Raw genomic sequence first — 71,619 nt, 5'->3', positions numbered from 1 at the left:
GGAAAGCCTCATTGGGGACAGGTTGTGTGCAAAATTATTTTTTAGAAATCGTTTTATTTAGTTGCTCTATTTTATTTGTGTTTGTTTCTACATAGACATGCTTTTTACATGCCTTTTTTGTGTTGTGAAATGTCTCCAGTTCTGCTTTGATCAGCAGCTCACTGACAGACTGATTTCTAGATTGACTTTGTTTTCTGTGCGACCGCGGCATGCGTAATCTACTGTACATTGATACTTCGGGATTTAACAGCACAAAATGTTTCAAATCAATTAAAAACTGTATTCAATAAACCATAACTGATCATTCTACTCCATGTTGTGTCATGCTCACACAGACAGAAGACACCCGACAGCTGTTACTTTTCTTTTATTATCTGCTGACCGTTATCATTAAGTGTTCTCTTTCAAGTATACATACAGACGGGGACAGTTGTTAGTGTTAAAATAATAATAAAAGTGTTCTCTCAGTCTGAGCTCCAAATGTCAGTCAAGTTTCAGTGTACAGTACATCACAGGAAACAGTGTACAAACTGACCTCTTGCTCTCTATATGAACACAATCATTTCAGTAATAAACTCTAAAAACATAACATTAAAAATTGTGCATTAGGTAAAAACTAGGAAAGGCACAAAGATAGTGCACGACCATAAAGTGTGCTAAACTCCAGTCAACACTAGATCTTCTCCAGCTCTTTGAGCAGCTCCCCGAAACTCGTGACGTACCATGAGGACTTCTCCTTCACCTGCTGCCGCACGACATTCCCACCGAATCCAATGAAAGCGCTCTGAAATAGACACGAAAGCAGTTCAACTAAACATATAAATCGAAACCACAACTGTGTCTGAAACCATTCCCTCATTCACTAATCACTACATGGGCCATTCTACAGAATTGGTGCAAACTGCTGTCCCACAACCAAAAAACACATTTAAAAATCATTTAAGTATTCAAATTTTAGATGTTTACTAAGATCCTTCTATTATCTATTGAATCCCACAATAATATTAAAAAAATTGTCACTACAGTCATGACTGAAGCACGTCGTCATTGTTTTGGTAGTGACTAAAGGGAACGCAATCATTTATTTGGAGGAAATACAATTTTAGTGCAGTTATGTAAATCATTAGTATTTTAATATTTTGTAGTATGCGAGTTAAAATCCTGTCATGTGATGTGGTCACTACAAACACATTACTGTCACTACTGAAAATGTGCAGTCATGACTGAAACATGGATGTTTTGTCAAAAATAAAGTATATTGAATGATCAACTGAGATGTTATTATAGTGTTTGGTTCAATGTTTATTCAAACTAACGAATCCTTCACTTTGAAATCAGTTTGATAAACTTTACACCTTTTATAAAGAAAGATCGGATTCAAAATACAACAAATCTCATAAATTACACTTGAAATATTGTTAAAATTGTAATTGTTCAATTAATAAAAAAAAAATAGCAAAAAATGTATTTACAAGGTAGATGTGAACAAAATCTTAATAGGTCAATGTGACCCTTCTTATTAAATTATTAATTATTGTGTTTCCCTAGTGACAAATTTGGGGAGAGGAAAAATATTCCAAAACTTTATGAAAATAAAATATATGAGAACTAACAGCTCTCCTGTCCGCATGTTGAGAGAAATAAAGGTCAGAGGTGTTGTGTTGCTGAGTAAATGATCTAATTCAACCAAACTAATTATCAAAATGACTTTAGATTAGATTTAGAAATAAGAGTGTTGAACTTCCTTCTCCTGTATCTATTCTTCTTTGGTCCAGAATCACAGCATAGCTGAAAGGTTTGTTTGAGCTGCGCCCTCTACTGTACAGGAGTAAATATGCGTTTCCATTTCATTTCACTTTTGGTGTTGAAAAAGCCTTAATATTTGCCAAAAATATAACTTTTTTTGTTGTTGTTATTAAAAAACAATCAAGCAAGCCCAGCCCAGATGAGAAAAGGTAACGCAAAAGTAATGCAACGCATTACTTTTCATAAAAAGTAACAGTTACTTTTTTTAGGGAGTAACGCAATATTGTAATGCATTACTTTTAAAAGTAACTTTCCCAACACTGGTCTTGACAAAGCAATGTAACAAGCCAGTTACAAACAAAACAAAAAAGACAAACCGGTAACTCCAGTCCAGGTCTCCACCGTGTTTTGTTAGAAATGCCCCATGATAAAATGTAACTTTCAGTTTGTGTCGGTACACATAATCAAAACATTCTTATGCGTGGTTTAATGCATTTAAGAAATAAACATTCCTGTTCAGTATTACAAGCTGCCATGCGACTGAATGTGTTAAAAACATGCCCATTAGTTTAAAGGTGCCCTAGAACTTTTTTTAAAAGATGTAATATAAGTCTAAGGTGTCCCCTGAATGTGTCTGTGAAGTTTCAGCTCAAAATACCCCATAGATTTTTTTTTTAATTAATTTTTTTAACTGCCTATTTTGGGGCATAATTAGAAATGAGCCGATTCAGGGTGTGTGGCCCTTTAAATCTTGTGCTCCACGCCCCAAGAGCTCGCGACTGCCTTAAACAACATAAAAAAAGTTCACACAGCTAATATAACCCTCAAAATGGATCTTTACAAAGTGTTCGTCATGCAGCATGTCTAATCGCGTAAGAATAGTGTTTATTTTGATGTTTACATTTGATTCTGAATGAGTTTGATAATGCTCCGTGTAGGGATGTGCGGTATACCGGTACTGGAAAAATACCGGTATTTATTATATTTCAAACGGTACAATATCATAATTTTGCACATTTCGGTATTTTATGCGCTGCTGTTCCGAAGTTCACCGCTAGGTGGCAGTGTGCTGCTCAAACAGACACAAACCCGGCAAATGCGACAACAGAGCAACACACGATGGATCAAACAGATAAAGTTAGTTCTACACACCCGAAACTAATCGACAAAGACAGCTGTATGAGTGAAATATGACTTTACTTTGCCTTCAAAAGTGATAATAAAGGTGAAACAAAAGACCTCCATGCACAAATCTGCAAATGCTGCTTTAAATCATGTGTTGCCACGGGAAGCAACACATCAAGTCTAGCAAAGCACTTGTCACTTGCTCATCCCGAAAGAGTTCGGAGATCGATAGGTGAGTCAACTGATTTAATTTAGACTTTTATTCACAACACTGATCAGCACACGCACATACAGGGAGTGCAGAATTATTAGGCAAGTTGATTTTCTGATCATATTTTTTTCCCAAGCACATTTTACCAATTCCAATCCACATCAATCTTAATAACTACTATTAATATTGTTTTTAATCATTTATAAGTGATATATAATTGTTCATGAAGGCTGGAAATGAAAAATGCCTTATATTCAGGTGTGCAGAATTATTAGGCAAGTTTTCTTTTACAGGCAAAATGAGCCAAAAAAGAGATTTAACTCAGACTGAAAAGTCAAAAATTATTAAATACTCATGAGAAGGACGCAATACTAATGCAATACTAGAAATTGCAAAGTTAAAGCATGACCAAGGGACAGCAAAATGCTCATTGGGTCAGCGGGGTCAGACAAAAACAGGTGGAAAAGAAAAGACACGTTAACTGCAAAATAATTAAGAATTATGTGTGAAACCATCAGGAACCCTTTAGTCTCCAGCGCCACCATTTTCCAGAACTGCAACCTACCTGGAGTCTCCAGAAGTGCAAGGTGTCAAGATCTCAGAGACTTAGGTTAGCTAAAGAATCCTAAAAAATGACCCGCACTTGATAAGAATCACAAGCTGAAGTGTTATAAAATACATGAAGACTGGGTTTTTATAGGCCTTATAAACCGACAGCTTGAGAATGACTCCTGAAGGACCAGCACCACATCCTCTTGTACCACTGTTTGAAGAATTTATCTTCCAGAATCTGGCAGTAAGTTTTGGAAGATCATTTTTAGTCCATCTCTTATCCTGAAATGTCTGTCTTGCAGAGATGGACTAAAAATGATCCTAAAAGTGAACTCAAACACCTTACTGCCAGATTCTGGATAAATTCTTCAAACAGTGGTACAAGAGGATGTGGTGCTGGTCCTTCAGGAGTCATTCTCAAGCTGTCGGTTTATAAGGCCTATAAAAACCCAATCTTCATGTATTTTATAACACTTCAGCTTGTGATTCTTATCAAGTGCAGGTCATTTTTTAGGATTCTTCACCTAACCTAAGTCTCTGAGATCCTAACACCTTGCACTTCTGGAGACTCCAGGTAGGTTGCAGCTCTGGAAAATGGTGGCGCTGGAGACTAAAGGGTTCCTGATGGTTTCACACTTAATTCTTCACCTTAATTCTTAATTATTTTGCAGTTAACATGTGTCTTTTCTTTTCCACCTGTTTTTGTCTGACCCCGCTGACCCAATGAGCATTTTGCTGTCCCTTGGTCATGCTTTAACTTTGCAATTTCTAGTATTGCATTAGTATTGCGTCCTTCTCATGAGTATTTAATAATTTTTGACTTTTCAGTCTGAGTTAAATCTCTTTTTTGGCTCATTTTGCCTGTAAAAGAAAACTTGCCTAATAATTCTGCACACCTGAATATAAGGCATTTTTCATTTCCAGCCTTCATGAACAATTATATATCACTTATAAATGATTAAAAACAATATTAATAGTAGTTATTAAGATTGATGTGGATTGGAATTGGTAAAATGTGCTTGGGAAAAAAATATGATCAGAAAATCAACTTGCCTAATAATTCTGCACTCCCTGTAGCTATCAAACATTAAACACGAAAGCTCAAACGTGCGTGCGTGACACACTAGAACCAATGAAGTTTAGTTGTTATATGTGCACTTGTGGCAAACAATCATATTTTAATTGAATTTGAATGAATAAAGAGATTAGTAATATTAATTTTAGTATGAAGGGCATATTACTGCCGCTGCGGCGACACCTAGAGGAAGCAGCCGAGAAAGAACGAGAGAGAGAAATATAGCCTATAAATATTACTAATATGAACACTTTACAATAAATCTACATTTGCAAAGTTCATGAGGTAACCTGACCTAACAGTATTATAGTATTTAATCTATCAGTAATTATTTATAAATATACTAATACATGTTTAGCATGTTAACATTACTTTGTGCAAATATGAACCCAAACACAAACCTTACAATAACCAAGATTAATAAATATTATAAATGTCAGGAGCTGTCAAAAAAATAAACACTGAAAAGATGTGAAGATATGAAGCCATTTTAATTGGGTTATTTTGTTTGCACTATGTGATAAAAGAAAGAGATAAAAGATATATATATATATTATATATATATATATATATATATATATATATATATATATATATATATATATATATATATATTTTTTTTTTTTTTTTTTTTTTTTTTTTCAAAAATCTAAATTTAAACCATATTCCCTGAATGTAGGTTTTGTTACATTATATTTGCACATTTGTTACTGCAGAGTTTTAAGCATTTCATTAATAAAATTGTTTCAACTCACTTATCTTTTGAGGCTGGTTATTTTTCACCTATGGTATCGATTTGGTATCGATACCGAGGTATTAGATTCTGGTATCGTACCGAAGCCAAAATTGTGGTATCGGAACATCCCTAGCTCCGTGGCTAAAGCTAACATTACACACTGTTGGAGAGATTTATAAAGAATGAAGTTGTGTTTATGAATTATACAGACTGCAAGTGTTTAATAATGCGACGGCTCTTGTCTCCGTGAATACAGTAATAAACGATGGTAACTTTAACCACATTTAACAGTACATTAGCAACATGCTAACGAAACATTTAGAAAGACAATTTACAAATATCACTAAAAATATCATGATATCATGGATCATGTCAGTTATTATTGCTCCATCTGCCATTTTTCGCTGTTTTTCTTGCTTGCTTACCTAGTCTGATGATTCAGCTGTGCACAGATCCAGACGTTAATACTGGCTGCCCTTGTGTAATGCCTTGAACATGAGCTGGCATATGCAAATATTGGGGGCGTACATATTAATGATCCCGACTGTTACGTAACAGTCAGTGTTATGTTGAGATTCACCTGTTCTTCGGAGGTCTTTTAAACAAATGAGATTTATATAAGAAGGAGGAAACAATGGAGTTTGAGACTCACTGTATGTCATTTCCATGTACTGAACTAAATTCAATTTTTGAATCTTTTGTTTACCTAAGCCTTCTTCACTCGAAAAAATGCTGGGTTGTTTCAACACAGATTTGGGTCAAAATGGACAAACCCAACCATTGGGTTAAAATTTTAATAAAAAAAAAAAAAAAAGTAACCAAATTGGGTTGGGTTTGTCCATATTTGGGTTGAAACAACCATCCATCCATTCAAACAAATATTCATCCTTTAGAAAGCCAATTCAGCTGTGTTTATAGTTTTTCTGACAGCTAGATGGCGCCAGAGCATCACTATTAAAAAAAGCATTTATTAAACTGTCAATGAAAATTTGGTTTTAATTTGACTTAATTGTTCTTCCTGCCAATTTATCATTTTTAAATGGGTTTACCTTTAAATATTTATATATATGTTTTTCATAACTTGCAGTTTGTTTTCTTGATGTTTTAATTCCATTAGCCTTGGCAGTGCACACTGCATACTGAAAACCATTGTAATTATTACTTAAGTTTATGGACATTTTTAAAAATCCCCATCACAAAGTTTTGCTCAGGGCCCCCAGAAGCGTAGGATCGGCACTCAGAATTCGTTCAACACTACACAATGGCCGCAGCCCGATGTAGTGCACTATATAGTGGATATACATAAAAAACATCTTCTAACAGAAGTTTGACTAGTAAAGTATATCACAGAAGTAGTTACCCTCACTAATACAGGTGTCATTTAGTCCTCTATGGTAGCTTGTCTATTAGTCGGGCCCTCAATCATGCAGTCAAGGCTCATTGGGGTCTTTATGGTGAAGTACTCACCGCAGGAGGACAGGCCTCGAGATCAGTGGCTCCGTCTCCAATCATCACTATGTTTTCAAAGCCGTACTGCTCCTTTAGCATGCGGATCACTGTGCCCTTCCCTCCCGTCTGCGCCGTGGGCTGGGACTCGTCGAATCCTGCGTACTCGCCTGACAGAGCACAACACCACCTCATCAGTCACGGTCTAACGCCAACGGCCCGCCGAGACGCAGGGCGGCTCTTACCATTGAAGTAGAACTTCAAGCGGTTCGCGTAGACGTGGTGTAGAGGAATGTTGAGCTGCGACGCTACGTGTTCAACGATGCAGCGGAAACCGCCTGAGATGAGGAAGACCTTCACGTTACGCTGATGAAGCTTCTCCACCAGCTCCCTGAGCAGACAAAGACTTCATCAACAAGCTTCAAATACAATATCTAACCTTCAGTATTCTATTTAATGGGTAGTGTGTATAATGTATAGTCTATAAAGTGAATATAGTATATAGTGTAAAGTCTATAGTGTATATAGTGTGTGCAAGTGTAAATAGTGTGAAGAATAAAGTATATAGAGTGTAGTGTTTATACTGAGTATAATGTACATAGTGTGTAGCGTTTATAGTGTATATAAATGTAATGTATACAGTGCAGTGTGTATAAAATGTAAATCTGTATACTAGTGTGTAGTGTAAATATAAAAAGTGTTTATAGTGTATAAAGTGTGTAATGTATTTAGTGTGTAGTGTATATACTGTGTATAGTGTAGTTTATTTACTGAAACCATACACTATTTTTTAATATAAATCATTAATATTGTCAGTTTTTACAACGACTTATCAAATACACACAAAAACAATCAAAGTTAACTGGAAAAACAATGGGGGAGGATTACCAACTTACTTAATACCTGTGGTGAGCTGCGGCGGGTGGTCAGTGATGAGTTTGTTGACTTGTTCCCTCGAGCACTTGATGATGGACAGGCGCTCGCTCAGGGCTGTGTGGAATGAGACGGAGCCGCCCATGGCCCTCCGGGTCCTGCGGACACAACGACAGGGATGTGCTCTCAATCACTGCTGTACGTGTTTGCACACTAGTTAGGGTGTTCTGATGTGCTTCGACACTATAGCCCTTCCTTTAGCAATGTGAATGAGAACATGAGGGGAGAGAGAGTGTTTACTGACATCTCCGTGACCGCGTCCCCGACGCCGCAGAACTTGGCGAGCTCATCGATGCCCTCCTCGCGGATCACGGTGCTGTCCACGTCAAAGCACACGGCCTCCGCGCGCCGGAAGAGCTCCTGCGCGTGAGCGATGGTTGTCATGGTGAAGCCTGCGCGACAGGAAACTGGTCACTACAAGAGCAGTAAACATCAGCAAGCCGCTGAATCTCGACATAACAACACGACACAGAGTGCCAAGGGCTCGTTTAGTATGCTGCAGCATTCGCGCTCGTTTACATAACAGCGGCAGCGACGCGTTAAACGCAGTCATTCATCTGGACGCGAGTGGTTGCATCAGCTTCAGCATGCTGGAGCGCGCTCTGCTAACGCGAGCCGCCGGGAAACATGAAAACACATACGTATAAATGTATGAACTACTTAAAACAAGAACTAAACTCATTTAAAAGTCAGATAATATTCGTACACTTTCCAAAAAAACAACAACAACAAAAAAAGACACTTGACCCGTAACGAGTTTTGTGGCTTCACTGATTCGTACCGTTTTAAATCCAGCTTACCTGAATGCGCGCGCGGATGAGAAGCGCTCCCGGATTTCTCTACGGAGACGAGCTCGTTCAGATCTCCGGTAGACAGGTTCAGACGGATCTGTGCAGGAACGCGCGCGGTCATCTGCCATTCATTACTGCTCTGAGACGATGGAGACAGCCAATCAGATTACACTCCTGTCATTCACCGGCTACTCTGATTGGACAGTAGTTTTTATGGCTATGATGAAACAGGAAATACGAGTAACGTGAATTTAATTATTCAGTATAAAACAGACAAGATAATATTATTACAGTATCACAAAAACAGACACAATAATATTATAGCACCGAAATAAGTGATGTCATAAAAATATCATTCCTAAATGTCTTTTTTTTTTTAAAAAAAAACAAAACAAAACAAAAAAACATTTGATCTGTTAACTGAGTAAAACTTAATATATATATACAAAATAAAGATTAAGTAATTTAAAAATACAACAACAAGTAAATAAATAAAAACCACACAGCGGCCCTCATTTGAGGGGCCCCGCTGCGAACGCACCGAGGGGGCTCCGCTTTCACTACCTCACGCTGGGCCCCGCTCCATGCTTAGGACGGCCCTGCACATTACCCACATGGAATGAGTGGAATGAGGTTCATCCTGTCATTTGTAAACACTGTCACAATATGCATTCATCCATCAGAAAGAGCGTTGACCTTTAGTGAGCTACTGATCTCACCCAACCTGATCTATGCAAAACAGTTCTTGTGTAATACTGTAGTCACAACTCTCCATCATCACCCTCCTTCATTCTTTATGTGTTGAACACTGATCATTTAATCAATGTTCAACAAATAAAAACTGATGTAATACTGATAAACGATTGATAAAGCTTGGCTTGATGAATATTAGATCATTCCACTAAATCACTTTTTGGAAATGATTTACTGAGTAAAACCAGACGATTATTTTACTTTAAATGAGTCCACCCTCGAGATTAATGTTATAAACACGAGCAAAGGGGGAGGTGTTGCTGTAATTTATAGTGATATCTTCAGTGTTACTCACTCAGTAGTTTCAAATATAATTCTTTTGAAGTGATGGTGCTTAATGTATGGAAGCCAGTTTCCGCCATGAAATAAAGAAAATAAAAAAGGTAACTGTGACATTTTATATCACAATTCTGACGTTTTTCTTGCAATTGTGAGTTATAAAGTCAGAATCACGTGATATAAAGTCAGAATTGCGAGTTATAAAGTCAGAATTGAGTGATATAAAGTCAGAATTGCGAGTTATAAAGTCAGAATTGAGTGATATAAAGTCAGAATTACGAGTTATAAAGTCAGAATTGAGTGATATAAAGTCAGAATTGCGAGTTATAAAGTCAGAATTGCGAGTTATAAAGTCAGAATTGAGTGATATAAAGTCAGAATAACGAGTTATAAAGTCAGAATCACGTGATATAAAGTCAGAATTGCGAGTTATAAAGTCAGAATTGAGTGATATAAAGTCAGAATTGAGTGATATAAAGTCAGAATTACGAGTTATAAAGTCAGAATTATGAGTTATAAAGTCAGAATTGAGTGATATAAAGTCAGAATTGCGAGTTATAAAGTCAGAATTGAGTGATATAAAGTCAGAATAACGAGTTATAAAGTCAGAATCACGTGATATAAAGTCAGAATTGCGAGTTATAAAGTCAGAATTGAGTGATATAAAGTCAGAATTGCGAGTTATAAAGTCAGAATTGAGTGATATAAAGTCAGAATTACGAGTTATAAAGTCAGAATTGAGTGATATAAAGTCAGAATTATGAGTTATAAAGTCAGAATTGAGTGATATAAAGTCAGAATTACGAGTTATAAAGTCAGAATTGAGTGATATAAAGTCAGAATTACGAGATATAAAGTCAGAATTGCGAGTTATAAAGTCAGAATTGCGAGTTATAAAGTCAGAATTGAGTGATATAAAGTCAGAATAACGAGTTATAAAGTCAGAATTGAGTGATATAAAGTCAGAATTACGAGATATAAAGTCAGAATTGCGAGTTATAAAGTCAGAATTGCATGATGTAAAGTCAGAATTGCGAGTTATAAAGTCAGAATTGAGTGATATAAAGTCAGAATTACGAGTTATAAAGTCAGAATTGAGAGATATAAAGTCAGAATTACGAGTTATAAAGTCAGAATTGAGTGATATAAAGTCAGAATTATGAGATATAAAGTCAGAATTGCGAGTTCTAAAGTCAGAATTGCATGATGTAAAGTCAGAATTGCGAGTGTCAGAATTGAGTGATATAAAGTCAGAATTACGAGTTATAAAGTCAGAATTGAGTGATATAAAGTCAGAATTACGAGTTATAAAGTCAGAATTACCAGATATATAGTCAGAATTCCGAGATATATAGTCAGAATTCCGAGTTATAAAGTCAGAATTGAGAGATATAAAGTCAGAATTACGAGTTATAAAGTCAGAATTGCATGATGTAAAGTCAGAATTGCGAGTTATAAAGTCAGAATTGAGTGATATAAAGTCAGAATTACGAGTAATAAAGTCAGAATTGAGTGATATAAAGTCAGAATTACGAGTTATAAAGTCAGAATTACGAGATATAAAGTCAGAATTACGAGTTATAAAGTCAGAATTGAGAGATATAAAGTCAGAATTACGAGTTATAAAGTCAGAATTGAGTGATATAAAGTCAGAATTACGAGTTATAAAGTCAGAATTACCAGATATATAGTCAGAATTCCGAGATATATAGTCAGAATTCCGAGTTATAAAGTCAGAATTGAGAGATATAAAGTCAGAATTACGAGTTATAAAGTCAGAATTGAGTGATATAAAGTCAGAATTACGAGTTACAAAGTCAGAATTGAGTGATATAAAGTCAGAATTGCGAGTTATAAAGTCAGAATTGAGTGATATAAAGTCAGAATTGCGAGTTATAAAGTCAGAATTGAGTGATATAAAGTCAGAATTACGAGTTATAAAGTCAGAATTGAGTGATATAAAGTCAGAATTATGAGATATAAAGTCAGAATTGCGAGTTCTAAAGTCAGAATTGCATGATGTAAAGTCAGAATTGCGAGTGTCAGAATTGAGTGATATAAAGTCAGAATTACGAGTTATAAAGTCAGAATTGAGTGATATAAAGTCAGAATTACGAGTTATAAAGTCAGAATTACCAGATATATAGTCAGAATTCCGAGATATATAGTCAGAATTCCGAGTTATAAAGTCAGAATTGAGAGATATAAAGTCAGAATTACGAGTTATAAAGTCAGAATTGCATGATGTAAAGTCAGAATTCCGAGTTATAAAGTCAGAATTGAGAGATATAGTCAGAATTCCGAGTTATAAAGTCAGAATTGAGTGATATAAAGTCAGAATTACGAGTTACAAAGTCAGAATTGAGTGATATAAAGTCAGAATTGCGAGTTATAAAGTCAGAATTGAGTGATATAAAGTCAGAATTACGAGTTATACAGTCAGAATTGCGAGATATAAAGTCAGAATTACGAGTTATAGTCAGAATTGAGTGATATAAAGTCAGAATTACGAGATATAAAGTCAGAATTGCGAGTTCTAAAGTCAGAATTGCATGATGTAAAGTCAGAATTGCGAGTTATAAAGTCAGAATTGAGTGATATAAAGTCAGAATTACGAGTTATAAAGTCAGAATTGAGTGATATAAAGTCAGAATTGCGAGTTATAAAGTCAGAATTGAGTGATATAAAGTCAGAATTACGAGTTATAAAGTCAGAATTGAGTGATATAAAGTTAGAATTACGAGTTACAAAGTCAGAATTGAGTGATATAAAGTCAGAATTGCGAGTTATAAAGTTAGAATTGAGTGATATAAAGTCAGAATTATGAGTTATAAAGTCAGAATTGCGAGATATAAAGTCAGAATTGCGAGTTATAAAGTCAGAATTGCGAGATATAAAGTTAGAATTGCGAGATATAAAGTCAGAATTATGAGTTATAAAGTCAGAATTGCATGATATAAAGTCAGAATTGCGAGATATAAAGTCAGAATTGTGAGATATAAAGTCAGAATAACGAGTTATAAAGTCAGAATTGAGTGATATAAAGTCAGAATTACGAGTTATAAAGTCAGAATTATGAGATATAAAGTCAGAATTGCGAGTTATAAAGTCAGAATTGAGAGATATGTCAGAATTACGAGTTATAAAGTCAGAATTGAGTGATATAAAGTCAGAATTGCGAGTTATAAAGTCAGAATTATGAGATATAAAGTCAGAATTGCGAGATATAAAGTCAGAATTACGAGTTATAAAGTCAGAATTGCATGATATAAAGTCAGAATTGCGAGATATAAAGTCAGACTTGCGAGATATAAAGTCAGAATTGTGAGATATAAAGTCAGAATTACGAGTTATAAAGTCAGAATTGCATGATATAAAGTCAGAATTGCGAGATATAAAGTCAGAATTACGAGTTATAAAGTCAGAATTGCATGATATAAAGTCAGAATTGAGTGATATAAAGTTAGAATTGCGAGATATAAAGTCAGAATTGCGAGTTATAAAGTCATAATTGCGAGATATAAAGTCAGAATTGCGAGTTATAAAGTCAGAATTGCGAGATATAAAGTCAGAATTGCGAGATATAAAGTCAGAATTATGAGTTATAAAGTCAGAATTGCATGATATAAAGTCAGAATTGCGAGATATAAAGTCAGAATTGTGAGATATAAAGTCAGAATTGAGTGATATAAAGTCAGAATTGTGTGATATAAAGTCAGAATTGTGAGATATAAAGTCAGAATTACGAGATATAAAGTCAGAATTGCGAGATATAAAGTCAGAATTGCATGATATAAAGTCAGACTTGCGAGATATAAAGTCAGAATTGTGAGATATAAAGTCAGAATTGAGTGATATAAAGTCAGAATTGTGTGATATAAAGTCAGAATTGTGAGATATAAAGTCAGAATTACGAGATATAAAGTCAGAATTGCAAGATATAAAGTCAGAATTGCATGATATAAAGTCAGACTTGCGAGATATAAAGTCAGAATTGAGTGATATAAAGTCAGAATTACGAGTTATAAAGTCAGAATTGACTGATATAAAGTCAGAATTACGAGTTATAAAGTCAGAATTGAGTGATATAAAGTCAGAATAACGAGTTATAAAGTCAGAATTGAGTGATATAAAGTCAGAATTACGAGTTATAAAGTCAGAATTGAGTGATATAAAGTCAGAATTATGAGATATAAAGTCAGAATTGCGAGTTCTAAAGTCAGAATTGCATGATGTAAAGTCAGAATTGCGAGTGTCAGAATTGAGTGATATAAAGTCAGAATTACGAGTTATAAAGTCAGAATTGAGTGATATAAAGTCAGAATTGCGAGTTATAAAGTCAGAATTGAGTGATATAAAGTCAGAATTACGAGTTATAAAGTCAGAATTACCAGATATATAGTCAGAATTCCGAGATATATAGTCAGAATTCCGAGTTATAAAGTCAGAATTGAGAGATATAAAGTCAGAATTACGAGTTATAAAGTCAGAATTGCATGATGTAAAGTCAGAATTGCGAGTTATAAAGTCAGAATTGAGTGATATAAAGTCAGAATTACGAGTAATAAAGTCAGAATTGAGTGATATAAAGTCAGAATTACGAGTTATAAAGTCAGAATTACGAGATATAAAGTCAGAATTCCGAGTTATAAAGTCAGAATTGAGAGATATAAAGTCAGAATTACGAGTTATAAAGTCAGAATTGAGTGATATAAAGTCAGAATTATGAGATATAAAGTCAGAATTGCGAGTTCTAAAGTCAGAATTGCATGATGTAAAGTCAGAATTGCGAGTGTCAGAATTGAGTGATATAAAGTCAGAATTACGAGTTATAAAGTCAGAATTGAGTGATATAAAGTCAGAATTGCGAGTTATAAAGTCAGAATTGAGTGATATAAAGTCAGAATTACGAGTTATAAAGTCAGAATTACCAGATATATAGTCAGAATTCCGAGATATATAGTCAGAATTCCGAGTTATAAAGTCAGAATTGAGAGATATAAAGTCAGAATTACGAGTTATAAAGTCAGAATTGCATGATGTAAAGTCAGAATTGCGAGTTATAAAGTCAGAATTGAGTGATATAAAGTCAGAATTACGAGTAATAAAGTCAGAATTGAGTGATATAAAGTCAGAATTACGAGTTATAAAGTCAGAATTACGAGATATAAAGTCAGAATTACGAGTTATAAAGTCAGAATTGAGAGATATAAAGTCAGAATTACGAGTTATAAAGTCAGAATTGAGTGATATAAAGTCAGAATTATGAGATATAAAGTCAGAATTGCGAGTTATAAAGTCAGAATTGAGTGATATAAAGTCAGAATTACGAGTTATAAAGTCAGAATTACCAGATATATAGTCAGAATTCCGAGATATATAGTCAGAATTCCGAGTTATAAAGTCAGAATTGAGAGATATAAAGTCAGAATTACGAGTTATAAAGTCAGAATTGAGTGATATAAAGTCAGAATTACGAGTTACAAAGTCAGAATTGAGTGATATAAAGTCAGAATTGCGAGTTATAAAGTCAGAATTGAGTGATATAAAGTCAGAATTGCGAGTTATAAAGTCAGAATTGAGTGATATAAAGTCAGAATTGTGTGATATAGTCAGAATTGTGAGATATAAAGTCAGAATTACGAGATATAAAGTCAGAATTGCGAGATATAAAGTCAGAATTGCATGATATAAAGTCAGACTTGCGAGATATAAAGTCAGAATTGAGTGATATAAAGTCAGAATTACGAGTTATAAAGTCAGAATTGACTGATATAAAGTCAGAATTACGAGTTATAAAGTCAGAATTGAGTGATATAAAGTCAGAATAACGAGTTATAAAGTCAGAATTGAGTGATATAAAGTCAGAATTACGAGTTATAAAGTCAGAATTGAGTGATATAAAGTCAGAATTATGAGATATAAAGTCAGAATTGCGAGTTCTAAAGTCAGAATTGCATGATGTAAAGTCAGAATTGCGAGTGTCAGAATTGAGTGATATAAAGTCAGAATTACGAGTTATAAAGTCAGAATTGAGTGATATAAAGTCAGAATTGCGAGTTATAAAGTCAGAATTGAGTGATATAAAGTCAGAATTACGAGTTATAAAGTCAGAATTACCAGATATATAGTCAGAATTCCGAGATATATAGTCAGAATTCCGAGTTATAAAGTCAGAATTGAGAGATATAAAGTCAGAATTACGAGTTATAAAGTCAGAATTGCATGATGTAAAGTCAGAATTGCGAGTTATAAAGTCAGAATTGAGTGATATAAAGTCAGAATTACGAGTAATAAAGTCAGAATTGAGTGATATAAAGTCAGAATTACGAGTTATAAAGTCAGAATTACGAGATATAAAGTCAGAATTACGAGTTATAAAGTCAGAATTGAGAGATATAAAGTCAGAATTACGAGTTATAAAGTCAGAATTGAGTGATATAAAGTCAGAATTATGAGATATAAAGTCAGAATTATGAGATATAAAGTCAGAATTGCGAGTTATAAAGTCAGAATTGAGTGATATAAAGTCAGAATTACGAGTTATAAAGTCAGAATTACCAGATATATAGTCAGAATTCCGAGATATATAGTCAGAATTCCGAGTTATAAAGTCAGAATTGAGAGATATAAAGTCAGAATTACGAGTTATAAAGTCAGAATTGAGTGATATAAAGTCAGAATTACGAGTTACAAAGTCAGATTGAGTGATATAAAGTCAGAATTGCGAGTTATAAAGTCAGAATTGAGTGATATAAAGTCAGAATTACGAGTTATAAAGTCAGAATTGAGAGATATAAAGTCAGAATTACGAGTTATAAAGTCAGAATTGAGTGATATAAAGTCAGAATTATGAGATATAAAGTCAGAATTGCGAGTTCTAAAGTCAGAATTGCATGATGTAAAGTCAGAATTGCGAGTGTCAGAATTGAGTGATATAAAGTCAGAATTACGAGTTATAAAGTCAGAATTGAGTGATATAAAGTCAGAATTGCGAGTTATAAAGTCAGAATTGAGTGATATAAAGTCAGAATTACGAGTTATAAAGTCAGAATTACCAGATATATAGTCAGAATTCCGAGATATATAGTCAGAATTCCGAGTTATAAAGTCAGAATTGAGAGATATAAAGTCAGAATTACGAGTTATAAAGTCAGAATTGAGTGATATAAAGTCAGAATTACGAGTAATAAAGTCAGAATTGAGTGATATAAAGTCAGAATTACGAGTTATAAAGTCAGAATTACGAGATATAAAGTCAGAATTACGAGTTATAAAGTCAGAATTGAGAGATATAAAGTCAGAATTACGAGTTATAAAGTCAGAATTGAGTGATATAAAGTCAGAATTATGAGATATAAAGTCAGAATTGCGAGTTCTAAAGTCAGAATTGCATGATGTAAAGTCAGAATTGCGAGTGTCAGAATTGAGTGATATAAAGTCAGAATTACGAGTTATAAAGTCAGAATTGAGTGATATAAAGTCAGAATTGCGAGTTATAAAGTCAGAATTGAGTGATATAAAGTCAGAATTACGAGTTATAAAGTCAGAATTACCAGATATATAGTCAGAATTCCGAGATATATAGTCAGAATTCCGAGTTATAAAGTCAGAATTGAGAGATATAAAGTCAGAATTACGAGTAATAAAGTCAGAATTGAGTGATATAAAGTCAGAATTACGAGTTATAAAGTCAGAATTACGAGATATAAAGTCAGAATTACGAGTTATAAAGTCAGAATTGAGAGATATAAAGTCAGAATTACGAGTTATAAAGTCAGAATTGAGTGATATAAAGTCAGAATTATGAGATATAAAGTCAGAATTGCGAGTTATAAAGTCAGAATTGAGTGATATAAAGTCAGAATTACGAGTTATAAAGTCAGAATTACCAGATATATAGTCAGAATTCCGAGATATATAGTCAGAATTCCGAGTTATAAAGTCAGAATTGAGAGATATAAAGTCAGAAGTACGAGTTATAAAGTCAGAATTGAGTGATATAAAGTCAGAATTACGAGTTACAAAGTCAGAATTGAGTGATATAAAGTCAGAATTGCGAGTTATAAAGTCAGAATTGAGTGATATAAAGTCAGAATTGCGAGTTATAAAGTCAGAATTGAGTGATATAAAGTCAGAATTACGAGTTATAAAGTCAGAATTGAGTGATATAAAGTCAGAATTATGAGATATAAAGTCAGAATTGCGAGTTCTAAAGTCAGAATTGCATGATGTAAAGTCAGAATTGCGAGTGTCAGAATTGAGTGATATAAAGTCAGAATTACGAGTTATAAAGTCAGAATTGAGTGATATAAAGTCAGAATTGCGAGTTATAAAGTCAGAATTGAGTGATATAAAGTCAGAATTACGAGTTATAAAGTCAGAATTACCAGATATATAGTCAGAATTCCGAGATATATAGTCAGAATTCCGAGTTATAAAGTCAGAATTGAGAGATATAAAGTCAGAATTACGAGTTATAAAGTCAGAATTGCATGATGTAAAGTCAGAATTCCGAGTTATAAAGTCAGAATTGAGAGATATAGTCAGAATTCCGAGTTATAAAGTCAGAATTGAGTGATATAAAGTCAGAATTACGAGTTACAAAGTCAGAATTGAGTGATATAAAGTCAGAATTGCGAGTTATAAAGTCAGAATTGAGTGATATAAAGTCAGAATTACGAGTTATACAGTCAGAATTGCGAGATATAAAGTCAGAATTACGAGTTATAGTCAGAATTGAGTGATATAAAGTCAGAATTACGAGATATAAAGTCAGAATTGCGAGTTCTAAAGTCAGAATTGCATGATGTAAAGTCAGAATTGCGAGTTATAAAGTCAGAATTGAGTGATATAAAGTCAGAATTACGAGTTATAAAGTCAGAATTGAGTGATATAAAGTCAGAATTGCGAGTTATAAAGTCAGAATTGAGTGATATAAAGTCAGAATTACGAGTTATAAAGTCAGAATTGAGTGATATAAAGTTAGAATTACGAGTTACAAAGTCAGAATTGAGTGATATAAAGTCAGAATTGCGAGTTATAAAGTTAGAATTGAGTGATATAAAGTCAGAATTATGAGTTATAAAGTCAGAATTGCGAGATATAAAGTCAGAATTGCGAGTTATAAAGTCAGAATTGCGAGATATAAAGTTAGAATTGCGAGATATAAAGTCAGAATTATGAGTTATAAAGTCAGAATTGCATGATATAAAGTCAGAATTGCGAGATATAAAGTCAGAATTGTGAGATATAAAGTCAGAATAACGAGTTATAAAGTCAGAATTGAGTGATATAAAGTCAGAATTACGAGTTATAAAGTCAGAATTATGAGATATAAAGTCAGAATTGTGAGTTATAAAGTCAGAATTGAGAGATATAATGTCAGAATTACGAGTTATAAAGTCAGAATTGAGTGATATAAAGTCAGAATTGCGAGTTATAAAGTCAGAATTATGAGATATAAAGTCAGAATTGCGAGATATAAAGTCAGAATTACGAGTTATAAAGTCAGAATTGCATGATATAAAGTCAGAATTGCGAGATATAAAGTCAGACTTGCGAGATATAAAGTCAGAATTGTGAGATATAAAGTCAGAATTACGAGTTATAAAGTCAGAATTGCATGATATAAAGTCAGAATTGCGAGATATAAAGTCAGAATTACGAGTTATAAAGTCAGAATTGCATGATATAAAGTCAGAATTGAGTGATATAAAGTTAGAATTGAGTGATATAAAGTCAGAATTACGAGTTATAAAGTCATAATTGAGTGATATAAAGTCAGAATAACGAGTTATAAAGTCAGAATTGAGTGATATAAAGTCAGAATTACGAGTTATAAAGTCAGAATTATGAGATATAAAGTCAGAATTGAGAGATATAATGTCAGAATTACGAGTTATAAAGTCAGAATTGAGTGATATAAAGTCAGAATTGCAAGTTATAAAGTCAGAATTGAGTGATATAAAGTCAGAATTGCGAGATATAAAGTCAGAATTGAGTGATATAAAGTCAGAATTGTGTGATATAAAGTCAGAATTGTGAGATATAAAGTCAGAATTACGAGTTATAAAGTCAGAATTGCATGATATAAAGTCAGAATTGCGAGATATAAAGTCAGACTTGCGAGATATAAAGTCAGAATTGTGAGATATAAAGTCAGAATTACGAGTTATAAAGTCAGAATTGCATGATATAAAGTCAGAATTGCGAGATATAAAGTCAGAATTACGAGTTATAAAGTCAGAATTGCATGATATAAAGTCAGAATTGCGAGATATAAAGTCAGAATTGTGAGATATAAAGTCAGAATTACGAGTTATAAAGTCAGAATTGCATGATATAAAGTCAGAATTGCGAGATATAAAGTCAGAATTACGAGTTATAAAGTCAGAATTGCATGATATAAAGTCAGAATTGCGAGATATAAAGTCAGAATTGCGAGTTATAAAGTCAGAATTGCGTAATTAAAAATCACAATTGTGAGAAAAAAAAGTCGCAATTACCTTTTTTCATTTTTTTTTATTTAGTGGAGGAAACAAGCTTCCATATTTATGTAACACTATCTAGTGTAAGTGATTAATCCCATTTGACATTCGTGCTGGCTACTGTATACAGGCCACCAGGGCACCATACAGACTTTATCAAAGAATTTGCTCATTTTCTATCTGGCTGCGGATAAAGTCCTAACTGTTGATGTAGATAATGATAAAGACGCACTGGGATTGGCATTTACAGACATTCTAAACTCTATTGGAGTTAGACAACACGTGTCAGGACCCACTCAATGTCGTAATCATACTTTAGATCTAATATTGTCACATGGACTCGATGTTGATGGCATTGCTGGGGTTTAAAGCCATGCAGTCCAGTTTGGTTCAGAAAATCCATAAACAATGAAAACAAATATGTGCTGGAATATATGTGTATTACTTTCACAGTAATATCACAGTATGAATTCTCTTGTATCTTGCACTCTCAGAAATTGATTGTAAAAAGTACAGTACTTTCCTTCCAATTTCAGTCAAAAAAACAAAACAAAAAAAGCTTGGTTTTTACTGTGAGTTTACAGTATTGGAAAACAAAAATAGTATTGACAAACACGAGTCTATATCGTGATTAGAATAAATAATTTAGGAATAAAATCCTTGAAATGAAAGTGAAACCAATCATGTTCTTCATTCAGTTAAATCCTTTTAGAATTATTCCTCACCGCATCTCAGAAAAGTCCGTGAAACTAAGCTTGATGCATTTTTATGAGCTGACGCAGGCATTCACTCTGTTGAATGAATCGCCTCAGAAATTGCGTCTGAATAGCGCTCCCTCCGTGGGCGTGGCCGCATTAGCAGATAATGAGCTGACTCGCAAACGACTGACATCTCTATTTTTTCAAACAGATTACAGATTTTTTTCAAACAGAGAATATTTGTTTTTGATTTAAAACCTGACATTTCAACGTTTCTTTAGACATATGTCTCATGTTTGTGTGATAAGTATTCACTAAGTTACACTTCATTTTCTGAGGGAGTATCAGATTGGACTTCATTCATGTTAGTTTTATTTATTTTGCAAAAAGCACAACATTTAGTTTTTACTGTGTACACAAATAAAAGAAGATATTCTATAGTTTCAATTGATATTGTCTCTATGACAAAAAAATGACAGAGTATTTTAAGTTGATTTTGCTATGTGAAAAAAAAAATCCAGCAAAACACGCTGGCGCATTTCCCGACATTTTAGTGTTAAGTATGAAGTAGTTATGACAGCTATAAGTTTGAAGGTTTTAAGTTTGAAGTAGTTATAACAGCTTAAACTTTTAAGTTTGAAAGTTTTAAGTTTATGTTTTAAGTCTGAAGTAGTTTTAACAGTTTTGTTTAAAAGGTTTAAAGGTACATGTATAGTCTCTAACTTTATTTGCTTCTATTTTAGAACACTTTAGATGATTATCTGATCAAAATTACAAAATTGGATGCGTTTCTGATTTGTTTAAATGCGCCACAAGCTTTAACTATGCAACTTTGCCGGCTAATGAATGCATAAAAGTGACCAGCTGAATATAAACTAATGCAAATGGATGGTAACAATTGTGACATTAAACATTTGGGTCATCTAATCAGCAAATTAATTACTTTATAATGATATGACAACATGTACTGTAGTATATACCGTTTCACTGTCAGTGTTTTAAACGTGCATCTGAAGTGTCATGTGTCAGTCTGACGGGTCAAAATAAACAGCACGAGGCATCAGTGATTTCGCCTCTAGAGGTCGCTCTCATACTGCATGATGACAGCACGTTTGGCTTGAAAGACATGAAGCTTTATTTCCACTCGTTTATACAGTCACTCCGAGATGATTCATGCTAAACCTTTTTAATATATTATAGTGCAATTTAGTAATAGGGCATTGTATTTATCATTATATTTACCCCTGGTTTCAGAGACAAGGCCTGTGATTGTCCTAGACTAAAATGCATGTTTGAGCTGTTTTAACTGAAAGCAACTTGCCTTGACATATCTTTAAATATGTCAGTGCCATTGTTTTGTCTCAAGATGCACACCGGTAATGTTTTTTTCTAAGGCACATTTAAAAGCTACTTAAATGTCCTAATTGAACCAAAGCCTAATCCTGGATTAATCTAAGCTCTGTCTGTGAAACCAGGCCTTAATGTATATTCAAATCAGTTTCTGCTAATAATCCTACATAATAACATACAGAAAGAAATCTATCATGTTAGTTGAGTTACTCGTGTCGGCAGTGTGAAGTAGACTCGCCCATCTTAACGATTTCAATATATCACTTATCCTGCCTGAAAAATAGTTTTTTTTATCATGATTCGAGCGTTTAGAAACAAAAATTATGAGACAGTTGTCAGATTTCATTGTTGATTTCAAATATGACATTTAATCGAAGCTTGGCAAACAGCTTTGGAGAATTTGATGTTTCCCCATTCAAAGAGATAGGAGCTGCACTTGAATGCCCGAGAGGCGTTTCAAAGATGGCCACTGAGTGAAATGACTTGTCTTAAAGGGACTTTGATAATAGTAAGATGGCTGTAATAGTAAAGCGCATCCATCCATCATAAAAGTAATCCATACGACTCCAGAGGGTTAATAAAGGCCTTCTGAAGAGAAGCGATGGGTTGTAAGAAAAAGGTCCATATTTAGAACTTTATAAACTATCAAATAATTCACTGGTAATGGCTGAACACAAGCTTAGTTCTAGTGGATGAGTGACCTCTGACCCAGTCTGTGACGTAGGATGTAGGAGTAGCGTAATCTTAGGTGAGAGTAAACGCCTCTCACGGTTCAAACTAAGAGCCGGGCAACAAACTCAAGCTCCTTCCACATTTCTCTTTAAAAATTCTCATTTTAGACTTCTAATTCATGACCGGTGTTTTGTTTTGCTCTATCCTCTTGTCATTGTGTCACGCATCAGGTCAGAGGTCACTTTTCCACTAGAGCTAGACTCACATATGGCCGTTACCAGAAGTCAGCGATTATATTTTATATTAGATTATATTACAAAAATGCATTGCTTTGCTTCTGAAGGCATTTATAAACCCTTTGGAGTCGTATGGATTATTTTTATGATGGATGGATGCATTTATTTTGGGCTTCAAAAGGTCAACCCCCATTCACTTCCATTATAAAGCTTGGAAGAGCCAGAATATTTTAAAAATATAACTCCGATTGTTTGTGTCTGAAAGAAGATAGTCATATACCTAGGATGGCTTGAGGGTGAGTAAATCATGGGGTAATTTTCATTTTTGGATGAACTAACCCTTTCATTACTCTCAGACCAAAACTCCTGGGTCCTAAAGTTAGGAGTAAAATGCTCAAATTTAAGCTTCAGATTTTAAGTGAATATGGCCCCTAGTCATTTGTACAGTCACATGATCAACGTCACCTCAATCATGCAGAATCAGAAACATTTCTATTGCATGGCATTACAGGTCTGTATCCCCTTCGCACAAGCATGATGGGATACTTCCCTTGCTGATGACTAAGAGCTCCCTATTAATTTCACAATGATCTGTAAATAAAAGACTCTTATTTGGGATTGGGACAGTGCGTGCGCTCATGCCATCAGCCATGGAAACGTCCCATCACGGTAGGTTATGGTTTTTCAATTGCACCACCAAATCGCTTTCAGCACTGCATTTCACATTCACAATGACAACCATTAGATCAAATAACATTTTACTTAAAATACAAAAAAAAAAAAAAATACAGACATACAAATAAAAGTGCTTGACATTTTAAAATCTCATCAACATACAACAGTAACAGACATCACATCATCATGGCTTCAGTCTGGCCCTCAGTTTCTCCAGCGTCTTCTGTAAAAGATAAAAGGTAATAATCTCATCATGTCTATATCCATACAACACAGAACTATTGTGTCGAATATTCGGGTGAATCTGAGGCAAATGTGAAGTTTGTGTTTGCTTGGTTTTAGCTGCAAATTCATGCATCAAATCTGAGGGAAGACATGCTGAAATCTGCAAAATTCCCATCAAGATGACTTTTTGAATTGAGGAAGGATCATTGAAACCCATGCGTTTCCTTTGGATGAGTCTCATGAATAATGAAAACATGTTTCACATTGAAATCCTAGTCACGTGACCAAGATCATCATGATGTGTTATGAATGAATGTGTGTTCTGGTCACGTGTCTCACCCTCTGGAAGTCTTTGGCTTTCTCCCGGTTCTTCGCGTACGATTCCTGACGGCTCCGGAACTCCTTCTGCCGTTTAACTTCCTCTAGCTGACTGTACAACCTGAAACCCAACAGGAAGTTCAGCCACAACACACACTTATGTTGATTAATTTTATAGCAAAGAATATTCAGGGCTTCAAATCTGAAGCACAGGCACTTTTGGCTGTTGAGATAGTGGAAAGTATTAAATGTGACCAGTGTTGGAATACATGCATGGGCTAATTTCAAGCTACAGGCAAAACTACTGAAAAATATCCCATCAGCCCATTTGCTCTGCTCAACATTAGACAACATACAAGCTACTGCATGATTGGCCAATAGTTCATTACAGAGGCTTCAGGATCCCGTACCTCTCAGTGCGCCGGTGCATCTCTGCCTCTTCCACGCGTCTCTGTGCGGCTGTGCAGATCCTGACCTCAGCAACACTTTTCAGTCCGTCCGCTGCCAGAGAAAGAATCACATGTTCAGACACAATCACCATCATTTCATTAGCACATGCTGCAGTGGGAAACACGTTACCCGTGTCTGATTTGAGGGCCGTGCGTCCTGTGGCTCTGGACACGTGTTGCTCGAGCCGTGTTGTTGAGTGTCTGGCTCTGATCTGTGCGGCCCTGAGCGCTGACCTCTGAGCCAGACCCTCCCGCCGCTGCCGTTGAGCAGGTGAGCACTGAAACTCCAGCAGCATCACTGCAACACAAACACACACGCTATAAACATGGTCACACACTCATGAAGAGTTCACGGCCAACAGGTTCACCAACCGGCATGAGGGAACGATGGCTCTGGATCCTCTGATTGGCTGTTGTCTTCCACCGTACGGCTCGGCGTTTTGCCCTGCCACAGACAGGATTTGTTAGGTTTGAATCTTAGGTGCTCCTGCATGCCCACATTTATCTGTGCCTCACCTCACTGTGGTCAGATCTGACTTCCTGTGGCTCACTTCCTGAGTCTTCAGTGAGGTCAGGATCCTGTAGTGTTGACTCTGGCAGGCTGATGAATGAGATGGTGGACTCCTCAAGAATGCCCTTCACGTCACCCGCCGCCTGACAAGAGCGAGAGGAGTTTACAGACGGCAGACACCGTTATCTGAATGTCCTAAATGATGCTTCTGCGTGCGACACACAAACTCTTGTGAATAAGCTCAAGTAAACCAGCATGAGTGACTGGAGAGGGTTGTTAGGGTTGTTGTCAAAGATACCGATATTTCGGTATGGATTCGATACTGAAATATCTGAAACTGTTCTCCTTTTCTGCAGTATCGATAAACTGACACCAACTTTTAGTAATTCCCGCAGGAATATAAAGCGGCCTCTCAAACAGCTCACGACTACCAAATTAACTTTAAGCACGAAAAAGGTCAAATGCATGCAAAATTGTGTCGAAATGCCGTCTTGCTGAGTATTCAGGTAAAATAGTCAGTTTGTGAATGTAAATAGTTGAGAAAATGCATGTTGCATTGGATCCGTGCATAAGCTCTTAAAGTGACAGCAGCCTAATAAACCTGCTGCTGTCTGTCATGTTCATCTAAAAACAATCACTCTCTGCTCTTGACTGAATAACTTTAAAGGATTAGTTCACTTTCAAATGAAAATTACCCCATGATTTACTCTCAAGCCATCCTAGGTGTATATGACTTTCTGATGAACACAATCTGAGTTATATTAATAAATATCCTGACGCATCCGAGCTTTATAATGGTAGTGAACAGGGTTCACGAGTATGAGCTGAAGACAGTGCATTCATCCATCATAAACATACTCCACACAGCTCTGGGGGGTTAATAAAGGCCTTCTGAAGAGAAGTGATGCGTTTGTGTAAAGAAAAAAAGAAAAGAAAAAAAAGGTTATGAAGTAAGATCTTGTTAATCCTGTTCACTGCCATAATAAATCTCGGATGCGTCAGGATATTTATATTTCTCCGATTGTGTAAATTAGAAATAAAGTCATATACACCTAGGACAGCTTGAGGGGGAGTAAAGCTTGGGCTAATTTTCATTCGAAAGTGAACATTGAAAATAATGCTGTATGAACCATCTGTTAAATATGATTTGAGACTCAAATTTCCAAACCTCTGTAGATTTTCAGATTTATATTTGGTATATAGTACAATCATCTGTAAATATTGTTTTCATTGATTTTTTTTTCTTAAAGTGACAATATATAGAGCACCTAAAATAAAATATATACATAGACTTTTGCATGCACACAAGAAACTGTGTGTCCGAGAAACTATTCACATTTTTTTTTCTCCGTTTACGCATTACAATTTGTAGTTTTACATATATTAAAACCTATTTCCTTTGTGTGTCACTGCCATCTTATTATGAAGAAAACAAGAGCATTTGATGCACATGAATAAATAGAGATCTATTTGCTCAAAATTTGGCCTTTGTTAGGGTAGTACATCATATTTCAAGGCCTAGGTCTGCTTTAACGCATACTCCGTGACGGCCAAGAAACCACTCTGCGAAATGGGCTGATGGCTCAATATGGCTGTGTACACTATCCTATATGCTAAGTTTAATGGTTTTTTCATGCACAAAATTGTGTTTTTTTTTTTTGTTTTGTTTTTTGCAAAGGTCCTTTTCAAGGCTCAGTAATACAGTTCTAGGAATATCGTGAGAGGAAACCCAAAACGCTTATAACCTGCATTTTTGCATAATGAAAAAGTGCACCTTGAACTCATTCAGTCATGTTTGACAATCACTAAAGAATCACTGCCCTGAAAACACACTTCTTGTATGATACATTTGTTAAATTCTTAAATTTTCTATTACAGAAAACAAAATAGCGGCAATAGTCTGGAATGCAAGTGTTTTTCCATACTCTGCTTTTTTTTTTTCTCCCCTTCTCCTTTCTCTTTTCTCAGACCAAATCAAATCCCATACGGTTTTAAAACTGTGTAGGAAGCCTGAGGGAGAACTAATGTACACACTATATTGTCAACAGAATGTGGACGATCCCTTCTAATTAATGGGGCTGATCCAGCAATTTGGATACCCAAAACTGACAATGCTGTCATTTACTCACATCTGTTCATATTCACAAATAAAGATTTTTAAATTAAACCCGAGACATTTCTTTCCCTCCATTGAAAATCTGTTCACCCAAAACTCTGACGCTTCAAAACGTTCATAAAGAGATCGTAAAACTAATCCATACAAATAGAGTGGTTGAGTCTTCTGATGAGACATGATCACTTTACATGTTTTAATTTAGGCATTTTTTCCTCATATAAACACTGAGAACATGCATAGAGCTCATCAAATAAGGTTAACGGAAGATCAATCGTATTTGCTTGATGCATGAGAATGAACTACACTGCTCTTGCTTATTCAGTGTATTACATCTGAAGCATTTTGAAGAGTCAATGTTTTGGTGAAAGACCTCTGTAGTGATTTTTTTGTGTGAATGAAGCCTTTAATGCTGCACTCTGCAAAGACAGTGCTGAGATTTGTGCTTTAAATTTTGTTGCAGTCTATTGATCTGCCATTACCTTAGCAGGCATATTAAAAATCATTTAAAAAGTTTAAAATCAACTTGTGTTCCTAGTTGGATGAGCCGATTCTTTCGTTGAACTGAAAGAATTAAGCACAGAGCTGTACGGTGAGGTGTTTCTGTAGACTCTACCTGTGCCCTTTCCAGAAGCTCGCTCAGCACGTTTTCCTCCACAGCTGACTGGTGCTGTGGCATTGCTGAGGTCACTTCCTGTGTGGGTAACTGGACTGTGGGTGTAAGGCTTTCTTCCTGTAGACAGGTCTTGAGAGGGGAGCGTGGCATGCGGCTAACGTCCATGACAGTGGGATCTGCCACTACATCCGTCTCACAGAGGGACTCGTGGGTAAGAGAGAGCTGCTCCATGGATATCTGCAGGTCAGCCGGAGACTGAATCGGCGTGTCTGTGCGCAGGTGCTGCAGGGATGGAAGGGATTGGTCTGATGACTCCAGCCAGTCAGAGGCATCGTCGACGCTTGCATCTGTGCCACACTTTTCTGCTTCCAGCGGGACGCAAAGAGCTGTTGAACAGTCCACGCTCTCATTGTTCGTGACATCAGAGGGCAGAGGAAGAAACAAATCTGAGGCATCGTCTAGGGACAGAAAATAACGTACATCAGCTGCACCGAACACTGGAACTAACCAACTAAACCACTCCAGCAAGGCAGCAGAATATTCATATTTCATGTCTTTGGTTTTGCACAAGTGATATGCTGCATCAAAAAAAAAATTGTTTTTGCAGAATAAAGACAACTATGGAGTGGTTACAAAGTTATTATGATATTACAATACTATCATCACTAGTCATGCACCAAAATTAACTTTTTACCAAAACACAGAAATTAAAGATCTCAATAAGCATTTAGATGGTGACCAATTAAAAATGATATCTGAATACACCATGAAAACATTAAATTTTGAAGAGGTTAAGTAAAGGTAATGAATATGTAATACACTGCATACATTTATGTTCAAAAGTTTGGGATCGCTAAGATTTTTTAATGTTTTTAAAATAAGTCTCTTTTGCTCACCAAGTCTTCATTTATTTGATCCAAATGACAGTGAAACAGTAATATTGTGAAATATTATTACAATGTAAAAACTTTTCTATGTGAATATATTTTAAAATGTAATTTATATCCAGTGATTCAAAGCTGAATTTTCAGCATCATTACTCCAGTCTTCAGTGTCACATGATCCTTCAGAAATCATTCTAATATGATTTGCTGCTCAAGAAACATTTCTGATTATTATTAATGTTCCAGATTCTTTAATGAATAGAAATTTCAAAATAACAGCATTTATCTGAAATATAAAGCTTTTGTAACATTATAAATGTCTTTACTGTCACTTTTAATCAATTTAATGCATCCTTGCAGAACAAAAGTATTAATTTCTTTGAAAAGGGGAAAAAAACAAAAAAAAAAAAACAACCGTTTTCAACATTGATAATCAGAAATGTTTCTTGAGCAGCAAATCATCATATCAGAATGATTTCTGAAAGATCATGTGACACTGAAGACTGGAGTAATGATGCTGAAAATTCAGCTTTGAATTTTGAAAGTTTTTGAAACAGTTTTTTAAACACCGATTGATGGATTAAACGAGACGTGATTCATTTCAGTGAGTTGTGCTGGTTCTTTCAATATGTTAATTCATGTATATTAGGTGATGTAACTAGTAGTGAAGCGGAAGAGCGCTACAGTGATCTGTCATCACACACTAGAAATAAATCACATTTATTGACTGAATTTGAAAGTTAATTTAATTTTAATTCAAAGCAAAAACCTCACTGTGATTATTGGATGGGAGGCATGCAACATAAGGTTTAGTTAAGTTTTATTCACCAAGCAGAAAACCGCTTAGTCATTTTAATTAACCAAGATCTTTTAGTCTAACAATTTAAATCTAGAAATCAATGCTGTCAGCACAGCCCTAGCGTCCACATCGCCGACCTGTAGATATGCTAAAAATAGACATGCTAATTAAACGTCACTATTTCAGTCAATGATTTTGTCCTTCAAAACTGTTCTGACCAAAATCAAATGAATTTTCTGTGCATTCCTAGTCATGACTGTTGGTTAGATGAACAGAAAGCAGCAGAAGAACTGTATGAGTAACTATCAATATAGTACAGCCTTAAAGCACTGTGAAGCATTTGAATTATTTCTATTTAAAAGCAGCAGCAGGAGTACTTATGGAATATCTTCAGCGCTGCCTTGCAGGAACTGTTATAAGCGTTTTTCTTTCATTTACCGTGTGGGGCGTCAGTAAAGGCACTCCTGTCCTCGTCTGGGTGCCGTAAGGCAGGTGAAAGCAACGACCTGATCTCAGACGGCCGGTCCAGACTGGAGCGCAGCGCTGGGACTGCAGCTGAAACAACACAATGACAGTCAGTCAGAGCAATGAAACACACTGTCAGTGACACACACCAAAGCCTCACAACATTACCTGTGCTCTGAGGCACTTCCTGCAGTCCACCGGTGAGGGCGCTGCTCTGATCAAACACCTGAGATGAACCGATATCTGACGCTCTGCCAATCAACTGGCTCAAAACAGACTGGCCCCCGTCAAACCGCTCACGAGATGCCGAATGATCTTGGAGCTCAGCACTTGAATGAGAGTCTGAATAGTTAGAGACGTGACCAGCCCCGTTCATCAAGGACTGCAACGACTCATTTGTGAAGTGGCTAGAATCAGAAGCTCGGTCCTGGTCAGTACACGGCGAGGATGACAGACGCGACGGTTCAGATGGTGCGCTGCTGTGGGCCTGTTCACTGTGTCTGAGCGATAACTGATCAGACAGGCGCTCAAGGATTCGGTTCACGGTCTCGCTCCAGCCCTGAAATGATCACGCCGGGATATTAGCATGGCAAGAGAGTCAGGAGAATTGAAATGACAAACATGCATATGTGGCACCTGTGCTCTACTGCTCTGATCATCTCTCACTGCATTTCTAGATGAAGATGAGGAAGAAGAGGAGTCGATGTCTGGATGGGGCTGTAGCGGCAGGAAAGCATCTAAAAACAAAACCATCTCAGAATAAGACACTTAAGTGTGTGAGAAATGCAGTAACAAAATCCACATTGAAATGCTAATAAAGAAACTGCATTAATTAACTTACATTTTACATCAATGCAATTCAGAATATGGCTGCATAATTAGGACATAATAATTGATTATTTCCCTTGGTATTGACCTTACAGCAGCAGTTAGTAATAATAATGGCTTTTCAAAGGGCGGGTTCTGTCTACGTCTGTCAAACAAAACAGTGCGAGTCGCTCGCCGACTGATGCACAGAAGGGTTTCATGAATGACTTCAAATACAGTTTATTATGCAGCAAAAATATAATGGTATAACAGCAATATCACACGAGTAGCCATGCTGATATACAGTCATATCACATGACTACGAGTGTGATATTGCATTTATACAACAGTTTGATGGCACGAGTGTATAAATAAGATACAGACTGTCTTTAAAAACCCTCTTTTGTGAGGAACTACTTCCTTCTGCCAAACTAAACAAGTGTATTACTGACATCTGATATAGCATTTATTCTTAAGGTCAATGTCCATAATATTATATCCATTATAAAAAAAAATAAAAAGCTGTTTGAATGTCTGCTGAGGAAAGCAATATCTTTGTCCTTTTAAAAGATTTCCCATGACAGCACTAAAACAACTTGTTTCTTTACAACCAGTCACTGATATAGACGGTCTTTGCCACCATTTAATGGTGTAAAATAAGATTCACTTAAGTCGAAAAAAACAATCATAAGACCTTTTTCAATACCAAATTAAATTAATTTAATTAATTAATTTAATAATTAAAAAAAATAATATTATTGAACAATATTTAAAATTAACAATAATAGCCATTAAAGACGACAATAGCAATAGTCAAATGTCTAAAAGCAGTGCTCTATATTTAGGCTATATTTAACTTAAATCCTGTACTAAAGTTATGAAACTTAATTTTCCCCTTTACCCAAATCATTTTGATTTGATCTGGAAGACACAATAGATTAATAAGACCAAAGACTGCCCGATTGATATACCAAATAAATGTCAATTAACAGAATTTACATTAAATTACTATTTGTGAGTGGCAACTGTATGTCATACTCTTTAAATTAAAGCCCACTTTAGTAAGTGACTCACACAAAAACCATAATTCAGCTGATTTACTCCCACTTTTAAACAGTTTGTCACTCCTCAAACTTGTGTGTATGTAGCTGCTGGTCCTCTCAGAATAACAAGACTCATTCAAATTGTGAATGGATTATATACAGAAAGCGAGAGAAGAGCGCTCTTTATATTCACTGGAGCTGTCAAGCTCTTCATTTCAGCATGAGCTCACAAACACACTGCACAATGAACCTCTTGTTCACACTGTGTCACTCGGCTGGTTTAATGAGAGGATTCGTGAAAGTGCAGAACTCTTTATTCTGTGCAGAGACCCATATAAACACCTGCGTTCATGTAATCTTTGATGCCGTGGGAGTGAATATAAAACTCTTTTCCCCAAGTAGGTAACTGCGACAGCTGTAATTATGATCATTTTTAATTATTAATTGCAAGTAAGATGACGTGATTATTTCAAATCAACCAGTCTGTAAGTCAACTGGAGCTCAGAGGAAAAGAGCTGACCTGAGATCTGAGCTGCGTCTCCATCATGTGCTCGTGCCTCCTCATGAAGCACACTGGACCAGGACTGACACTCAGAGTTCACTGCACCTGCACAGAGAAGATGTGAGCGTGTACGTGTGTGTACGTGTGTGTACGTGTGTGTACGTGTGTGTACGTGTGTGTACGTGTGTGTACGTGTGTGTACGTGTGTGTACGTGTGTGTACGTGTGTGTACAGCACATCTACATGCACCATATTTATGAGGTTTACCTGCGTGAACTCCTGCATGTCTCAGTGAAGCGTTCAGCTCTTTGCTGTATTTGTCAATGATCTGCTGTACAGAACCGCTCATCTCATGTGACCGGTCGGCGGGTGAAAGGCCGTACTCATCAGGATCAATACAGAGATGAGAATCTGAGAAACAGTTTCAGAAGCGAGATTCAGAGGCAGCTCTCTTCTGACGGATAATGACCCTCATACAGGATGGATTTTAAAACTCATATTGACTAAGGATGGGCACAAGTATTTGAACATGATGATCGATCATGAAAACGATATATATATAGTCACATTTTTCTGTAATTAATCATGATTAATCACACCTAACATTCAAGTTTAAAGGTGCCCTAGAATCAAAAATTTAATTTACCTCGGCATAGTTGAATAACAAGAGTTGGAAATGACATACAGTGAGTCTCAAACTCCATTGTTTCCTCCTTATATAAATATCATTTGTTTAAAAGACCTCCGAAGAACAGGCGAATCTCAACATAACACCGACCATTACGTAACAGTCGGGATCATTAATATGTACGCCCCCAATATTTGCATATGCCAGCTCATGTTCAAGGCATTACACAAGGGCAGCCAGTATTAGCGTCTGGATCTGTGCACAGCTGAATCATCAGACTAGATAAGCAAGCAAGAACAATAGCGAAAAATGGCAGATGGAGCGATAATAACTGACATGATCCATGATATCATGATATTTTTAGTGATATTTGTAAATTGTCTTTCTAAATGTTTCGTTAACATGTTGCTAATGTACTGTTAAATGTGGTTAAAGTTACCATTGTTTCTTACTGTATTCATGGAGACAAGAGCCGTCGCATTATTAAACACTTGCAGTCTGTATAATTCATAAACACAACTTCATTCTTTATAAATCTCTCCAACAGTGTGTAATGTTAGCTTTAGCCACAGAGCACAGCCTCAAACTCATTCAGAATCAAATGTAAACATCCAAATAAATACTGTACTTACAGGAATCAATGCATGCATGATGAACATCTTGTAAAGATCCATTTGAGGGTGATTTTAGCTGTGTGAACTTTGTTTATGCACTGTATAATAGTCGAGAGCTCGGGAGGGCAGGGAGCGTGAGCATTTAAAGGGGCCGCAGCCTGAATCAGCGCATAGTTAATGATGTCCCAAGATAGGCAGTTAAAAAAAAATTAATTAAAAAAAATCTATGGGGTATTTTGAGCTGAAACTTCACAGACACATTCAGGGGACACCTTAGACTTATATTACATCTTTTGAAAACATGTTCTACAGCACCTTTAATATATTTTTATACTGAAATAATTTCACATTTAATTTCCAAATTAACACAGAAACAAGAGTGCATTTTAAATATTTGATCTAACAGGTAGGAAATGGAATCAAAGCAGTTATCAAACACTTCAGTCTTCACTGCATAATTTAGATTAATATATATATATATATATATATATATATATATATATATATATATATATATATATATATATATATATATATATATATATATATATATATATATATATATATATATATATATATATATATAAGCTACAAAAGTTATTCAGTTAAGATCAATGAGTGACTTTTCTTCCTTTTATTTTGTTCTTTGATTAACATTAATGACACAGACAGCAGCTGGTTTATTAGGCTGTTGTCACTTTAAGAGTTGACACACATGATGAGGATCTGCATCGTGTTTTCTCACAACTCTGTGATCATTTAATACTTTATCCTCATAAGCACAGTCTTAAATGAGTTACAACAAAACAGACATTTGGGCATACTTGTCTGAACAGCCATATCGGAATTCATGTGACTTTTACATCACTCCAGATCAGGGGTGTCCAATCCTGCTCCTAGAGGCCCAGTGTCCTGCAGAGTTTAGCTCCAACCCTATTTAAACACACCTGAACCAGTTAATCAAGGTCTTACTATAGGCTAGAAACTTCCAGGCAAGTGTGTTGCAGGACAGTGGCCCTCCAGGACTGAGTTTAGACACCCAACAATCATCAATTCTGTGCTGACGGACGTCCAAAGATTTTACATACCGATAGTTATTTGAATATTGAAGACCGCAGTGAAGTTAGTCAGTGGAGAAAGTGCTTCAGTTTACAGCGTTCATTCACTTTTCATCTCGCGTAGAAGTATCTTTTTAAAAAATACTGATGCATAAAGTAGTGCTATTTTCCTAACAATGTTAATTAAAATCGTATTAATTGTTGCCATGACACACATGCCCCGCCCTTGAGTACTCATTTTTCAGACCTATCGAGTAGAACAAACTGTGCTTGTGAATGTAACTGATCAAACACACCTGGTTCATGGTCACTAGTGAAGTAGCTTCCTGTTGAGATGGTAGTAGATGAGAGATAGTCTGGATCAACAGATGGACAACCAGCACTAAACCGCTAGCAAACAAAGAGAGAATAGTTTAACAGAGTGTAATTCAACAAACACACACTGATCATCATCAGCTCGTCGTCTGAGCTCAGTTCAAGTGTAGAGACCTTCATTAACATACATGAAAAAGTCACATGTACTTCAGGTACAAAACACTTTCATCATTGCTCAAACACACACGTGCGCGCGCACACACACACACACACACTCACACACACACACACAGACACACACCCACTCACACAGCTTCTCGTAGCATAATCACTGGTGTGACGGCACGCTCAGATTTGGCTAGTTTTCATCACTGATCCATAAACTGTGGATCTCAGAATGAATCTCAAGCGTTAGCAGTCAGCAGTGGCGTCAGGTGTGTGATCTGCAGTGAGAGAGAGACAGTCTTACCTCCTCCTGCTGCTGATTCACGCTGGACGGACCTGAGAAGTCAACAGGACGAGAAGTGTTAAAGCAGAAACAACTATCTGAGGTACAACCAGGCAAAGAAACAAACAGCACTGTCTAACAAAATACTGGGATTTTTCTATAGATCACAATACACACGTTTGTTAATTAGACATGATTTATTTTTAGAATTCTGTTGGCCCTAGGTTGAGATCAACAAGCCTAATGCACATTTTAAATGTTTTTTGAACAGTTTTAAACAGCCATGTTCATCAGAATAATTAGGAGAGAACATTAAGTTCATCATTAGCTTTAACTGTGTGTCACACCTGTCCATCATGCATATTTTATTTGAATCAACATAGAATTTATTACACAAACTTTTAGGCTGCAACAGTCTTTTTTTTTTTTTTTTCAGAAGCTTCATCCGAATTGGTATTTAGATACATTTACAGAGCGTTTATTGCAGCTCAGAGGTGGCATGAATGCATTTACACTGCAATTAAAGCTGCATAAATAAAGCCATGAGATTAAAGGGTGTATATAAAAAAAAAAAATAAAAAAAAAAATATTGGATAATTCACCCAAAAATGACAATTCAGTCATTTACTCTTTCACCCTCCAAAAGTCTGGTTACCAACATTCTTCAAATGATCTTTCATGTTCCGCAAAAGAAAGTCATACAGGTTTGAAACAACTTGAGAGTGAGTAAATGACAGATTTTTTATTTTTGGGTGAACCATCCCTTTAAATTATTATAATTTTTTTTTTAAATGAAGTTATACTCTAAATATTAAACTCAGGGGCTGTTTACACAACACCGTTTCCAACTAAAAACAGAAAACTTTGCTTTTTGGTCATTCATTTACACGACAATGGCATTTGTGGCCTGAAAACACAAACTTTTGAAAAGCCGTTTCAAAGTGGAAGTTTTTAATCTCAGTGTAAACTGCAAAAACACGAATCTGTGGAAACGGTGACGACATGCATATTACGTGTTCAGTCCATCCACCTTATTTGTCAACGCAGAAATATGGTGTTTTCTGTGAATGTGTGAGACTCAATTAGCCGCTACAGGGGAATAATGAGTGCAGTAAACTGTAAAAATAAGGTGAATAGGCATGTGCGTTTGGCACGAGTGGTCTGTAAAAGAGTGCGTATGCACAGGCACGTAATCTTTCTTTACAAAATGACATCGCCAACCACTTGTCTGGCATGCGCAATACAGTGTTTATAGTCATTTTCACAGATCTGTGTGAACGGGGATAGTTTTGATAACATTGTCATCTGTACAAAGAAAAAAGTCTGTCTAAATGAGTAAGTCATTCATTCATTTGATTAACCGGCTGATTCATTCAGTAATGAAGTAAATGATTCTCTTTATGAATGGGCCGTTGAATCACTGGTTTCCCCGATTGATTCGTTCAAAACACAGATTCATTCAGAGATTAAACACCTGTGTGTTGCTCGGAGATGCACAACAGTTCAGCTCTGACTTTATAGGTAACATTTTCAATTGAGCAAAAACAGACAATAGTGTGTGTAAAATATAACACAATATTAACTTATTATTTATTGAACTGTTGTATAAATCAATATTGTATTTGCACTCATGCTGCCCTGATATCTTGAATTTTAGGAGCATATAACCACATTCTATAGGCTATATCAGTGAGTTGTTGCCGTGCATCATATTCATCATTAACTATCTGAAATGTAAGGGGTTACATTAATTTTTTTCCATAACTAAAATTAAAATGTTAAATCGACAGCACTGGTATAAATCTGTTCTTATTCTGACAGCAAAAGAATTAGTACTAGTAGTAGAAACATCTAACAACTAAAGGAACAGGGGTTAGAAATGGTCAAATCCACACAACAGATACACTTTCTCTAACAAACACACAGTATTTTCCTGAACACCTGTCGCTCTGCTGAGACTTTGCAGTTGGTTTTATCAACATCTCAGAGCAGATTTCGTACCTCGTGAGGGAGTGGAGTCCTGCAGGAGCGTTTCTCTCCAGGACATGCGGCTGATTCTGCCCGTGACCTGTGACCTGTCGCTTGGGCTGTGACTGCCGTCAGAGGTGAGCGCGGGCAGAGACGCACTGCTGGACTCGCTCACATCAGCAGCAGACTGCAGCTCTGCAAGAGCCAAACACAGCACATGACGTCAGACACCTGCTGAATGATGATGTGCGAGATGTGCTGGAGCTCACGTCAGCTGGTGTACCTGTGTCCAGGCTGATGTTGACGGGAGTGTCCACTTCCTGTATAGCACTGAGTTCGTGCTGCTCCATCTGCCGTAAGAACGCCAAACGGGCGGGTGGACGAGACACTGGTGGCTTCACTCTCCCACGATTCACTGGGGCTGGATCATAAACACCGTCTACAAGATACATCCAACACCATTAGAGAGTGAGTGATGCAAACACATCAGGGGTGAAAAAGGTGAGAGATGTGGGGAATCTGTCTCATCTGGACTCAGTTTACCGTTTGAGAGGGTCAGTGTGGCTCCGTCCCGCTGGATGGGTGCTGCTGGGGGTCTGTTAGCCTCCTCAATGGCATTTAGCAGAGTGTTCAAAATCATCTGATCCGCCTGAGCGCCACTAGAGTCAGACACTGAAGCCTACCAGAGGAACAGAGGTTCACTGTAAGGGTTAATCACATTTGTGTGTCTGGATCCATTATCACCATCCTCCTGTGGTTCACTGGTCAGGTGATGTCTACCTGTACGTCTGCTGTGATCAGAGCCTGCAGGGCGTCTCGCTGTCTCCTCATGTGCCGTCTCACCGCCTCCTGCCTGTCTGCCTCCTCCTCCCTCTGGACTGGGCCGGCAGGACCGGAGGAAGGTCCGGTCACTGACCCAGTGATGTCAGCGGGCTGCGGCACTGCAGATGCAGCTTGATGCAGCCGGCTGCGCAGAAGCTCCAGAACCACAGCGGGAGGAGGAAGAGGAACATGGCCTTCCTGTCCATCCTGTGCACGGGCTTCCAGCAGTGGCCCTTCTGAGAGGACTGAGGGGCGGCTCGAATCAGACCCGACGGGTTTGGGTGGGCTGAAGAGAGCCTGCTGTGAAAACAGATGCAGTGAAGCGGGTGTATGATGAGGACGTTGGAGTGACTGTAGTCGAGCACTAACCTGTGTCTGAACAGGGCGAGCTGGAAACTGACTAGCAGGTGCATTTCCTGGATGGGCGGCACAAGCATCAGGGTTAAAAATGAGAGGAAGTGAAGCACGTGTCCCATCACCGACAGTCTCTGAGCTCACAGAAGGTTGCTGGAGTGTCGCTCGCGCTGCTGTTGTGCTGCCGATGCCGTATCGTAATTTAAGAGAGTGTTGATATTCCTGCAGTCGTCGACGTGCTTCCTCAACACTCTTCTTATGAAGCCTGTGGAAAAGAGCGCAAGCACAGCTTCACACATCTGCTTAATCACATGCGCTGCTGCTCTGTGTCTTGATCCAGTCTGACCTGTTCTGCTGCAAGAGTCTCTGCTGGTACTGATGGAGTCTCTGAGTGTGCAGGTCATCTGCGTCAACCTGCGCAGACACACACAATATTCATTAATATTCAATTTTATCCAGTGTTTCTTCTTTAAATAAACTTTTCCTGATAATTTACTCACCCCCATGTCATCCAAGATGTTCATGTCTTTCTTTCTTCAGTGGAAAAGAAATTAAGGTTTTTGATGAAAACATTCCAGGATTTTTCTCCTTATAGTGGACTTCACTGGCCTCCAAACGGTTGAAGGTCAAAATGTCAGTTTCAGTGCAGCTTCAAAGAGCTTTAAACGATACCAGACGAGGAATAAAAACACAACCGTTTATGCTTTATAAACACAAAATATCACCTTGAACATACTTCCGGTTTCTGCATTCTTCAAAACACTTATGGAAAAAAATGAAACTGCCGGCGCGTTGGTTCCATAAGTAGAATAGGAAAGGTGTAGGACATACAGAATAAGCTTTCTGAAGAATACGAAAGTGCGGTTTTGGCGGAAGCACTTTTTTCGAAAATGACCGATCGTTTCTCTAGATAAGACTCTTATTCCTCGTCTGGGATCATGTAGAGCTCTTTGAAGCTGCACTGAAACTGTAATTTTGACCTTCAGTCGTTTTGGAGGCCAGTGAAGTCCACTATATGGAGAAAAATCCTGGAATGTTTTCCTCAAAAACCTTCATTTCTTTTCAACTGAAGAAAGAAAGACATGAACATCTTGGATGACATGAGGGTGAGTAAATTATCAGGAAAAGTTTATTTGAAAGTGAACTAATCCTTTAAGGAAGTGTTCCTTTGAACAGACGCACCTCTGGAGGCGGCTCAGGAAGCTCTGCACTCTCCTGAATCACAGGACGCCTCCGAGCAGCTTCCTGCAGCGTCTCGCTCATCTGTTGAGTCTCTCTCAAGCGCTGCTCAAGCTCCCGCCGTTTCTGCTCCAGCTCCTCCAGCACAGCGAGCTGCTCCTGCTGCTGTCTCAACAGCAACTCCTCCTGGATGGGAAGTCAAACGCAAGATTGTTACAGTTGTACTTAAACCAGTACAAATTAAGGTAAAAAAGGCCTCTGAGGGCCTCAGTGTTACAGTTATTGTGAAGACCAAACTTTTAGTAGTTAGGCTAGATGCTCTGGAGTCTTCATTTAATGCTGGAAAATATTTTCTAGTGTGCCGCCATTATGCTATTCCTAATTTTTGTTTTGGACTAAGTTTTGTTTGGACGTTTTGAAGTTAGGGCTGTGACAGTGGTATGGCAAAGCTTTTTTGTATGTGAATGGCATTTTTTGTTAATATTACAACATGAGTAAAACACAAAGCTTTGTTTACAAATAATAATAATAATAATAATAAAAATAGATTAGCAATTAAATGTTACATAACCACAGAAACATTTGGATTTGTGCCCAATCAAGAGGTTTGTGAGCCCTAAAATGTGAGCCATTTGACTATTGTTTTGCAATCTGGTAACCCGATCTTCCACGAATTTAACAATTTAAACACTAAACATGAAATCTCGTTTCTTTTCCCAAATCACCCATTTTCGGGGATTATAAACCTTTCTTTCACTTTTAATTGCTATATTCGCACCTTTTACTGTGGTAAAACAGAAAAACTATTTGGCACAGTTTGTGCTTGTGAACCGATTCATTCAAATGGCTGATTCATTCAGGAACATAGCATTTGACCGTCTTAAAGAGTGACTCATCAATATTTTACGTCCATGTATTTATTAATCTGGTAATAATTGAGATCAGAGCATGAGGTGAATGATGACTGAGCTCAGTTCAAGTGTAGAGACCTCCATAAAGCAAGTGTGTTTCACAAGCATTTCAGGTACAGTAGTTTCACATCACAGCTCAGCATCTATACTGTAATGATGCATGTTTGTACGGGAACCGCATCATTTGTGCCAAACGTCACTTGTAAAGAACACAGACAGTGATATTTGAACTCACATGGGTTGCTCTCCTCTCGCTCACGGCAGATGCTGGCATCGGCTGGTCTCGTTCCTCTGGCGGCAGCAACGTTCCTGCCACTACAGCTTCATCACTTACATCAGCGCCTGCGCAGAGAGACCACAGGACAAATGAGCGGGTTGACTCTAAACTGATTATTATTATTAAAAAAAACACTGAAAAATAAATAAAATGATTATTTTACACAGAAAAAGGATCAGTTCAACCACAAATGAAGGAAATGTGCAGCGTGAGTAACAGGTAGAAAAATATAATATGCATCATTTCTGGTTTTTAGGCTGCCCTTAATAAATCGATCAAACTTTAGTCGACGAAAAGAGGCTTAGTTAACCAAATTGTAATTAGTTGGTTAATCTAAGGGAAAAATTAGACAGATCGTTAACACAGCTGGACCAGTGGACTAGGAAAACCTTTGGTCGTGGGCAGCCCTACTGGTTTTCCCTCATGTTATCCTCAATATTTAGCAACAGTCCCAGATGCAGTATTTTTGCTCTTCCTTACCACAGAAACTGCTTTTGCATCCATGTTAAACTTGCTTCACGTGTATAAGCAGTACATGTGCAGGTGGGGCAAAAGCTTGCAGTGTACAGTGTAAAATGTCCTTTAGACAACTACACATTATTTGAGGCTAAATTTTAGTTAGGATATTGATTTAGCAACTGTTGTTGCTAGAAAGAAAGTGTCATTCAGAATGTTTAGCCCTTTAATCCAGTATACAATTTAATAGTGGTATCATCCCTGTCATAACAGGTATTACTAAGAGCATCCTTAAAAGTATACATGTGTAAGTGACAAACAAAGCTGAGGCTTTACCGTCATCAGTGTGTGTCGGGCTGGGCGTCTGCTCCTCTGAACTGCCCTCTGGTGCTTTTTCCTGGCTGCTCAAAGATCCCGTTTCAACACTCAAGACTTCCACCTCAGCATCTCCCTCATGTGACGTCGGTGTCATAGCAGCGACTCGATGCCGAGCTCTTTGGCTCCTGATGCGGTCCAGCAGTCTCCTCAGAGCCCGCCTGCCAGGATCTGCCAAAACACAAGAGAGAATATCACTGCGGCCCCGTCACTGCAGATGACATATACTGCTCTCCAATTGGCTGCCCACCGGGTGCTTCAGTCACTGGGGTATCAGGCTCCTCCCCTTCAGGTGCACATTCAGGGTCAAGGGTCACATCCAGCTCCTCATCATGACTAGCAGCAGACAGAGGAGGAAGAGGTTCAGGAACCAGCTGCAGCACCAAGTCACCTTTGACCTCTGGAGAAGATCAAATGATGGAAAGCATTCAATATGCAGAAGAGATGCAACATCACATCCAGAGCACACAACACACAGGGTTCGAGTGATCATTCCTGTCTGGAGCGCACACACACACACACACACACACACACACACACACACACACACACACACACAGAAGTGAAAGCACATACTGCGCTCCTCCGTGTACACGTCCTGAAAGGCGATCTCAAGATCCCGCTGCTGCTCGTCCCGGAGCTCTTCCTGTCTGTAGAGAGGCTGAAAGATCTGCGCCGGCACACTGTTGACCGCCTGTCTGCGGCGGAGCAAATCAGCCTGCTGCAGTCGCTCCAACTCACAGAGCAGCCGCGCGCGATCCTGCAGACACACAGACGACAGAAACACAGATGTGACACTCGAGCACCCACAACACTCCGACCCGGCATCATGGGCCGCAGCTCTACCTGCGTGTTCTGCTCTCTCCGGAGCGCGTGGTTTCCTCGCAGTCGTGCCTTCTCCAGCTGTTCCTGCCGGTCACGAGCCTCCTCTCGCCACAGCTCTTCCAACCGCTGGAACTCCAGCGCTGCAGCTTGTTGAGCGCTCGGCTGTGCAGAAAACATCACAGCATTCATCAGTCAAGAACATTTCACCAGCTCCATGAGAAAAGCTCTACAAGTATTCGTTTTGTCTTGGAGGAAAATAGCAATTAGAAAATTGAGCTCCATCAGTTTCCGGGTCATAGGATGGAGGAGCGAGGAAACGAGGAGGGATATTGAGAAGTGCCCATAGATATGTTTACGTGTAATTTCTCAACCAGTGTTTCAACCGTGGAAAGTTCATCAATACATCAATAAAACAGCTTGAGAATAATATCTCATGTAGCATTACATTCACCTCAGGCAAGTCATTCAGTGTCCACAGCATGTTAGTTCACTCGAGAAATGAACTCTAGAGGAGCGTTTCACTAAATATATGCACTATGTTAGTAATGTCTTAAAGAAAATATAAGCTAACAGGCAAAGTAAATATAATTTAATATATGTTTAAATAAATTTATGAAAGCAATTTGACAAACTAAACGATCATATTTTTAAAAAAATAATTGTATAAGTTAATGCAAAATCTGCCTTATGTGCAATTTACATGTCTTTTTTTTCATTTATTTTTTATTTTGTGCGTTTATTATTGTATCTAAAAATAAATAGCAACTGAATTTAATAGTTTGGGCTCTATTGTTATTTGTAACCTGTATTATAGTAATCTGCAAGAAATTCCCTGTATATAGTTTACTGTATCATTAGATGAGATAATTTTTAATCCTTAAGAAAATGTTAATTATAATTGAATTTAATTTAAAGAGACAACTTGTTCAATAAACCATTGTTTAATAATTACAAAAAAAGCAATTTTGTTTAGTTTTCTCATACAGAAGCATGATGTTTGTGTGCCGTTACACCCCTAATGGACAGTGACAAAGTTTAACAAGATTTTCATTAAAACATTTTTAATCTATTTGGCTACAAAACTGTAGCAGTTTGATTCCTCTGATAGAGAGGGAAGAGTTTCATCTCATTTCAGAGCAAATAAATAACTATATTGAATAGAATAAAAAGATGATATATTTTTGCCTTCACATCAATCTTCAATGCATGTACCTGCTGCTCAGTGTGGGTCTCTCGGTCCACAGCGGTTTGTGGCATGTGACAGTGTGTGACAGAGAAGCGCTCTGCTGCTGCTGCTGACTTGAGCGGACGTGCCGTCGTCTTCTCAATGCTCTGAGACAGGAAACACATCACAATAATGACATCACATGCGCCAACAGCTCTCCAACACCTGACACTGACTGGGTCTGTACCTCCACTGGGTTTGGCGGAGGCGGCGGCAGACTGGCCACTCTCACGGCTCGCTTCTTTTCCTCTACGAGAGCTTTCCTTCGAGCTTCAATGTGCCTGTAGTCACAATCACATCAATTTCCACATGATCATGACACAAAACATATGAAAGGAAACAACAGTTTTCCATTTGAAGCCACTAGTGGCACGGATCACTTTTTAGGCAGTTTGTTTGCACACAACCCAGAGCTTGAGCGTGTACAGTAGTGTGTGCAGACCTGCAGCGCTGTTGCTCCTCATCATGTCTGCGGGCGCTGAGCTCTCGGAGCGCCTCCCGATGCCTCTCTTCCGCTCGCTCCTGCCTCTCCACACTCTTCTGAGCAAAAGCCTCCAAATCAGGTTCCTACAGACAGACAGGCAACAGTCATTAAAGGGATCGCTCACCCACAACTGAAGACTCGTCATCATTAACTCACGCTCATGCTATTCTGAACCTGTGAGGATACTTCGAGAAATGTCTAGCTGTTTATTTTAATGCATACAATGAAAATATAGTCCACACACAGAAGAAAGTTAGTCACACAGGTTTGGAGCGATACAAGGATGAGAAAATGACAATTATCATTTTTGTTTTCCCTTTAAAGTTGTGATGAAACGGAACTAATCAACATTTTCTTCCACATTGTGATGTGCATCCGAGCGTAACAGATTATGCAAAGAGAAAATATTCTTTTTGGTTCTGTGCATCGGTTGTTGATTGGATGTTGAGATGTGGGCGTGGCACCCTGAAGTGTATGCAGATGAGCGTGAGCTGGCAGGGGCAGGGCTTAAAGCACTAAATGACTGGAGAATCCTGCATGTGTCAATGGGAGATCCAGTTTTGACATTTTGATGAAACATTACAAGGTCCAAAAAAAACAAAAAACAAAAAGGGAGGAAATGTACACATGGATGAATTGTTCACAGTAAGATCTTTAACATGCATTTAGAAAACAGATGAAGAGGACTTTCACTACATGCTGAAGTAATCTTCCAGCCGTTCACTCACATTCTCCTGAGCGCTGCGGTGTCCGTGGCCGACAGACTTCAGGCTGTGCTGGTAGAGTCTGGATAAGGCCTGCAGTTTGTGCGTGTGCTGCTGCTGCCACTCGAGCTGCAGTGAGTCTGCCAGTATGTGCAGCTGCTGCTGTCTGCGCTCCTGCACCTGCCTGCGTACCTGCCGCGCGATGTAGCGCTCCTGCTCGCGCACCTGCCGCAATAAACACAAACACTGCATAAATACTACCAGTGGAGGCCAACATTTATACATAATGATACTTAAAATTAGCTGTAAATCTACACATGGTTTCAAAGCAGCTTTAATGAAAATCATGATGTTTAGGTAGGGCTGGGCGATATATCGCATGCGATTCTCACGCGCATTTCGTCAGTAAAGCCGGTTCCCTGATTACCGCTAAATCGCCATCACCTGCTTTCAAATGTAGCGCCTTTTAATAGACAAAGCCGTAGTTCACGGACAAGCCACGCAAAATCGCGTTCAGTATCGAAGATGAATCGACTTCAATAATGAACCCGATTTTGCGCGGCTTATCAGTGAACTACGGCTTTGTCTATTAAAAGGCGCTCCATTTGAAAGCAGAAATAAACTAAATAAAGTCACAATAAAAAATAAAGGTTATTAAGTGGCGAAAACAAGCTTCCATAGAAATGTTTAGAGAAAAACTGTATTTAAAAAGTTTAAATATAATAAAGATTAAGATAAATAAAAATGTTAAAATACAATTTCGATATAAAATAGTTTACATTAAATATTTATTACAAAATGAATACAATAAAACTAGATTAAGGTTCCATGAAAAAATAAACATTAAAATACATAAATTACAATACCATAAAATAAATAAATAATACACAGTACAGTACTATAGCGAGTAGGGGGAAAAATTAATAAACTAAATATCTCCAAATTAAATTTATATAGCGTTGAGTGAGTGTGTTACTGCGGGGAGTGAGTGTGTTTCAGCGTTGAGTGTGTGCGTGTGTGTGTCAGCGTTGAGTGAGAGTGCGTCAGCGTTGAGTGAGAGTGCGTTACAGCGGGGAGTGAGTGCGTTACAGCGGGGAGTGAGTGCGTTACAGCGGGGAGTGAGTGCGTTACAGCGGGGAGTGCGTTACAGCGGGGAGTGCGTTACAGCGGGGAGTGAGTGCGTTACAGCGGGGAGTGAGTGCGTTACAGCGGGGAGTGAGTGCGTTACAGCGGGGAGTGAGTGCGTTACAGCGGGGAGTGAGTGCGTTACAGCGGGGAGTGAGTGCGTTACAGCGGGGAGTGTGTTACAGCGGGGAGTGTTGCGTTTCAGCGGGGAGTGAGTGCGTTACAGCGGGGAGTGAGTGCGTTACAGCGGGGAGTGAGTGCGTTACAGCGGGGAGTGTGTGCGTTACAGCGGGGAGTGTGTGCGTTACAGGGGAGTGTGTGCGTTTCAGCGGGGAGTGTGTGTGTTTCAGCGGGGAGTGAGTGTGTGTTACAGCGTTGAGTGAGTGTGTTACAGCGTTGAGTGAGTGTGTTACAGCGTTGAGTGAGTGTGTTACAGCGTTGAGTGAGTGTGTGTTACAGAGTGTTACAGCGTTGAGACAGAGTGTTACAGCGTTGAGTCAGAGTGTTACAGCGTTGAGTCAGAGTGTTACAGCGTTGAGTGTGTGTTTCAGCGTTGAGTGAGAGTGTTACAGCATTGAGTGTGTTACAGCGGGGAGTGTGTGTGTTACAGCGTTGAGTGAGAGTGTTTCAGCGTTGAGTGAGTGTGTGTTACAGCGTTGAGTGAGTGTGTTACAGCGTTGAGTCAGAGTGTTACAGCGGGGAGTGTGTGTGTTTCAGCGGGGAGTGAGTGTGTGTTACAGCGTTGAGTGAGTGTGTGTTACAGCGTTGAGTGAGTGTGTGTTACAGCGTTGAGTGAGTGTGTTACAGCGTTGAGTCAGAGTGTTACAGCGTTGAGTCAGAGTGTTACAGCGTTGAGTGTGTGTTTCAGCGTTGAGTGAGTGTGTTTCAGCGTTGAGTGAGTGTGTTACAGCGTTGAGTGAGTGTGTTACAGCGTTGAGTCAGAGTGTTACAGCGTTGAGTCAGAGTGTTACAGCGTTGAGTCAGAGTGTTACAGCGTTGAGTGAGTGTGTTACAGCGTTGAGTGAGTGTGTTACAGCGTTGAGTGAGTGTGTTACAGCGTTGAGTCAGAGTGTTACAGCGTTGAGTGAGAGTGTTACAGCATTGAGTGTGTTACAGCGGGGAGTGTGTGTGTTACAGCGTTGAGTGAGTGTGTGTTACAGCGTTGAGTGAGTGTGTGTTACAGCGTTGAGTGAGTGTGTGTTACAGCGTTGAGTGAGTGTGTGTTACAGCGTTGAGTGAGTGTGTGTTACAGCGTTGAGTGAGTGTGTGTTACAGCGTTGAGTGAGTGTGTGTTACAGCGTTGAGTGAGTGTGTGTTACAGCGTTGAGTGAGTGTGTGTTACAGCGTTGAGTGAGTGTGTTACAGCGTTGAGTCAGAGTGTTACAGCATTGAGTCAGAGTGTTACAGCGTTGAGTCAGAGTGTTACAGCGTTGAGTGAGAGTGTTACAGCGTTGAGTGTGTGTGTTGCTTGCACAAAACTCTTGATCAGCACTCAAAATGTGTTTGTTCATTTAAACCGTTATGCGCAGAGAGCGTGAGGGTGAGAGAGAGTGAGGTCTGTGGTCTTGGCCATTAGTTGATTTACTTGTTTTCGTGTAGGTAATACATTGTCAAATATGTTTAAACTTAAATAGACTACCTATACAAGCAGTTATGTCTCTTTTTATTAATTTGTCCTGTTATTGACGTAATGCGCGTCATTGACAAAATGCGCAACCAGATGTTCGAATATTCATGTTTTTTTAGAGGGAATATTCGAACGTCATTTTTTAGCAATTTTGACAGCCCTAGTTACAGCGTTGAGTGAGAGTGTTTCAGCGTTGAGTGAGAGTGTTTCAGCGGGGAGTGTGTGTGTTACAGCGGTGAGTGTGTGTGTTTCAGCGTTGAGTCAGAGTGTTACAGCGTTGAGTGTGTAACAGCGGGGAGTGTGTGTGTTTCAGCGTTGAGTGAGAGTGTTACAGCGGGGAGTGAGAGTGTTACAGCGGGGAGTGAGTGTGTTTCAGCGGGGAGTGAGAGTGTTACAGCGTTTAGTGAGAGTGTTACAGCGGGGAGTGAGAGTGTTTCAGCGGGGAGTGAGTGTGTTACAGCGTTGAGTGAGTGTGTTTCAGCGTTGAGTGAGTGTGTTTCAGCGTTGAGTGAGAGTGTTACAGCGTTGAGTGAGAGTGTTACAGCGTTGAGTGAGAGTGTTACAGCGTTGAGTGTGTGTGTTACAGCGTTGAGTGTGTGTGTTACAGCGTTGAGTGTGTGTGTTACAGCGTTGAGTGTGTGTGTTTCAGCGTTGAGTGTGTGTGTTTCAGCGGTGAGTGTGTGTGTTTCAGCGGTGAGTGTGTGTGTTTCAGCGTGAGTGTGTGTGTTTCAGTGAGAGTGTTTCAGCGGGGAGTGAGTGTGTTTCAGCGGGGAGTGAGTGTGTTTCAGCGGGGAGTGAGTGTGTTTCAGCGGGGAGTGAGAGTGTTACAGCGGTGAGTGTGTGTGTTACAGCGGTGAGTGTGTGTGTTACAGCGGTGAGTGTGTGTGTTACAGCGTTGAGTGAGAGAGTTTCAGCGGTGAGTGCGTGTGTTTCAGCGGTGAGTGCGAGTGTTTCAGCGGGGAGTGAGTGTGTTTCAGCGGTGAGTGCGAGTGTTTCAGCGGTGAGTGCGAGTGTTTCAGCGGGGAGTGAGTGTGTTTCAGCGGTGAGTGAGTGTTACAGCATTGAGTGCGTGTGTTTCAGCGGTGAGTGCGAGTGTTTCAGCGGTCAGTGAGTGTGTTTCAGCGGTGTCGCTGCTCGACTCTGACCTGCTGCAGGCGCAGTTTCCTCCGGCTCTCCAGCTCCTCGCGCACCAGCTGCGCCTCCTCATTCGGACTGAGTCTCACGCGACTCGCGCTGCTCGACTTCCTCCTCATTTCACTCAGTTCAGCTCCTCACATACAGCACTTCTGCCAAACATCATCATACTTCACCGAAGGGTTTCACTGTCCGCGGACCACACGAGCACAGATTGACGAGAGACTTTTGTTTGATCTGCTCCATGTCAACAACAGACCCCAACGGCTGCTTCAGTCCTGCTGCTGCTGCGTCACTTCCTCTATTTAAACCTCCCGCGGAAGGGCTGGAATTATTTATTTTTTTGCAAAGCATACAAAAGCCATTGTTGTGTACAAAGGATATACAATTGCGAATACAAATTTTGAATAAAAAATAATAATTTCGTGCTATTTAAATTACAGGGGAAAATTTGGTTGAACTTTGACCTCCGCCAAGCCTCGCGAGATTTGAGCAACGGCTATCGTTCAGCAGTGGGATATTTTTCAAGCTGATGTGTGTATGTTTGCGGTGGCCCAGTAGAGACAACATAACTTAAAAAAACAAAACCAAACACACGTTAACTCTGTGGAATCAAGCCAGAACATAGAAGAGGGTAGGGGACTGAGATTCACCATTCGGAGCAGAAGGTGGCGGTATGCACAAGTAAGCTGGACGCCGACCGCCGTCAAACACGAAGAAGAAGCAGCAGTACGGCGCAGTGTCGCGGAGCTCGAGAACTACAACACAAACAAACGAAAAAAGACAGAAACAGATCACGTAGTGACTTAATTGATGTGAGTATGCTGCAGTTCATTTAATCTCTTACATGACTATATCTCTCCGCGTATCATCCGGCCGGTTCTGTGTGAGAGAGAGACAGTCGGTTCAGTGTCTCGAACCCTCCGTCAACAGACAGAGACCGCAGCTTCTGTGTTCATCCCGGGGTTTCACACTGGGGTCCGGGGACCCTCAGGGAGTGCAAGGGTCAGTGGAAAAGTGTAGAGAAAAGCAGTGTAAAATCTGCAAAATGTTCAAAAGTGTAGTACCCTTGATTCTTAAAGGATTAGTTCACTTCAGAATTCAAATTTCCTGATAATTTACTCACCCTCATGTCATCCAAGATGTTCATGTCTTTCTTTCTTCAGTTGAAAAGAAATGAGGGTTTTTGAGGAAAACATTCCAGGATTTTTCTCCATATAGTGGACTTCACTGGGGTTCAAATGGCTGAAGGTCCAAATGTCAGTTTCAGTGCAGCTTCAAAGAGCTCTACATGATCCCAGACGAGGAATAAGAGTCTTATCCAGAGAAACCATTGGCCATTTTCTAAAAAAAATAAAAATTATATACTTTTTAACCACAAATCCTCATCTTGCACTGCTCTGTGATGCTCCATGCATGATCAGATTTGACTAAAATAAATACATATATTAATAGATTTGATTGAAATAAAATATAACCGATATAAAGTCTATCAATACAGTAACAAAACGCAATGATATTATTTAATAGAAACTAACTATTTTACATATTTTTAATATGAATTTCTCCAGTTTTAATTGGGTTGTTATGCACTAGGGCTGCACGATATTGAAAAAACTGACATTGCGATATTTTGTTTTTCTGCAATATATATCGCGCTATGAAATCATTTCACCAGATTACTTGAATAGCTGTAGCCTATTTGGAAAGAATGAATAATTCTAGAGTGATTGGGGTGCTTTAAATTAAATAAATAGTGCTTTATATTTTTCAGGTAAGTATTCAGATACAGAAATTGAATAATCAAATGTAAAATAACTGTATAAACTGAATATAATTAATCTGTGTTAAAGCAGCAAAAGTGATTTTTCTCTTTATATTTTGTTTCATGATAACATTCATAACACAGAAAGCAGCAAGAATATTAGGCTGCTGTCACTTTAAGACCGAATGCGTGGATCCACACATCCGTTTTCTTTGCTTAAACAGACAGTGTGTGTGTGTGTGTGTGTGTGTGTCAGATCTCTCTGCAGAGCTGCAGCCGTCGTCATGATGTCGGGAGGTCCAGCGGTGCGGGTGAGCATCGAGTCGTCCTGCGAGCGGCAGGTGCAGGAGGTGTCTCTGGACGGTATGGAGACGTACGTCCCTCCGCTCTCCATGTCTCAGAACCTAGCCAAGCTGGCGCAGCGGATCGACTTCGGCCAGAGCTCGGATTCGGACGAGGAAGGGCTCGAGCGGGAGAGCCGGGAGCAGTGGAGCAAACCGGAGGCCGAGGAGGACGAGGGTATGTATGTTTGCGGACGTCACGTTGCGTCGTCGTGCTGGTTCACGACTCAAGCTCTGCTCTCTGCCGCAGGTATGGTGAAGTTCCAGCCGTCGCTGTGGCCGTGGGACTCGGTGCGTAATAACCTGCGCAGCGCTCTCACCGAGATGTGTGTGCTGCACGACGTCCTGAGCGTGCTCAAGGAGAAGAAGTACATGGCGCTCGACCCCGTGTCCCAGGATCCCTCTGTGGCAAAGGTACAGCAGGACTTCCTTCCCATGCTGTGTCCTGAGGTTCAGCTCTCTGTCTGGCTCTTCATCACATGTCCGCTGTGTTCAGACCCCGCAGGTTTTCCAGCTGATCAGTAAGAAGAAGTCCCTGGCCACGGCCGCCCAGCTGCTTCTGAAAGGAGCCGAGAAGCTGACCAAGTCTGTGGTGGAGAACCAGGAGCAGCGGCGACAGCGGGACTTCAACTCCGAACTGCTGCGTCTGCGATCGCAGTGGAAACTACGCAAAGTCGGCGACAAGATCCTGGGGGATCTCAGTTACCGCAGTGCCGGTAATGCAGTGATTTTATCAGTTAGAGGCTGTGTGATGACGACGTGTTTTTGTAAGTTAGCATCACTCTGGTTCCCTCCACAAAAACCCAATACGATTCTTCCATTGGCTTGTGGATTATCGCAGAAAATACGCTTTTTGACTAGCAAAAGCTTCTGAGTCGTACATGTTTTGATCATTGTGATAATCTTCACAGATGAACACAACGCTTTACAGAAGTAAAAAACTAAATATAGGCTATAAATGAACTACGTCATGATCACATGACTTCAACATCACCACCATTAATCTCATTCAGTCTTTATTTGAAAAGATTTTCCCTGAAAGTTTGAGTTATAATAGTTTGCAAGAGCGTGATTATAAACACAATGAGGCTGTGAAAGCAACTAGTTAGAAGATGAGTTTACCTGTTAGGCTGATGATGTTTAGTGTCCCGACAACAAGTCAGTAAGTAAAAGAGAAGTAAAAGCTTTAAGAAATGACAGAGGGTGAATGAATTGAGTGCTGTAGAATAAAATGTGAACATTTGTTGAGTTTGTGTTCACCACAGACTGCAACTCTTATTTTGCAACCTTTTTTTTTTCTGCAAGTGTGACTAAATTTAGTTAGCGGTGGCGCTGGTGCGATCACCACACTGAGCTGCTATTTCTGTTTCATATAAGAAACATCAAACGGCAAACGGAAGTAAAACGAAGCAACGCTACTCGTTTGAGCTGTGCAGAGCGGATCGTTATCAGCACTGAGCAATTATAGACAGCCCAGCGCGTGCCGATCTCGATCACGTGACACTGCTTACTACACACCACTGGGAGATCCAGAGAGAATCCGTTTGAATTTTCTGAAAAATTAATAACATCGCTGTGAGATCTAGTGGGAAGCATTCAAATTCAGCACAGGATTCTCTGCTTTAGACCACAGATATCCGATCAAATAGCGCTGATGTGGAAACCAGGAGAAACACTGTGCCACGAACAAGTTAAGGCTCTCCAGTCCACAAATCACCATGGATTTAATGTAGTAACGCTTACTGAAACTATGGTGTTGTGGCAGAAATACTCAAATGCTTTTACATTGTTCATTTTAGGGTTCATGAACACTTTTGAGAGTGAAATTCAAGCACTTTTTAAAGTGCTTCACACTTTTTCCAGCACTTAAAAACTCCAAATATTATCCAATTTTAATGTTATTTTTAATGTTATGATTTGTAAAACTAAAAGTTAAGATGAAGGAAAACTAACACTTCTAGTAGAGCTGCATGATTAACCGTAAAAAGATCACATTCTTGATTCAAACACCCACACGATCTTACTTTATTAAAGGATTAGTCCACTTTCAAATAAACTTTTCCTGATAATTTACTCTCCCCATGTCATCCAAGATGTTCATGTCTTTCTTTCGTCAGTCGAAAGGTTTTTGATGAAAACATTCCAGGATTATTCTTCTTCTAGTGGACTTCAGTGGCCTCCAGACGGTTGAAGGTCAAATGTCAGTTTCAGTGCAGCTTCAAAGAGCTTCAAACGATACTAGACAAGGAATAAGAGTCTTATCTAGAGAAACCATCTCTCATTTTCTAAAAAAATGTAAATGTATATGCTTTATAAAGACAAATGATTGTATAAACACGTGGTTCCGCTTTCCATATTCTTCAAAACGCTTACGCTGTATGTCCTACGTCTTCCCTATTCTACTTACGGAACGAACGCAGCGCCAGTTCCATTTTTTTCCCGTAAGTAGAATAGGGAAGGCGTAGGATGAAGCTGCACTGAAACTGTAATTTTGACCTTCAACCGTTTGGGCTCCAGTGAAGTCCACTATAAGGAGAAAAATCCTGGAATGTTTTCCTCAAAAACCTTCATTTCTTTTCGACTGAAGAAAGAAAGACATGAACATCTTGGATGACATGGGGGTGAGTAAATTATCAGGAAAATTTTATTTGAAAGTGAACTAATCCTTTAATAACAACAATTCGCCCATGTCTATTCTTAAACCTTTGACAAAATCATACCGGAGCGTTCAAATCTTTTGCCGTACTGCCGCGCTGATCCAGAGAGAGCAGTTTTGAATCACACAGTAGTTATTTCTGTTTCAAATATTCAAATTATCACAGAAGTATTGAGAGAAAGGTTTAAAGTTAGTATATAAACACTGATGGCTACAATAGTGATCAAAATAGAGCAAACTACATTTTAAATCTAACTTGGCGCTCAAATAACAGTTGTATCAGTTACATCTTATGCCACTAGGTGGCGACAAGTGACTTAAATGTGTTTTTCATTGAATATTTCAAAAGATTTGCTCAAAAACACTGATTCATTCAGTAATGAAACAAGTACATAGTGAGTCATTGAATCATTCATTCAAACCTTTTTTTACATATTCATTCTAATTAATCAAACATTTTAAATAGACTGCAGCAATTAATATTTTGTCAGGACTTTTAATAAATTACATGCTATTTTGTTTAGTTGTCTGTTCAGAATTGTGGGAGAATCGAGATCTCATTACAGCCTATAGTGTTCAATTTATTAAAATAAATAAAAATAAATTCTTCAGTATTTGTCATACGGTTATAAACAGCCTGTCCTCATAAATGTGAAGATTATGAAGATACGAGTGCTGAAGTGTTTAATATGTGATGTTTCAGGCTCTCTGTTCCCCCATCACGGCACGTTTGAGGTCATCAAGAACACAGACCTTGACCTGGATAAGAAAATCCCGATGATTATTGTCCTCTCAATGTGCAGATCCCCAGCGAACTGGAGGGATCAGCGTATATTAAGGTAAAATACAGGAATATCAGTGATGTAACTCACCTGACATCACAAGACAAATCATGTTTATCCGTGTCTTTCCCCAGGTGTCCATTCAGAAACAGTCTCCTGATATCGGAGACCTCGGCACCGTCAATCTCTTCAGGAGACAAGCCAAAACTAAACCTGGTAAACGCAGCTGCAGTGACTGCTGTCAAACAATACTTGCATTTGCTGGATGTTGAATGGATTTCTGTAAGACATTTTAAAGAATAATTTGGGTGACCATTGACTTCCATTTTATGGACAATTAAATAAGTAAACATTTTTGGGTGTTTCTGTAGGTTTCGATGAAAATTGGGGATAAAATTCTGTTTCAACTATTTGTTCGCCTCATTGCTCATGGACCTTTTGAATGGCATTTCAGAGCAAATGCCTGTTTTGTGTTGTTTTCTACTAGACGCAGATGCTCTGGGGTGTAAATGGTGGCTCTGGCCTCATGTCTGATGGTCTGTTTCCTCTCTCAGGTTCTCAGATGTGGCATTTAAGGCTCGAAGCTGCTCAAAATGTGCTGCTGTGTAAGGAGATTTTTGCTCAGCTCTCACGTGAAGCCGTTCAGATCAAATCACAGATTCCTCACATCGTCGTCAAGAACCAGATCATCTCGCAACCCTTTCCTGGTATTTACCTTTACAGTTATTCATTTAGCAGACGCTTTTGTCCAAAACCTCTTACAAATGAGCAAGAACAACATAACAAGCAATGCATATGTGATATGTGATTCTGTTCATGGACGTATTTAATACCTTAATTGAGTACTAATTAAATTAAAGTTCCATAAAGGCAAAATGTAAAAAATATTTTAAGACCAATCTAAAATAACTGCAAATGTCTGATATTATTATGATTATTATTTCTAGTGTAACTGTGGGTGTGTGTGTGTGTGCAGGTCTGCAGCTGTCCATCTCTCTCTGTCACTCCACTGGAGAAAAGAAAAGCCAGAGAGCATCACCGGACAAGAGCAAACCAGACGACCACCTGTATGTGTTAGAGCACAACCTCCACCAGCTCATACGAGAGGTACGCACACACACACACATCAGAGACAGGCTCTTGCGTCACTGAGTCTGAGAGATGTGTTTTCCTGTAGTTCCACAAGCAGACACTCAGTTCGGTGGTGATGCCGCATCCGGCCAGCGCTCCGTTCAGTCATAAACGCATGCGGTTGGCAGGACCTATGGCCTACGACAAAGCCGAGATCAGCTCACTACAGCAGAATGAAGGACTCCTGGAGAAAATCATCAAACAAGCCAAACACATCTTCCTGAGAAGCAGGTGCCCCATACATACACAAACATCTCACATAGAAGCAGCACTATATTCCCACAGTGCACATTCACACAGAAATGGACTGCACCTCCCTGTGTTTGTCTGATCAAGAATGTTTTTCTTAGTAAGGATAATCTAGTAATCATATATAGATATAGTGTAGTCACTAAAATGTCTTCAGTACACCATGGAAAGCGACATATAAACTGAGAAATTGGGTCAGAGAAGTTCTGCAAACTACAAAGAGAGAAGTAGGGGTATGCGAAATTTTTCTAACCCTATTAGATGTATGCATTATCTTTGTCTCATTTTTGCATTTAATCAATAAAATAAATTAGAAATATAGCTGCAAGCAGGAATTACGGGGCCAAGCACAAAGAAAGCACAATAAGTCATGCCAGCATGGCTGGGAGCATCAGACCAACTGCAACAATGAGCAATTCAAGGCATATTAAGATGATTATAGACAAAATGACTGAAAAACATAGTCACTAGTAAAGATTTAATGGTTTATCACTTTCAAACAATAGGTGGCGCTGTTGATGTGGTTTTGTCAGAGTGAGGTGACACATGCAAAGTTTGATGTCAACATGCCAAAGCATTGCAAACATACAGTCTGCGTTTTAGCATCATTTCTCAAATATGTTGCTGTAGTATATGAAAACGATTGCGTCTTTCGACACAAAGTCCATAACTTTATGTCGCCACAGTGTGAAGATGATGATGATTCAATTTGGGTGAAAATCATATGAATGATCTAGGAGGAGTTCGAAAAAGAAGGTTTTGAAAGAAAATCAAAATGGCGGACAGGACGTTTGGCCAAATATGGCAAAATTGGTATCTATGCTCTCAGGATGACCCAGGGAATCTATTAAGATCATTACAATAGGATAATTTAATCAAATGTTATTAGCATTTTTGTAAGTTTCATTATAACTTTTGACCACAAGGTGACGCAGCCCATAAACTTTTTGAGTATTGTCACAGCATTGTGCCGAAGACTGATACCAAGTTTCATAATGATATGCTAATGAGTTCGTAAAATATAGCATTTTACAACAAAATTCAAAATGGCCGACGCCCAAATTGGCTGATATGGCACGACTCCCTGAATCTAACAGACCACATTAATGATTTTTGGACAAACCCATCAGAAGTTTCAAGCATAATATATATATATTTTTTTGTATCTCCGGACCAGCAGGTGGTGCTGCAACGAAACGCAGCATGTAACCTCAGGTCATGCTTGTGATGACATGGACCAAGTTTGGTCTGAATATGATAAAGCTTTGCGGAGATGCAGCCTTGCGTCTATTTTCTCAATTGCTATGACAACGGTTTGACATAGTGACAAATTTACTATACCCTACCCTAACTTTCTGTAGGCATGGTCTAAAGATGATCTGGTTACAGCCTAGGAGGAATTCAAAAGTAGTTTTTTTGGAAAATTAAAAACGGCGGGAACATTTTTCATGAATTTTCATAACAGAAATTGAAAATAACGTCTGAATCAGTTGAAAAAAAGAATTTAATTTCTAGCCCTCACGGTTTAAAGGTTATTAGCATAAACGTGAGTGCAATATTGGACTGCTGGTGGCGCTAGAGGGATTGAGTTAGAGACTTCAAATTTGCTATGTTGACACTTCAGACTGGCCTCTATCTGTGTGCCAAATTTCACAACTTGCCTGCAAGCGGTTCTATGGGCTGCCATAGACTTCCAGAGCGGAAACGGAAGAAGAAGAATAAGAACGCCAATGATTACAATAGGTGCTTATGCACTTTTGGTGCTTGGCCCCTAATAATAGGACACAGTATCAATAAAATCAGGATAAAGTCAGCTCACGCATTGTTAAATGAACAATTACAGTATTATCGTAAGCGATACATATCAGTCACCCCTAGAGAACAGCATACGCTTCAGTCTGAAAAACAAAACAAAAAGTAACACTTAAAGATGCAGTGCATCCAAAATAGTATTTTTTTGTTTTTTATTTAGATATTCACAACTTCACATGAATTAATTTGTTGCAAGTCAAAAGGTTATTTTCATAACTTTCACCGACCATCAAGTGTGTGTATTGTAATGTTGATCAAAGGTTTTGTCCACTGAGAAGTCTCTCTCTGGCCTTTTTTTGCTCTCAGGACGGCGCGGACCATCGACAGTTTGGCCAGTCGTATAGAAGACCCTCAGATCCAGGCTCACTGGTCCAACATTAATGATGTGTATGAATCCAGCGTCAAAGTGCTCATCACCTCTCAAGGATACGAGCAGATCTGCAAGTATGACTAGATGACCTTGACACAAAAACACATGAGCGGCTGTTACAGTGAGAGTAGCTGAGAGTGCATCAAACAACCATGACAAAGGCTGAATTACACCACACAACTCTAACACAAACGTCGCACTTGGGTAAAATGTCCATGAGTGTCTATTAAAAAAACAACAGCACTTTTTGTCCACAAAAGCGTTATATCCATGAAATATTGATATATTGTCCATTGTTTGCATCACATTTCTTCTGAATGATCTGCTCTCGGTCATCGTTCTTCAAGAAATGATGCAACCTGAGCAGCGTTTATGTTATAAAACTGTATACGACATATACATTGAATTCTCGCAAACAAATGAGCCCGCGTCCAAGGTATAATTTTTCAAAATAGTGCAGCAGTTTTCGTTATAATATCCAAGCAGTGCTGTCGGAGTTTGTGGTGTCTTGAGAGGCATATTCTCCAGCCATTGTCATTGTAGTAAATCTGATGGGCAAAACTTTTAGCCAATGCCAAGACGATCCAACAACGTGTGCTTTGTTTATCTTCTGCATGTGTGCACACAGATGTATATCTGTCTTGACCATAAACCGCACAGCAAGCCATATTATTTGATAATTGTATGAAATAATCCCAAAAAATCATAAAGATGCCAAATTCAGCGGCTGGAATTAGCTGGTGACATGATGGCTCACAGACGGCAGCGGCAATCCACCTGTCACTCAAGTGACCACGCCCTTGATTATGCAGAACTTTAAGGTTTAATAAAATTTAAAAATTCACCCCCTTACAGTTTTCATGAAGAGCAAAATTAGCAGTATAGACCAAAACCACAATTTGTACCAGGCTGTAAACATGTTTTTTTCTGTTGTAAAGTTGGGCATTTTAACATGGGACTCAATGAGATTCTGCTCTCTTTTGGAGCCTGTCTCTAGTGGCCAGTCGATGAATTACAGTTTAAGTCACTGCCATATTGGTTTCACGAGAAACTGAGGGAGGTTGCCGCTTGGTTTTTCTTAATGAACGGTCTACTAACTCGCTCTTAAAGTCAGTCCTTTGCTGCCACCTACTGGCGTAACTATGTAGCCTGCACTGAATTAGTTGATAAATCCCAGTAGCCCCTCACTGCAGAAAACACAAGATCCAGGGGGCGGAGACGGGTAGGTTTAGGGATATGTAAAATGGGAGGAGTTGGATCTCCCCTGGATCTCATTTTCCGCAGTGCGGACCATCTCATAAATCTGCTTAATTAACATACATTATAAAATCAAATGTTATTTATTGAACAGTAATAGCCAATATAAACTTTGTATTTAATAAATATTATTAAATAAGTTGTATGTTGCGTCTTTTATATCTAATAATTTGAGTAAAAAAATCCTTAAAGAAACAATATTGCAAACAAGTCATCATATTGTAATTAATTACAATGAAATGCTTTACAAATGAAACTCCGTGTTTTCTTCTGTTATTACATCTTTTAATAAGAGTTGTGTAAGAAGTTTATGCCCTCTTTCTGTTAGCTCTTCTGTGCACTGAATATTTTAGGGCTTTCTTAATTTTCCCGTACTTACCATTGCATACTTTGCATGTGCTGCAGTTTATTTGTATCATTTTGTTTTATTAGTATAGTTTTTATTTGTCTATTTACCTTTTTAGATTAAAAAACAAAATGATAACAAAGATAAGTGAGATCTCTGATTATAGTCTTTGAAAACCGAAAAAGTGGAGCTTGAAAAGTCCTTGAATTGAATTTTACAGTTTCTGTACGAACCCTTTGTTCAGCAGTCAGTGGACCTTTATCATCTCCTCGTGTTCTCAGATCAATCCAGCTACAGCTGAACATCGGTGTGGAGCAGATCCGAGTGGTGCACCGGGACGGCCGCGTCATCACGCTCTCGCACCAGGAGCAGGAGCTGCAGGACTTCCTGCTGTCTCAGGTACTCGTGCTCATGCTTGTGAATGCAGACAAACGAGAGAAACCACTTCATGCGGTGCTAATGATCTGTGTGTGTTTGTGCAGATGTCGCAGCATCAGGTTCATGCTGTGCAGCAGCTGGCTAAAGTCATGGGCTGGCACGTGTTGAGTTTCAGTAATCACGTGGGCCTCGGCCCCATCGAGAGTATCGGGAACGCCTCCGCCATCACAGTCGCATCTCCCAATGGAGAATACGCCATTTCAGGTGCACAAACAAACACATCTACACATGCAGTGCTCTGGGTTCAGCGAGGTTCATGTAGACCCATAAACACAGTGTTCACAGTAATGCATGATGAAGCAAAATGATTTTAATACTAAACCGCACATCAAAGATGCATGTAAGCTCGTTTCTGCCATGGAATATTAATAAAGGTAACTGTGGCTTTTTATTTCACTTTTCTGAGAAAAACAGCAGTTCTGACTAATGTCTCACAATTCAAGACTTTGGAATATAACCCTGGAATATTCCTCTCACGCTTGAGTCTGGAGCTCACGTCTCATGTCTTGTCTGTCTGTAGTGCGCAACGGTCCCGAGAGCGGCTGTAAGGTGCTGGTTCAGTTCCCGCGCAGTCAAGCCAAAGAGCTGCCCAAGAGTGACGTGGTGCAGGACGCCAAGTGGACTCACCTGAGGGGTCCTTACAAGGAGGTGCACTGGGGGCGAATGGAGGGAAGAAACTTTGTTTACAAAATGGAGCTGCTAATGGCCGCACTGACACCGTGTCCCTAAAGCTCATGGCGTGCGTGTCGCCTCTTCTCTCTCTGTGTCTCACACTCCTTTGACACGTTGCTTTTCCCTGATTGCTCACGCTGTGATCTCATCTGTAAATGACTCCTGAAGTGCTCTTGAGCTTCAAGCATGGAGTTCACAAGACATTTTTCTAAGAAAAGTCCAACGATGGCCAAAACACACAAAACATAATAAAAATAAAACATTTGTACTTCCAGCTATGCATTTTTCTTTTGTTGTTAGAACAAGCAGAGGAAGACGATACTTGTGTACAAGGGAAAAAATAAAAGCAGACAAATAGAAGATCAAGCAAAACTCTGTTTAATGAGTACAATCAGTGCAGGAATTCAACATTATGCAAAGATGTTTATTTTAAAGCTTTAGGATCAAAAAGTTCAGACCTGTTTTGGCCAAAAACACTCAAAAATCTGAAAAAATCAGGGAATAATTTTTTAATATTAAATATATTTTTTGTGATTCTTTGCCCTAAATATGCCATTTGCTAGATATTACTATTTAGCAATCATTACATTTGAGTCAAGTTTATCATCTTTTGACATTTGTGCACTAAAAATTGAAGTTGAGTAAATCTGTTAACTGGTACCTGACACAAAGATGGAAATTTGCCCCAGCAATATCAAATAATTGTTAAAAACCCATATCCAGTTAAAACTCACACACACGCACAAATTTTCCACCAACAGGCACGACACATGTTTTACTGTATTTGTATTGTACACACACATATACATGCATGCATACATATTGTTTCCGGACTGGACTTCCAGGATCTGCCACACTGACTGAACAATCTTCTGGGACTTTAGAGGGAAATTCAATAGCTGATGTGAAGTTCTTCACTTAGCTCGTCCTCTCATCTCAAACACTTTAATGAGCGTCTCAGAGACCGATGGCTGTTTGTTTTCATCACAGTGGCTGTAGTTCAGTCGCGGTGTGCTCTGTGTACAATACAAATAGGTTCATTTCAATTACATTTAATATTAAAACTTACAGAAAATATGTAAACACCAAAATTGTTCAGACTGAAGATGGATAAACTTTCATATTCTGCTAAACACTCTTACTGATTGAACAGATTGTGTGATCCTTTTCTCTTCAGTCCTGTAAGTGTGTGTGATCTAATCCAATACCCCGAGACGTGAATGAAATAAAATAAACATGTGCGCTTAACTCATTGAGACACCTAGCATGTTACTATTAGTTCAGGGCATCTTATTTAAACATTTCTGTGGCGACTTGAGTCAGCATCAGGACTACAAGACATAGTCAACAAAGTACGAAACGTCATATTGAATGGGTAATCTCTTATCTCTTTGACAGTGGATCTCAACCTTTTTGGTCCCCCCGTTGTGCGCAATGACTGTTGAAAAGTTACGTCTTTTCAACAGTCATTAAACATCCGATTGTTTGCTGGGAGTACAATCCCAGCAAACATTCGGATGTTTAATGACTGTTGAATAGACGTCCCTCTGACACGTCCCGTCATGGTTGAAAAATAGTTCCCAAATTAAATGAAATGGACATCTTTAAAAAAAAAGAAATGTTTGCATGAGACATAAAACCTTCTGTTTTGGTATCAAAACATAGTTAGGCATGCACACACTGAATAAGACATTTACACATTTTTGTGTTGTACCTTTCCTCATTTATAAGCCACATAAATAAAAGATTCTGCTGCTGCATAAAAGTTACCTGGTAAGCATCTTCTTTGTCTCCAGACTTTTATGAAGTGGTAGAGTTTATTCAAGAGCCACATACACAGCATTAGAAATGCAGCCAGTGTTCCCAATACAATGACGAATACAACCAAGAACTGGATGTCCTCATACAGCACCTCTGAAACATACATGTAGCATTTGTTCAGTGCGAGAATAGGAAAGTTATATTAAAACGTTTTCGACATTTGTGTTTTATAGCAAAAACTCTCTAAAATATGTGCAAGCTGATACACCAAACTGCAGAGACCCAGTTTACTTGCACTGCAATATGTAATGTGTTACTCATTCAGTATAATAACAGTAATGTTATTTTCTGAATATTTTTTATATTTTCACATTACTTTTCTAATTATTTAATTTATTTACTTGTAAAAAACTATTGAACACTGGAATGGATAATCAGCATCTGATGTCAGAGACCACTGTCCAATGTAAAGGATATACTGGTGCAACCAGTGCTGCCAATTTAGATTAGATTAGATTTAGATTTAGCGACTTCCCCGCCCCTTTTGAGACTTTTTTTAAAAGGGACAAATCTAGCAACTTCTTGGACAAACCTTATCCAGATTCCGTGACTCACCCACTGATCTATATTTATATTAATATCAGTGGACTCACCAGTTTGACGCCATCAAGCAGCATTTAGTGACCAGTTTTAGCTACTTTCAGCTGAAAGCAATTGGCAACACTGGGTGCAACCGAAGGACAAATAACTTTAAAGCTACTCACCAGTTACAGTCAATACCAGACCCATATCTTTGCTGCTACCAGACATTTCTGTCACAGTGATGATGTAATAGCCGGAGTCTTGGAAACGTAAGTTGGATATGGTTAGAGAACCGTTGGGATGCGTTTGCACTCTTCCCTCGTACATTTGCGTAACATTTGCAGAGCCACCAAGGACCCAAGCTGCAATCCTTTGCTGCCTGTTTACGGAACTGAACATCCATCTGATTGTTGGAGTCCCAATGCATGTGATGTCCACGGAGAAAAGTGCACTTCCCTGAACTGGTGCAGTGACGGTGTTCCTTGGCACCTGAATGGTAATTGCCTGAGCTTTAGAAAGTAGACAGAGGATAAGTTTGACGTGCATTTAGGGGCGATGTTAAAATATTGTAAAATAATAATGTTTTATCAGTCAGTCCGTTTACATGCACACAAGATGCAAAAGCAGCACATTTCCATAGAGCATCAACTCTGTGAGTTAGTATGATGAGACTGACATTAGTTTCAGGACAGGAACTATTTGTCTGAGCAATGCAAGTGTAGGATTTGAGGGTGAACCAGACACAAATGAATCTTGCGGATGATTTGTTCAAACAGAATATTCCATAGAATTCTGAATCAACACTCGGGACCCTAAAACGGAGCTGGCTCATCTTCCATTTGGGACGCCATTCAGTCTAAGAACCCCCAGCTAAGTACTTTATGGCCATGCATGCTTCCTAGCTAAAGAAGAACATTGTCAACTTGGGGCAGTAAACCCAAGACTAATGTTCGAAAAGACAACACATTGTGACTCATAGCTTGAGCCCCATGAAGACAGTTTGTTTGATCCCCGAAACATAGATACAAAACAGACCTTCTTCTTTTGAGTGACCTCTGAGTGACAGAGTTGAAATCCACAGGAAAATCCCACAGAGACGCAGTTTTTATACAAACACGATTCCAAAAAAGTTGGGACACTGTACAAATTGTGAATAAAAAAGGAATGCAATAATTTACAAATCTCATAAACTTATATTTTATTCACACTAGAATATAGATAACATATCAAATGTTGAAAGTGAGACATTTTGAAATGTCATGCCAAATATTGGCTCATTTTGGATTTCATGAGAGCTACACATTCCAAAAAAGTTGGGACAGGAAGCAATAAGAGGCCGGAAAAAGTTAAATGTACATATAAGGAACAGCTGGAGGACCAATTTGCAACTTATTAGGTCAACTGACAACATGATTGGGTATAAAAAGAGCCTCTCAGAGTGGCAGTGTCTCTCAGAAGTTAAGATGGGCAGAGGATCACCAATTCCCCCAATGCTGCGGCGAAAAATAGTGGAGCAATATCAGAAAGGAGTTTCTCAGAGAAAAATTGCAAAGAGTTTGAAATTATCATCATCTACAGTGCATAATATCATCCAAAGATTCAGAGAATCTGGAACAATCTCTGTGCTTAAGGGTCAAGGCCGGAAAACCATACTGTGTGCCTGTGATCTTCGGGCCCTTAGACGGCACTGCATTACATACAGGAATGCTACTGTAATGGGAATCACAACATAGGCTCAGGAATACTTCCAGAAAACATTGTCGGTGAACACAATCCACCGTGCCGTTCGCTGTTGCCGGCTAAAACTCTATAGGTCAAAAAAGAAGCCATATCTAAACATGATCCAGAAGCGCAGGTGTTTTCTCTGGGCCAAGGCTCATTTAAAATGGACTGTGGCAAAGTGGAAAACTGTTCTGAATTTGAAGTTCTTTTTGGAAAACTGGGACGCCATGTCATCCAGACTAAAGAGGACAAGGACAACCCAAGTTGTTATCAGCGCTCAGTTCAGAAGCCTGCATCTCTGATGGTATGGGGTTGCATGAGTCCATGTGGCATGTGCCTCTGGAAAGGCACCATCAATGCTGAAAGGTATATCCAAGTTCTAGAACAACATATGCAACTTTGAAAATGTACAGAACCTTGTGATGCAACGGTAGCGTGTCTAACTCCTAATCGTTGTGTGGTCAAGTCATGTCGGGGTCAGATTTCTATCCACATTTACTCTGCTGTTCGAACTCTTTACACAAGCTAGTTGTAAATAATAGCTGAGCAACTATTCAGATGCGCAGGACCTTGGGCACAACGGTAGTGCATCGGACTCCAGATCAGAAGGTTGAGTGTTCAAATCACATCGGGGTCAGGATTCTATCTACATTAACTCTACTATTTGAACTCTTTGAACAAGCTAGTTTTAAAACATTCAGTTTAAATTGCTGAGAAACCTTTCAGCTGCGCAGGACCTTGGGCACAATGGTAGCGCGTCTGATTCCAGATCAGAAGGTTGAGTGTTCAAATCACATCGGGGTCAGGATTCTATCTACATTAACTCTACTATTTGAACTCTTTGAACAAGCTAGTTATAAAAAATTGCTGAGAAACCTTTCAGCTGCACAGGACCTTGTGGCGCAATGGTAGCGCACCTGACTCCAGATCAGAAAGTTGTCTGTTCAAATCACGTTGAGGTCAAATGTAAGGCTTTTGTTAAATCAGGAATCCTTACTGCTAGACCCTACAACTAGTTCAGCAACAGCACAACTGTGCAGGACCTCTTGGAACAAAGATAGCTCATCTGACAAGGTCACCCAGCTTGTGAGGTGGCTTGTGACAGGCTGTTCATCCGCATTTCTTCTACTGCTCAAATTGCAAACCATACTTTCAAAGCCTTGTTACAATGTCAGACGTGTAGTTACAAAACCAGTGTACATACAAACCAACATCCTCCTAACAACTACAAAGATGTGTGCAAAGAGCAGCCAATTGAAAATGCCCTTAAAATCAGTAGCCTTATGCGGCATGTGCTCAATTTATGTTTACAACTAGCTCAGCACCTTCACAAATACATAGGACCTCGTGGTGCAACGGTATGTCTGACTCCAGATCAGAAGATTGCATGTTCAAATCGCATCGAGGTCAGATTTCTCACCACATTTACTCTGCTGTTTGAATTCTTGAAACAAGCTAGTTGCAAGAATTAGCTGAGCAAATTTTTAAGTGCACAGGACCTTATGGCACTATGGTAGCATGTCTGACTCCAGATTAAAAGTTTGTGTGTTCAAGTAACGTCAAGGTCAAATTTCTCTCTACATTAATGCTGGGTACACACTAAAAGATTTTTGAAAACTTATAAGATTTTCAAAATGTGAGAGACCACAAGCATGAGGACAAAAAACAAAAAAAAAATTCTAGATTTAACCGTTTGCTCCTTTAATGTGTGGTGTGTAGTGATATGACAAAGATAGCACACCACACACAAACAGATTTTCAACCAGAGTCTCGACTGTGAACATGGGGAATCTCACAAAACCTCTCGAGACTTCAGAATAAACATGGCGGACGATAGGCAGGAAGAAATTGCGTTGATAGTGTTTGGAATGATTTTGGTATGTTTTACTGCACACGTTGTATAAACACTTGTGCTGTTGCCACAAGTCGACAAGCTGATCCTCCATCTCCATCGTGTTTGTCTTCTGTTGTGAGCGCAGGGGACAAGCATACCATTCGTGTCCTGCCCTGCCTGATCCTGTTACTGTGTCCAATCCTGCCGGTCTTGTTTTCCCCCTCTGGGTAATTTTGGATTGTTTTTTATAACAATAAATCCCATAACTCTGCATTTCTGAGTCCTTGCCTCATCCCTCAACCCTAAACTCTGACAACTGCAAGTGTACATGCTATGTGCCAATTGGGACAGGCCCAATAACGTTAATTATGTAAATAAAACAACATCGATTTCTAAAATAATTCACCCTAAAAATTCAATCCATTATTTACTTACCCTGAATGCTTAATATAAAATTTTGAATAATATTAGTCCACAAAGTCTCACTTGTGATTAGTGTTGTTTTTGGCGGCCTGTTTTAATTTTAGTTTTAGTCTAGTCTTTGTGTCAAGCTGTCATTTTAGTTTTTATTAGTTTTAGTCACGTTCATACTCTTTTTAGTCTAGTCAAGTTTCAGTCGACTAAAAGTCTGAGCATTTTAGTCTTATTTTGGTCAGAATTATCCTTGACTATTTTCGTTCTAGTTTTAGTTGACGAAAACAGATATTTTAGTCTCTTTTTAGTAATGCAATTCTATTTAACCCAATCAATATAGTATAGTACCTAGTAGTATAGACAAAGCTAAAATTTTCTTTTTGCCAAACCCATTTTAAACAAGGTTATCTTATTATATTGTTACCTACATTATATAGATAATACCTTATAATGCCTTGAGATGTCTCTTAATCCTTTAAGACCTGAAGGCTTTTTAGTTTTTTGTTTTGTTTTGTTTTTCTGAGTGACAAACACAAAAGTAAAGACTCATAACTCCAAAACTGTAGCAAGGCGAGTCAAAAGGTAGGTATCATTTGATAGAACACTTTTTAATGTTTAAGAAAATATAAATTGCATTACATGTGGACATTTTCATGCTGAAAAACTGCTGATAAAAGTCAATAAATATATATATATATATATATATATATATATATATATATATATATATATATAAATTTCATTTCATAATTTTTCATTTTTTTATTTGACATGGAATAACTCAGGAAGGCAATAAAAGATCAGAGAAATTATTTTTTCTCTCCTACATGTGAGCTGCATCTGGTTCAAATTTTGTGGTGATAAAGTGTTATTCATTTCGCCGCTAGATGGCGCCCACGGGCGGTAAACTCTGCTTTAGAGGCACTTCTCAGCACTCCTTAGGAGTTTTTTGAAATGGTTAGATGCATTAAAAAGCTGAGTTTTTAAATTTTAAGATGATACCTATTTTGTGTTATTCCACGTTGGAAAACGAACATGGATGGGTCCAGATGAGAGGCATGTTTTTAGCCAAGTATGTTACATCATTCCAAGAGTAATATCTTGTGATCAACCAATATATTATGTTGATTTTGGATTCATTTTAATCGTAAGAATCTGCTTTAAATAATGATGTGCATTTTCTATGATCTGTGCATTTTTCATTAAGTTATGAGCACGTGAAATCTTATTTACCTACATATCGGTCCATTCTCTATGTAAGAGGAAGTGACGTCGCGTGCGTCTGCGCAGTGCGACCTGATGCAGCTCCTGACGTGAGACACAGGAAACAGAAATACTGCAAAATAATAATAATAACGCGACTAAACGAGACGAAATAACGTTATAACATTTCGTCTCGTTTTGGTTAATAAAAATGAAGAGACATTTTAGCATAGTTTTTATTTTGTAAACCACATTTAGTCTCGTTTTTATTCGTCAACAAAATTGCATTATACATTTAATTATAGTCATCGTCACATGACCAGCATTTACGTTGCGCCTCGTCTCGTTTTCGTCACATGATAAAGGTTCGTTGATGACGATATTTAGTCATAATTTTCGTTGACGAAAGCAACACTACTTGTGATGCTAGAGATGTTTTTTCTCTCCATTTCTTTCACCAATGGAGATTGGGTTCCTTGCCACAGTCACCTTTGGCTTGCTTAGTTGGGGACACTTAATATTCAGGTATATTATTGATTTGACTACACTGACACAATTGGATGAGAACAAAATATGAACTTTCTCGAGCTGAATAATGCCACTATTGTCTTCTGCAGAGCTGCTTTACATCAGAATCTGAATTTGTCTCATATTTGATGAAGTTTGCATCACTGATTCTGCTTTCCTTTTTTATTACTGTGAAGCTGCATTGTATAAATCTGTATTGTATAAAGTGCTATAGAAATAAAGGTGACTTGACTTAATATACCTTCATAAACAACAACAGTATGCCCCTATAGTGGCTGTATAGGAGGATTTCCTGGAGTAGCTTCACGATATGATTCCTTAGGGTAAGATCATCAAATGGTAAAAACATCCAGCAGATGTCCACTCATGTGCTTGTCCTTTCTCGACAACTTAATAATTACCCCCCTTCAAACCAAAACAAGTTAGTGGAGTTCACTACCAATGATATGATCAACAAGCATTTTAGAAGTAGCTGCTGTAATCGTTCTCTTATCACTGGTAAAATGACTTGCTTTAAAACACTTCTGACCAATCCTAACTTAGCAAGCAATTATTTTACTGCTTCTACACTGTCCATTCCTGTTTCCTACACACTGGAACTATGCTCTGAAAAAAACAGTGTCTTTAAGTAAATTAGGCAAGAAGCAAAGAATTTGAAGTGACAGGAAAATGAAGAATGAGGTTGGAAACAGGATTGGCAAGCCTGACTCTTGACACTTGTCCTTCAGTATTCAGCTCAACTGTAAATTACATACGTGGCAGTTTTTTATTGCCATGTTGTTCAGCTGCAAAGTAACATCTAGCCTTGTTATACATTGTGATATTACATGAAAATACCAAATACTACATTGCCAGTTTTACACAGGATTATTACATTGCATGCTATTACAGCGATTGTAGAGAAATTCTGTGTTTAAAGTTTGAGGGTTTTGTTTGAACAAATGCATAGCACAAATACCTGAACGATTCAAACAAAAACACTGTAATCATATTATTATAGTTCTCAATATGCATTCATTTCTTCTGGAATCATAAAATATACACATCTGTGCACAAATATTTATCTAGATGGGTAAATGAGGACATAACATAGACATCTATTATTTTCTATTTGACCTGAATTATAATGACTACACACTAATCCAATCCTAACCCTAAAAAAGATACTTTTGTCCCCAAAGCATATCTATGTAAACTAATACAAACACAAACACATAAAGTAGACGCACATATACTTACTGTAATGGCAGAGACAGAAGATAAGATATAGTATCTGTGTGTTCTGAGACAAACAAATCCATGCAGACCTCATTAGACTGATTCCTCCATATATTTATATACAAGTTACATGTGATTGTCTTTATAGCTATGTCATAACTCTAGACTTTCACCTTGTCTTCCTCTGCTATCCTTTATGTTTGCTGTAAACTTCCTTATGCCAGTCTTTTTGTGTCCATATTTTCTTCTCTTTCCCTTTCTCTTTCAGTAATTGCTCACTTTTGCTCTTTTTCCTGTCTGATCTGTTCATTCAACAAGTCTTATTTACCAGCAGGACTGAACAGCGATACTGATCAGACCGGTTCAACAGCCAGTGAAAACACACACACACACACACACACACACACACACACACACAAACTGTACTCACATGTGCCACACAGACATAGAATGGAATCTCAAGCACAGTATTAAACTGTAGGGTTTTTTTTTTTTTTTTTCATAGTGAGCATATGTTACTTTAAATTTATTTGGACTGTATTGACGGGTGAAGGAGATTTTAGGCAATTTAAAGGGTCATGAAAACCCCCTGTTTTAGCCTGGTCATTCATACCTCTGAGCTGGAAAAACTCTGTAAAAATGGGCGTGTAAAGCTCTGGAAAAGTGGGAGTGTAGAGGGGGGAAGAGGGGTGAGAACAACCAATGAAACACAGACCTACAACACACTCATTATAGAGAATAAAGAATATTAATATATGAGCATGGAGAAAATGACAACAAACTCACAAGCACAATGAAGAAATGTGCAAGAATATTTAAAAGGGCTAATAATAATACTTTGATTATGTTTACAAGCACTACAGTCTCATGATAAACGACACGTAGTTTAACACAAAAGAATAAGGACATAGTTTAATTTTTGTCCGTTCTCCAAGTCTTTTGTCCATCAGAATAATTGTGTTGCCGTGTTAAAAACTTTAAACACAGATACTTTATTTGTGTGAGCTATGAGCCACGTGGCCAGTGTTGTTAAACTCATTGCGGAGCTCCGTGTTGAAACCAATCATATGCGTGCTCTGTGTGTATGAATAACAATTTTTTATGTGTTCGTATTCAAACTCCAGTTCTAAATGCATCATGGGCAAAATACAAACAACACTCATGTGCTGCTGTGGTCAGGGGAAACATACACACGGCTTCCGTGTCCAAACGCAGAGGTGAATGAACAGCACTTTTGTGACTTCTAAATTCTTCGCTGTAATGTGATCTCATGCGAACATATTTTCCATTTGTGCTGGTAGATTACAGCAAAACAATCCACATGCACACAAACTTCTGCTCTGGTCATGTCGCAGGAAAAAGCATTTTTGTGTTGTAGCACTGAGGAAAGGAGCACCTATCACCCATGTCTCTGAATGACAACAGAGACAGAGGCAAGAGAAGTGATACTTCCTCATGCATAATACCGCAATTATAATCTTATGCATACTACAGCGCAGTGATTGGATT

General features: G+C 38.3%; 5 protein-coding genes across 7 annotated transcripts in view; 2 read left to right on the top strand and 3 right to left on the bottom strand.

Annotated features, from left to right (window-relative positions):
• nipsnap2 (nipsnap homolog 2) overlaps positions 1-309 on the top strand; it is an 11,958-nt gene extending 11,649 nt beyond the window's left edge. The window contains exon 10 of the mRNA XM_048160353.1: positions 1-309. This exon is cut by the window's left edge and continues 807 nt beyond it. The gene's annotated coding sequence lies outside the window, so the exon portion shown is untranslated.
• Positions 310-351: 42 nt separating this feature from the next.
• On the bottom strand, positions 352-8,781 carry psph (phosphoserine phosphatase). The gene is made up of 6 exons (XM_048160354.1): positions 8,625-8,781; positions 8,069-8,216; positions 7,788-7,922; positions 7,137-7,282; positions 6,913-7,061; positions 352-784 (listed from the first exon to the last, which is right to left on the bottom strand). The coding sequence occupies exons 1-6, from the start codon at positions 8,734-8,736 to the stop codon at positions 674-676; spliced, it is 801 nt and encodes a 266-aa protein (XP_048016311.1). The 5' UTR covers positions 8,737-8,781; the 3' UTR covers positions 352-673.
• Positions 8,782-23,426: 14,645 nt separating this feature from the next.
• cep295 (centrosomal protein 295) lies at positions 23,427-49,302 on the bottom strand. 3 transcript variants are annotated; one of them, XM_048162152.1, is made up of 31 exons: positions 49,041-49,302; positions 45,168-45,368; positions 44,398-44,522; positions 44,143-44,236; positions 43,943-44,062; positions 42,752-42,892; positions 42,482-42,665; positions 42,156-42,305; positions 41,867-42,076; positions 41,033-41,139; positions 39,890-40,072; positions 39,054-39,121; positions 38,723-38,972; positions 38,312-38,653; positions 38,075-38,210; positions 37,815-37,970; positions 37,565-37,726; positions 35,585-35,616; positions 35,097-35,190; positions 32,768-32,911; positions 32,519-32,605; positions 30,785-30,885; positions 30,317-30,707; positions 30,122-30,238; positions 28,001-28,458; positions 25,277-25,414; positions 25,133-25,205; positions 24,891-25,058; positions 24,722-24,809; positions 24,333-24,432; positions 23,427-23,991 (listed from the first exon to the last, which is right to left on the bottom strand). In XM_048162152.1, the coding sequence occupies exons 1-31, from the start codon at positions 49,146-49,148 to the stop codon at positions 23,953-23,955; spliced, it is 4,767 nt and encodes a 1,588-aa protein (XP_048018109.1). In that variant the 5' UTR covers positions 49,149-49,302; the 3' UTR covers positions 23,427-23,952. The 3 variants fall into 3 exon arrangements, with proteins under 3 accessions (XP_048018109.1, XP_048018107.1, XP_048018106.1); XM_048162150.1 differs by having other exon boundaries at positions 24,722-24,812; positions 38,312-38,650; XM_048162149.1 differs by having other exon boundaries at positions 24,722-24,812; positions 49,041-49,301.
• A 234-nt stretch (positions 49,303-49,536) lies between these two features.
• On the top strand, positions 49,537-61,122 carry med17 (mediator complex subunit 17). The gene is given in 14 exon segments (XM_048162153.1): positions 49,537-49,844; positions 51,051-51,313; positions 51,386-51,549; positions 51,632-51,851; positions 54,495-54,566; positions 54,569-54,630; positions 54,708-54,789; positions 55,128-55,280; positions 55,550-55,680; positions 55,751-55,935; positions 58,072-58,209; positions 60,020-60,137; positions 60,221-60,380; positions 60,697-61,122. Coding segments are annotated over 13 exon segments (1,929 nt in total). The 5' UTR covers positions 49,537-49,844; positions 51,051-51,078; the 3' UTR covers positions 60,906-61,122.
• An 88-nt stretch (positions 61,123-61,210) lies between these two features.
• LOC125249777 (V-set and transmembrane domain-containing protein 5) lies at positions 61,211-70,501 on the bottom strand. The gene is made up of 4 exons (XM_048162154.1): positions 70,132-70,501; positions 63,374-63,700; positions 62,619-62,762; positions 61,211-61,864 (listed from the first exon to the last, which is right to left on the bottom strand). The coding sequence occupies exons 1-4, from the start codon at positions 70,202-70,204 to the stop codon at positions 61,833-61,835; spliced, it is 576 nt and encodes a 191-aa protein (XP_048018111.1). The 5' UTR covers positions 70,205-70,501; the 3' UTR covers positions 61,211-61,832.
• Positions 70,502-71,619: the final 1,118 nt, after the last annotated feature.

Source organism: Megalobrama amblycephala, linkage group LG16, assembly GCF_018812025.1.
Source record: "Megalobrama amblycephala isolate DHTTF-2021 linkage group LG16, ASM1881202v1, whole genome shotgun sequence".
Lineage (NCBI taxonomy): Eukaryota > Metazoa > Chordata > Actinopteri > Cypriniformes > Xenocyprididae > Megalobrama > Megalobrama amblycephala.
The sequence above is the reverse complement of the archived record's forward strand: the minus strand, read 5'-3'. Positions and strand labels throughout refer to the sequence as shown.

What these genes read in the sequence shown, in the direction of transcription:
- psph (XM_048160354.1), bottom strand. Translation starts at nt 8,736, where the DNA reads ATGACCGCGCGCGTTCCTGCACAGATCCGTCTGAACCTGTCTACCGGA. An exon ending in CAGCTCACCACAGGTATTAA is followed by an intron (nt 7,283 to 7,787) that starts GTAAGTTGGTAA and finishes TTGTCTGCTCAG; the next exon opens with GGAGCTGGTGGAGAAGCTTC. An exon ending in TCGAGGCCTGTCCTCCTGCG is followed by an intron (nt 785 to 6,912) that starts GTGAGTACTTCA and finishes TGTCTATTTCAG; the next exon opens with AGCGCTTTCATTGGATTCGG.
- cep295 (XM_048162149.1), bottom strand. Translation starts at nt 49,148, where the DNA reads ATGAGGAGGAAGTCGAGCAGCGCGAGTCGCGTGAGACTCAGTCCGAAT. An exon ending in AGACTCTTGCAGCAGAACAG is followed by an intron (nt 38,973 to 39,053) that starts GTCAGACTGGAT and finishes TCTTTTCCACAG; the next exon opens with GCTTCATAAGAAGAGTGTTG. An exon ending in CACTAGTGACCATGAACCAG is followed by an intron (nt 32,912 to 35,096) that starts GTGTGTTTGATC and finishes ACTGTTTCTCAG; the next exon opens with ATTCTCATCTCTGTATTGAT.
- LOC125249777 (XM_048162154.1), bottom strand. Translation starts at nt 70,204, where the DNA reads ATGAGGTCTGCATGGATTTGTTTGTCTCAGAACACACAGATACTATAT. An exon ending in CTTCTGTCTCTGCCATTACA is followed by an intron (nt 63,701 to 70,131) that starts GTAAGTATATGT and finishes TACTTTCTAAAG; the next exon opens with CTCAGGCAATTACCATTCAG. An exon ending in ACAAAGAAGATGCTTACCAG is followed by an intron (nt 61,865 to 62,618) that starts GTAACTTTTATG and finishes TATTGTACACAG; the next exon opens with AGCACACCGCGACTGAACTA.